Source organism: Haliotis rubra, unplaced genomic scaffold (genome assembly GCF_003918875.1).
Source record: "Haliotis rubra isolate DU_JTF1 unplaced genomic scaffold, ASM391887v1 Scf616, whole genome shotgun sequence".
NCBI classification, from domain to species: Eukaryota; Metazoa; Mollusca; class Gastropoda; order Lepetellida; family Haliotidae; genus Haliotis; species Haliotis rubra.
In genome coordinates, this window is record NW_025767320.1 from 249,465 (window position 1) to 310,412 (window position 60,948).

The 60,948-nt window shown below is 43.0% G+C and overlaps 3 protein-coding genes across 4 annotated transcripts in view; all 3 read left to right on the forward strand.

The window, feature by feature from the left end:
• The window catches only part of LOC124256051 (helicase SRCAP-like), a 2,643-nt gene extending 321 nt beyond the window's left edge, over positions 1 to 2,322 (forward strand). The window contains exon 1 of the mRNA XM_046689977.1: positions 1 to 2,322. This exon is cut by the window's left edge and continues 321 nt beyond it. Coding sequence (XP_046545933.1) covers positions 1 to 2,322 — 2,322 coding nt within the window.
• A 26,029-nt stretch (positions 2,323 to 28,351) lies between these two features.
• On the forward strand, positions 28,352 to 33,015 carry LOC124256057 (profilin-like). Of its 2 annotated transcripts, none has more exons than XM_046689983.1 (2): positions 28,352 to 28,510; positions 32,284 to 33,015. In XM_046689983.1, exon 2 carries the CDS (start codon positions 32,289 to 32,291, stop codon positions 32,700 to 32,702), a length of 414 nt encoding a protein of 137 aa, XP_046545939.1. In that variant the 5' UTR covers positions 28,352 to 28,510; positions 32,284 to 32,288; the 3' UTR covers positions 32,703 to 33,015. The 2 variants fall into 2 exon arrangements, with proteins under 2 accessions (XP_046545939.1, XP_046545940.1); XM_046689984.1 differs by lacking the exon at positions 28,352 to 28,510 and adding an exon at positions 28,815 to 28,965.
• Positions 33,016 to 33,789: 774 nt separating this feature from the next.
• On the forward strand, positions 33,790 to 41,401 carry LOC124256056. Its single transcript, XM_046689982.1, has 2 exons — positions 33,790 to 34,048; positions 40,599 to 41,401. Exons 1-2 carry the CDS (start codon positions 33,890 to 33,892, stop codon positions 41,019 to 41,021), a joined length of 582 nt encoding a protein of 193 aa, XP_046545938.1. The 5' UTR covers positions 33,790 to 33,889; the 3' UTR covers positions 41,022 to 41,401.
• Positions 41,402 to 60,948: the final 19,547 nt, after the last annotated feature.

The window sequence follows — 60,948 nt, forward strand, 5'->3', positions numbered from 1 at the left end:
TGTCCCCCAGCAGCTATCCTTGTTCTCCAGCAGCTATCCTTGTCCCCCAGCACCTATCCTTGTTCTCCAGCAGCTATCCTTGTCCCCCAGCACCTATCCATGTCCCCCAGCACCTATCCTTTTTCTCCAGCAGCTATCCATGTCCCCCAGCACCTATCCTTGTTCCCAGTCAGCTATCCATGTCCCCCAGCAGCTATCCTTGTTCTCCAGCAGCTATCCTTGTTCCCCAGCACCTATCCTTGTTCTCCAGCAGCTATTCATGTCCCCCAGCACCTATCCTTGTTCTCCAGCAGCTATCCATGCCCCCAGCAGCTATCCTTGTTCCCCATCAGCTATCCATGTCCCCCAGCACCTATCCTTGTTCTCCAGAAGCTATCCATGTCCCCCAGCACCTGTCCTTGTTCTCCAGCAGCTATCCATGTCCCCCAGCACCTATCCTTGTTCCCAGTCAGCTATCCATGTCCCCAGCAGCTATCCTTGTTCTCCATCAGCTATCCATGTCCCCCAGCACCTATCCTTGTTCTCCAGAAGCTATCCATGTCCCCCAGCACCTATCCTTGTTCTCCAGCAGCTATCCATGTCCCCCAGCACCTATCCTTGTTCCCAGTCAGCTATCCATGTCCCCAGCAGCTATCCTTGTTCTCCATCAGCTATCCATGTCCCCCAGCACCTATCCTTGTTCTCCAGAAGCTATCCATGTCCCCCAGCACCTATCCTTGTTCTCCAGCAGCTATCCTTGTCCCCAAGCACCTATCCTTGTTCTCCAGCAGCTATCCTTGTCCCCCAGCACCTATCCTTGTTCCCCATCAGCTATCCATGTCCCCAGCACCTATCCTTGTTCTCCAGCTATCCATGTCCCCAGCACCTATCCTTGTTCCCAGTCAGCTATCCATGTCCCCAGCAGCTATCCTTGTTCTCCAGCAGCTATCCTTGTCCCCAGCACCTATCCTTGTTCTCCAGCAGCTATCCTTGTCCCCAGCACCTATCCATGTCCCCAGCACCTATCCTTTTTCTCCAGCAGCTATCCATGTCCCCCAGCACCTATCCTTGTTCCCCATCAGCTATCCATGTCCCCCAGCACCTATCCTTGTTCTCCAGCAGCTATCCATGTCCCCCAGCACCTATCCTTGTTCTCCAGCAGCTATCCATGTCCCCCAGCAGCTATCCTTGTTCTCCAGCAGCTATCCTTGTCCCCCAGCACCTATCCTTGTTCTCCAGCAGCTATCCTTGTCCCCCAGCAGCTATCCATGTTCTCCAGCAGTCATACACGTTCCCCACCAGCTATCGATGTTCTCAGCAGCTATCCATGTCACCAGAAGCTATCCACGTTCACCATCAGCTATCCATGTCCCTCAGCAGCTATCGATGTTCCCCAACAGCTATCCTTGTTCCTCCGCAGCTATCCATGTTCCCTTGCAGCTATATTTCGATGTCTTCACCAGCTATCCATGTCCCCCAGCAGCTATCCTTGTTCCCCATCAGCTATCCATGTCCCCCAGCAGCTATCCTTGTTCTTCATCAGCTATCCATGTCCCCCAGCAGCTATCCTTGTTCCCCATCAGCTATCCATGTCCCCCAGCACCTATCCTTGTTCTCCAGCAGCTATCCATATCCCCCAGCACCTATCCTTGTTCCCCATCAGCTATCCATTTCCCCCAGCACCTATCCTTTTTCTCCAGCAGCTATCCATGTCCCCCAGCACCTATCCTTGTTCCCCATCAGCTATCCATGTCCCCTAGCACCTATCCTTTTTCTCCAGCAGCTATCCATGTCCCCCAGCACCTATCCTTGTTCCCCATCAGCTATCCTTGTCCCCAAGCACCTATCCTTGTTCTCCAGCAGCTATCCATGTCCCCCAGCAGCTATCCTTGTTCCCCATCAGCTATCCATGTCCCTCAGCACCTATCCTCTTTCCCCATCAGCTATCCATGTCCCTCAGCACCTATCCTTGTTCCCCAGAAGCTATCCTTGTTCCCCATCAGCTCTCCATGTCCCCCATCAGCTATCCTTGTTCCCCAGCAGCTATCCTTGTTCCCCATCAGCTATCCTTGTTCCCCATCAGCTATCCTTGTTCCCCAGCAGCTATCCTTGTTCCCCATCAGCTATCCTTGTTCCCCATCAGCTATCCATGTTCCCCAGCAGCTATCCTTGTTCCCCAGCAGCTATCCTTGTTCCCCATCAGCTATCCTTGTTCCCCATCAGCTATCCTTGTTCCCTATCAGCTATCCTTGTTCCCCAGCAGCTATCCTTGTTCCCCAGCAGCTACCCATGTCCCCCAGCAGCTATCCTTGTTCCCCAGCAGCTATCCTTGTTCGCTATTAGCTATCCATGTCCCCATCAGCTATCCTTGTTCCCCATCAACTATCCATGTTCCCAAGCAGCTATCCATGTTCCCCAGCAGCTATCCATGTTCCCCATCAGCTATCCATGTTCCTTAGCAGCTATCCATGTTCCTCAGCAGCTATATATCCATGTTCCTTGCAGCTATCCATACTCTAAAGCAGCTATCCATGTCCCCCAGCAGCTATCCATGTTCCCTTGCAGCTATCAATGTTCACCAGCAGCTATCCATGTTCCAAAGCAGCTATCCATGTTCCCCACCAGCTATCCTTGTTCCTCCGCAGCTATACATGTTCCCTTGCAGCTATCCATGTTCACCAGCAGCTGTCCATGTTCACCATCAGCTATCCATGGTCCCCAGCAGCTATCCATGGTCCTCAGCAGCTATCCTTGCTCCCCATCAGCTATCCATGTTCACCAGCAGCTGTCCATGTTCACCATCAGCTATCCATGGTCCCCAGCACCTATCCATGGTCCTCAGCAGCTATCCTTGTTCCCCATCAGCTACCTATGTTCACCAGCAGCTATCCATGTTCCTCAGCAGCTATCCATGTTCCCCAGCAGCTATCCATGTTCCCCAGCAGCTATCCACGTTCCCCATCAGCTATCCATGTTCCTCAGGAGCTATCCGTGTTTACCCAGCAGCTATCCATGTTCCTCAGCAGCTGTCAGTGTTCCCCATCAGCTATCCGTGTTCCCCAGCAGCTATCCATGTTCACAATCAGCTATCATTGTTCCTCAGCAGCTATCCATGTTCTTCCGCAGCTATATCCATGTTCCCTAGCAGCTATCCATGGTCCCCAGCAACTATCCTTATTCCCCATCAGCTATCCATGTTCACAATCAGCAATCCTTGTTTTCCTCAGCAGCTATCCTTGTTTTCCTCAGCAGCTATCCATGTTCCTCGGCAGCTATCCATGTTCCTCAGCAGCTATCGATGTTCCTCAGCCGCTACCCATGTTCCCAATCACCTATCCTTGTTCTTTGGCAGCTACCCTTGTTCCTCCGCAGCTATACATGTTCCCTTGCAGCTATCCATGTTCCTCCGCAGCTATCCATGTTCCCCAGCAGCTATGCAATTTCCCCAGGAGCTGTTGCCTTGATGTGTTAAACTTGTCCAGGATCAGCTTGACAGAGTAGGCTGGCATACTGAGAGTTTTCCTCAGATGAGTTTATAGGTCTGTAACATTTGCACTTAAATCCACCTCTCCGGGAAACATCTGGGACGTCACTACTCCACATGGACGTGGTCTGTGTACGTGGTCTACACAAGGTCTTCAAAGACACGCAGTTCATCGTCACGCAAACACGACTCTCCAGGCCCATGGTGAAAAGTCCTCAGGAGATCCACACTTCACACCCCCACCCCGATATAACGTGAAAGCGACCGAGTCAACGCGGGCCCAACACACATGAATGCACAGAGTACCGAACGCACCTATATTTAACCAGTCAACACCGGGATTCAATGTTCGCGGCTTAGTCTTATGCATAATGCAGCAAGTCTTAAGGTCAGGCGTTGTCGATTTTAAGTAACATTCCTTCAAGAAGGGCCCAAATGATCTTAGTTCACTCCCTTAACGACTTCAAACGGAGATGGAATATCGTTGTGTACCTGACGTCCATGTTACGAGGACATTGGGAAGGTAATGATGACAAGCACCTGCTGACTTGCTGATGCGTGAAGTGAAATAGGCTTGACGTCGCGTTCCAGACTGTTGCACTTTAGTCGACGTTCATGTTTGTATGTGGTTGCTTGTACTAGTCCAGACAAATGCCAGTTTATTCTGCCAGCATCATGACCCTCCTCAGACACATTTTGCTGAGCCGACAAGACTTTGTCTCATCTCCTAAATGCCGAATTCATGATAGGAGAGCAAAACTTATCATCTGTGAGGTCTTTTGATAGTAAGCGCCCGGGGTTGAACCACCGACCATCCGCTTTCTTTGGGCGCTCTGTCTACTGTACTATGAGACTTGTTGCATGCACGGTTACGCTCCATCAAGAGGTGAATAGAAGTCAGGGAGATGCTAATAGGAACGGGATTGTTTTTTAAAGAGTTGAGTTAGTTGTTGGGGAACGCCAGGTTGTGATTTCGATAGGTCGGAGGTGGGGTTTAGGCTGGGTTAGGGTTGTAAGATGGTGTTTAGGAAGATATGAGGTGAGGTTTGAGGAGACGTGGAGTTTGGGAAGATATGAGATGAGGTTTTGTCTGAAGTAAGATGGAGTTTGGGAGCTGAGATTGAGCTTTAATGTGCAGTTTGGGTGTAGGAAGATGATGACTGGGGAAGATTGGAGTTGGGAAGATGTAAAGTTGCATTTTTGGTAGATGTGAGGTGTTGACTGGGCATTATGTTGCATTAAGATTTTAAGTGTGTCTTGAAAATACGTGAAGTGTGGTTGGAGAAAATGTGAGATTAGGTTTGGAACGATCTGTGGTGACATTTGGAACGTTGCGTCGGGCGATATGGTAAGGTTTGGAAAGATACGATGTGGTTAGGATTAGTCAGATGTTAGATGGAGGTTGGAAAGATATGAGGAGATTTTGGAGAATAGAGGCCATGTGAGGTGACATTTGTTAACATGGGAGACCTGTATTTGAGTGATCTGAGGTGAGGTTTAGGAATACGTGAGGTGGGGGTTAAGGAAGATAAGAGGTGACGTTTAGTTGTTTGAAGTGGGGTTGAGAAAGATGTGGGTTGAGGTTTATTAAGATGTGAGACGTGGATTTGGGTGATCTGAGGTGAGGTGTAGGAATACGTGAGGTGGGGGTTAAGGAAGATGAGAGGTGACGTTTAGGTGTGTGAGGTGGGGTTGAGAAAGATGCGGGTTGAGGTTTATTAAGATGTGAGACGTGGATTTGGGTGATCTGGGGTGAGGTTTAGGAATACGTGAGGTGGGGGTTAAGGAAGATGAGAGGTGACGTTTAGGTGGGGTTGAGAAAGATTTGGGTTGAGATTTTTTAAGATGTGAGACGTGGATTTGGGTGATCTGAGATGAGGTTTAGGAAGTTGTGAGGATTGAGGAATCTGTGAGGTGGGATTGTGGAAGACGGGTGGTGGGATTGTGGAAGTTTGGAGGTGAGATTGAGGAAGATGGGAGGTGGGGTTGTGGAAGATGGGAGGTGGGATTGTGGAAGTTTGGAAGTGGGATTGAGGAAGATGGGAGGTGGGATTGAGGAAGATGGGAGGTGGGATTGTGGAAGTTTGGAGATGGGATTGTGGAAGATGGGAGGTGGGATTGTGGAAGATGGGAGGTGGGATTGAGGAAGATGGGAGGTGGGATTGAGGAAGATGGGAGGTGGGGTTGTGGAAGATGGGAGGTGGGATTGTGGAAGTTTGGAGGTGGGGTTGAGGAAGATGGGAGGTGGGATTGTGGAAGTTGGGAGGTGGGATTGTGGAAGATGGGAGGTGGGATTGAGGAAAATGGGAGGTGGGATTGAGGAAGATGGGAGGTAGGATTGAGGAATGTGGGAGGTGGTATTATGGAAGACGGGAGGTGGGATTGTGGAAGTTTGGAGGTGAGATTGAGGAAGACGGGAGGTGGGATTGAGGAAGATGGGAGGTGGGGTTGTGGAAGATGGGAGGTTTATCTTTCGTAAGATAATGGAGATATTCAATAAGATCTTGACTTAAAATGCTTGATGGCAACCATGAAACGACCTATGTCACTACTGCAGGGACAGATAGCATTCCTTCACTGAACACTCCCTCACTCACCCACTCACCCACCCACCCATCACACACTCACTCACTCACTACTCACTCACTAACCCCCACTCACTCACTCGCTCACTCACCCATCCACACACACTCACTCACTCACTCAGCCGCCTCCAAGGTGTAGTGGTTAGAGCGTCCGCCCGGAGAGCGGAAGGTCGCGGGTTCGATCCCCGACTGCGTCATACCAAAAAGACGTTAAATTATGGTACTTGTTGGTCCCTGCCTGGCGCTCGGCATTAATGGGTACAACAAGGACTGGTCGGCTTAGAGTCAGTATAATGTGTCTGACTGGGGTATTCATGCTTCACTGCGGCATGGTATCTCAGTGGGCTAGCGCTATAAAACCAGCTTAAGTCTGGGCTAGTACAAGCAGCCGCACATACACATACACACGCATGCACGTCGTCATATGAGCGAAATATTCTCAAGCACGACGTAAAACCCAATTTCACCTCACCTCTACTCACTCACTCACTAACCCCCACTCACTCACCCATCCACACATATCCACACTCTCACCCACTCACTCATACACTCACTCACTCACTCACCCATTAAAACTACAATTGATCCGAAGTTCTGCCAGCACGTCTACTGCCCACTAATCCAGGTTCGTGTTGTACTTTGCCCTGGCCATGTCACCTTCTGTTGCATACCTGTGCAGTCTAATTACTGGTCCGTTAGATCACACCAGGTGAGTCATACACCAGTACCGCCTCTATGGTTACAGTCGCTCACATAACTCGTCAAAGGTCAGAGTATGTCGGCTGTCTTTCCTTAACTGACACACACTGAGATAATCGACAGCCCAATAGGTATTTCATTAATGAAATCCATATATCATGTCCGCTTAATGTAGGATTTGCCTTAAACGTTGACAATGCAATGCATGTCATAAATATTTCATAAATTGTTTGATAGATTAGCAGCAATGCATAAGTAGATCGTGAGGAATGAATGTTGATAATATGGTACATTTACACATTACCAGTACCAGTTTTGGAACGTCAACAAATGGGTGTTATATTATACAAAGCGAGAAGAAAAATCAGCGAATGGGTACCCGTTAGGGTAAAAAGGAAACTTCGAGAGTCGGCTAGATAGCTGAGAATGAAATTAATAATGACAGTAATATCAGAAATATCAGCAAGTGAGTGAGTTTAGTTTTACGTCGCACTCAGCAATATTCCAGCTATATGACGGCGGTCTGTAAATAATCGAGTCTGGACCAAGACAATCCAGTGGTCAACAGTATGTGCATCGATCTACCTAATTGGGATACGAGGACATGTGTCAAGCAAGTCAGCGAGCCTGACAACTAGATCCCGTTAATCGCCTCTTGCGGTATCAGCAAGAGGTAGTACAATGTAGTAGTAGTCGTAGTAGTAGTAGTAGTAGTAGTAGTAGTAGTAGTAGTGAGGTAGTGAGTGAGTTTGGTTTTACGTCGCTTTTAGCAATATTCCAGCAATATCACCAGACGGGGGACACCAGAAATGGGGTTCACACATTGTACCCATTCGGCGTGACGAGCCAACGCTTTAACCACTAGACTAACCCACCGCCCCAGTAGTAGTAGTAGTAGTAGTAGTAGTAGTAGTAGTAGTAGTAGTAGTAGTAGTAGTAGTAGTAGTAGTAGTAGTAGTTGTAGCCATGACTGCACACAAAAGTAATATATCTAAGGAAATTAAGTACTCGATTTTTGGGTCCAGATCCTATCGTAACTCTATACAGGATCATTGGCTTACGAATGACGTAGTGCTACGAACGCTTTGCGGATAGCGTCCCTGGATGTTTTGGTTGAGATGGCTTTAATGCCAGAGATGGCTTGTCAGCTGATAGCGACAGCAAATCCGGATTAATACATGTCTCCAACGTTTACCACTTCCGTGAAACAATCGAGCACAAATACGTCTGGTGCTGACAAAAACTGGATAGAGCGGGATTCAAACCCACAGCGTCTTGAGTGTCCGAGGAACGCAACGATTTGCAGCACTTTGGACGAGAGGGTTATCTACGCCCGCCCCCTCTTTCCCCTCTTCTCCCCTCGCCACCCTCTCCGCCACCCTCACACGTTAAGAACGCTCCTCACTAAAGCAAATACACAGACTGCACCACCCTTACTCAGCAGATATGAAGCATGCCCTAGTAGCGGACACGACACATACTCATATCTCACAAATGAGACTACACGCTGAATTACCTTGGTGTACTGGCCCAGATAATGCATAGGGTGAATGGGACGAGCCCATGTAGTATATAAAGTTCATATCTTACACGGGCGGAATGAGGCTGACACCCACGAAGGAATTAGGACCACGCCCTTCCATAATCGTGGGTGTGATAATCTGGAGCACGCTGTACATGTTGCGTTTGAATATACCGTTAGAACAAAACACGACCCACTGACGCAGCACCTTATATAGGTACGCCTGGACATTATAAGGTTCTTTGTGATACAAAATGCTATGTCAAAACTCATACATACTCCGATGTTATGTTAACTACTTCAAGGAACGGTGGGGTAGCCTAGTGGGTAGAGCGTTCGCTCGTCAAGCCCTAATACCAGGTTTCGATTACCCACATGGGTACAATGTATGAAGCCCATATTCCGCCGTGAATATTGCTGGAATATTGCTAAAAGCGACGTAAAACCATAATCACTCACTCACTCACTTCAAAATGACGACTCTCTTCGATAATATAATACATCAAATCTTTTTATGCGATTAAATTCGATTATTGTGGTACCGTTTTGTTAGGAAGTCAAACTAGGGAATTACATCTGAAGTATGTTGATGTTACCCGATAAGTATTGTTCTATTTTGATAAATAACTATTGCGGTATTAACTTCTCTGAGCCGATTGTTGCGGTATTTGTCCAGTGTTGCCGCAACAAAGACAAAGATAATATTTAAGTGTAGTATTCAGAGTTCCCACGTCCCCCGAATCATTTTGCAGTATTACAGCCATCGTAAAATATCATCACATTATCACTATGACGTTACTGCACAGTAATGAAGTAATCATTACAATGAGATGACGTAATGGTACAATCGATGACGTCAACCGTACCGTGCAACAGCATTGTGATTCTGATGCTGTTTGTTTTATCATTTATCATATAAGTGAACACGTCAAGGAAACATGTCTCAAATACTTTCGCCAGATTAATATGATGTGAAGTCTTTAAGGGCCCCGTCCCAGAGAGCTTTCTTAGCTAATTGTAGTAAGTGTTTTCTACGGGACGGGAGTTACGGTCGTAATATCGTTTGTGGTATTAGACCCTGTTCATCAGTCAGATATTTTACACGTAAGCCTCAGGATTTGACCGAGTCCCTAATTCGGACTCATTATGATACGTGGTTTTCAGAATTGTACCAAAGTCTTGAGCCTTCGTCACATCTATTAAGCGTACACCCATTGACATGGCATACATACACACTCACTGTAACCTGAGGCCCGTGAAGATCGGGGTTAGAATTGATCTTCAGTGGCACATGCTTGTCATAAGAAGCGACTAACGGGATCGGGTGGTCAGGCTCGCTGACTTGGTTGGCTCATGTCATCGGTTCCCAATGCTCATGCTGTTCATCACGGAATTGTCTGGTCCAGATTCGAATATTTACAGACCGCCGCCATATAGCTGGGATATTGCTGTGTACGGCGTAAAACGTAACTCACTCACTCACTCTAACCTGAGCCAAGTAAAGTATCATTACTGCACTGATTCAATAACCATGGCGCTCTTCCTCAAATCGATCTTAGCACTACTATATTGTCTCAGGGTCAATATTAAGGTATGACAGCTTCGATCGTCTTAGCACTAAGATCGCTCTGTGTGACCAGGCCCGTGACGTATTTTCACTCCGATTCTCAACCATTCTGATCCTCAAAACATAAGTATACTGGGTCCCGATCCAACAAAGCGTAAGTAGCGTTACGACCTGTCGTAACCCTGTAGTTCATCATAGGCTTACGAATATCATAGCGCTACGAACGCTTTGTGGAATGGGACTCTGAGCCTAGATTTTCGAAACTCTCTTGGAGCTAAGACAGTTTTACGTTAAGGTTAATGTATGGCGTTTACGACTATCTTAGCTCTAAGATAGTCGTAAGTTAATGTTAATGTATGACACTTACGACCATCTTAACACTATAAAAAAATTAAAAATCTAGGTACTGGACTATACATTGCTGCACAACAGAACAGGACAAGTCGAATTCAGATAAAACGTTATCATGTGCAGATCTATTGCCTTTAAACTAACATGTATCGGAACAGATTTACATTCTGATAATGTATGCATACGTGTTCAATATCACTGAGCCTGCATGTTTCGGTTTATATGTTTTCCTTGTAACGTGTTTGAGAACGTCAGTATCATATGACTTATCTGTAGGTCGTATTTATCCGGGTTTACATAAAGCAGTATGGTAGATGTGTATTATGTTTGTCGCTGTGGTCCATATGTTTGAGCAAGTATTGCGAGTAAGATAACGTCAACGGGTTCATGAGATCACGCCGCTCTCAACATTAGTAAACGCGTACAATGAGATAGCGCTTGTTGATATTGAGAGCGCGATAATCCAGAGAGAGGTACAGGTGGGGACATGACAGGGTGGAGAGAGGGGAGAGAGAAGATGTGAGAGCGAGAAGGTTTCAGGGAGGGAGAAAGCTGAAACAGATAATTATTATTAACAGTATTACAGTTAAGATCTGCTTAATGGGGGAGGGAGGCCCGAAGTAATGTAGATCATTACATCGGCATCCTCGATAATCTCCAGGATATACGTTACGATCACTCTCCACTATAGTGTTACATCGTTGGATCAGGTGAACATGACCGTTGTAATTATCAGTCATGTCAACAGGTGTGAATATGGAATTGAAACCGGCGGTGATAAAGAGAAAGAGAGGAAGGTTGAGTGAGTGAGTGAGTTTAGTCTTACGCCGCACTCAGCAATATTCCAGCTATATGGCGGCGTGCTGTAAATAATCGAGTCTGGAACAGACAATCCAGTGATCAACAACATGAGCATCGATCTGCGCAATTGGGAACCGATGACATGTCAGCGAGCCTGACCACCTGGTCCCGATAGTCGCCTCTTACGACAAGCATGGATAACTGAAGATCAATATTCTAACCCGGACCTTCACGGGTAAGAGGAAGGTTGATGGGCGGAGAGGAAGGAAAGAGGAAGTTGCCGGTGGAGCGCTATACGTTGTCACGCTATTCGTTGAGTGGTGTATAGAATACCTGAGGAGTGTGCTTGTTTTTCATACATACTGATAGCATCATATTTCGTGAGAGGAAAAGCAGACATATAATATATATAGGTGTATCCCTAGTTAAATCCATGTGCCACTCATAGCACGGCCATTTACTGAAACAGTGAGTGAGTATGGCTTTAGGCCGCTTTTAGCAATATTCCAGCAATATCACGGCGGGGGACACCAGAAATGGGGTATTGAAATAGGTTCACACTGAAACATATCGCACAGGTAAATCTATGTTGCATTTTTCTCATTTATGTCAAGTTTCAAGTGATTTCATCCATGTTATTTTTAAATTATCAGGGTTATCACATATTTAATTGTATATAGCATTATTTACTTTATATTAATCACGTGATAGTCACGAAGCAAAACGCTGTCCTCCAACTCCTTAATGCGATCACATGGCAGCGTGTATACAACACGTTATACATTAACGCACGTACTGATGACAGATAAATGGACATTACCTATTGCATAACCACTAGACATGGTACGCTTACAAATACGCCCACTCATATGCAAAGATTATTACATGTGTGATATCCACGCACTTGTTGCTCACAGAAGATGAAATAGGCTCTCACATGACGTCGTGTGTTTCATCGTTCCGAATCCGTACACGCTGCAAGACATGGCGGCCGAGGACAAATATTGACACATGATGAACGGCACATGAGCGCTTATATTTTACAGTAGTTTATTTAGAGAGAAAGAGGGGGGGGGGTGTGGGTCGGGGTGGGGAGGGATGGGAACTTGGGGGTGTGGGGTGGGGTGTGTTTTGAAAAGAGTTTAGTTCATGCCGCTTTCAGCAATCTTCCAGCAATTTCACGACCGGAGACACCAGAAATAAGCTTCACACATTGTACCCTTGTGGGGAATCGAACTCGGGTCTTTGGCTTGACGAGCGAACGCTTTAACCTTTAGGCTACCCATGTTCCCATGTGAGGCTCCTAGTAGGCTCCTAGAACACTGTCGGGTGAAATGACGATCATGAAGGTCACCATCTCGAAATGCATGGTATTATAATATAATCCACTGATTAATACCATCCACCCCTCAATAAGAACAGATAACATGGCCTATACAGCTGAACCATATGGGGAATCGAACCTGCTCCTTCAGTAAGACCGTTAGTAGGGTGTGATTTCAAGAGCAATGCGGAGGAGTACAGACAGAGACAGAAACCTGAACGCGCGCACTCATCACTCTCTCTCTCTCTCTCTCTCTCTCTCTCTCTCTCTCTCTCTCTCTCTCTCTCTCTCTCTCTCTCTCTCTCTCTCTCTCTCTCTTTCTGTCTCTCTCTGATTCTCTCTCTCTCTGTGTCTCTCTCTGATTCTCTCTCTCTGTATCTCTCCGTCTCTCTCTGTCTCTCTCTCTCTCTCTCTCTCTCTCTCTCTCTCTATGTGTGTCTCTCTCTGTCTCTCTCTGATTCTCTCTCTCTGTGTGTCTCTCTCTGATTCTCTCTCTCTCTGTGTCTCTCTCTGATTCTCTCTCTCTCTATCTCTCCGTCTCTCTCTGTCTCTCTCTCTCTCTCTCTCTCTCTCTCTCTCTCACACACACACACACACACACACACACACACACACACACACACACACACACACACTGATAGTTTGCTCTGACATCATGTCAAACTATGTGCACTATATCATCCCCGGGAAAACCCCGTCACATGTCTGCCATACTGTGTTACAAATCTCACCTTACTTCACCTGAAACCTGTTTGGAATGTGCACTGGCCAGTTGTGATAATCATGTTCTTAGATATCCATCTCCTGGATGCCGATCCACAAAGCACTCGTAGCGTTACGAGCTATCGTAACTATATAGTTTATTACTGGCTTACTACGCCAGTGCTACGGACGCTTTGTGGATCGCCCCCCTGAGGCTTATTGGATATTGTACGACAAAACCAAACATTTCGTAATTCTTTCTGCGTGTGAAAATAATGAAATTGTCGGCTGAAAAATGTTGGGATTTATTTTTCAAAATAGGCACAAAATAAGTTAATATCCAAAAAGTGATACCACTCAGGTTCTTCAAAACAACGAACCGAAATTAACATTTAAATGGTTACATGATTCAGATATGACCAGAAACAAGTCTCTGTGACGTAATTTTAAACTGAGTGAATGGTATGTAACGCCGCACTTTGGTTTTCCATTCTACATAAATATGACGCGTACAAACCAGTGGTCGAAAGCATGAACAGAAACCAGAGCGGTCGGTTGGATGACACGCAGCCTGTCAATTCACAGAGCCCAGGGGGCGGTGGGGTAGCCTAGTGGTTAAAGCGTTGGCACGTCACGCCACAGACCCGGGTTCAATTCCCCACATGGGTACAATGTGTGGAGCCCATTTCTGGTGTCCCCCGCCGTGATATTGCTGAAATATTGTAAAAGCGGCGTAAAACCTTACTCACTCACATAGCCCAACATTCAGTAATATGTTTCAAGCGCTCATTCCTACCCGGAAAAAATATGGAGGCCGTTGTATTGAAAACCCGTCACAGTAATTACATCCTCACAAATCTTGCTAATCAGTAAAGGGGGAAATAGTCTGTCTTACTGTCCCTGTACTATGGGTTGCTCTTCCGCCCAAACTTACTACAATGCATAAGCCCTGAATGAAGCAAGAGACTTTCCTCATGCTCAGGCTCTGAATGTACCATCTCACTGGAGACCTGTGAAGATTCGGGTTAGAATTGGTCTTCAGCAACCCATGCTTGTCGTATAAGAGACAATTACGGGATCGGGTGGTCAGGCTCGCTGGCTTGGTTGACACACGTCATCGTATCCATATTGCGTAGATTGATGCTCATGCTGTTGATCACTGGATTGTCTGGTCCAGACTCGATTATTTGCAGACCGCCGTCATAAAGCTGGAATATTGCTGAGTGCGATGTAAACGACAACCAACTAACCAACCCATCTCACTGAACTCCATTTCAGTTTAAATAGAGGCATGTGTCTATATCAAAATTACATGTATACATTTAGAGATAGATTACATGAAATATGGACTGTGATGCATGGTGGTTCTTGCTTTTCGTTTTGAGAAATAACTCAAATGATTGCGAAATATATTAAGGTGAAATACACGTGGATTGTCTACACCAAATGTCCGTATCGGAATGCGAAGACGGCATTAAATGTGATCTTGCATCCTTAAACTGTAAGCCTCTATTCCTATACACGAGATCAGCTAACACCTACTGAGCCCATACCTGCCATAGCTGAATGTTTTGACCTGAGACGCGCTTGGGCGCCCAACTGGGCAGGTATTTGTTTTGGTAACACCGGTGTACTCTTTCTAAATTGCTATAAAATGTATCATACAATCTTGAAGAAGTGTAGTAAACACTTTATGACGAACATTTAAAAAATCATTTAAATGTGTTTATATCGTAGAGTGCTCCCCGTGTGAATATTTTACTGCTGAAGATCGGGGTGAAGGCCATTGGGACACAGCCAGGGTTTCTGTAGTGCTCCCTTGTCGCAGGTCACGCATGGTTGCATGAGCTGTAAAGGTCTGGAAAGTTGTTCTAAATTAGCATCAAAACATTTTGTCTGATATAAGGACTGACACAACATCGTGGTGAAAGGATTTTTACAGTTGAACGGATAAGACGATGGACTGATAGCTTTCAGGACCTCCGTCTGACAGACTGACAAACAGACCAACGGACAGACGGATTTTCAGACACTTTACAGTTTACATACACTGTGTACACACTCATGTAATGTACACCATTTTCTTTGCACGATATTCTATACTACCGATCAAAAGTTTAGGCTCACCTGAAGCACTCACTACACACACACACACACACACACACACACACACACACATAAGACAAAAAAGACTGAAGATCCTTGGTACAGATATAATTTCAATTCTAACCGGTTTTACACTGTTTTACACACACACACATACACACGCATACACACACACACACACACACACACACACACATATACACACATTAGTATTTACACACATTAGTGTTTTACAACACATTATAACTTGGTTTTACAATACATTAGTGTTTTACAATACATTAGTGTTTTACAATACATTAGTGTTTTACAATACATTAGTGTTTTACAATACATTAGTGTTTTACAATACATTAGTGTTTTACAATACATTAGTGTTTTACAATACATTAGTGTTTTACAATACATTAGTGTTTTACAATACATTAGTGTTTTACAATACATTAGTGTTTTACAATACATTAGTGTTTTACAATACATTAGTGTTTTACAATATATTAGTGTTTTACAATACATTAGTGTTTTACAATACATTAGTGTTTTACAATACATTAGTGTTTTACAATACATTAGTGTTTTTACAATTTACAATACATTAGTGTTTACAATACATACATTAGTATTAGTGGTTTTAGTGTTTTACAAAGTGTTTTTACAACATTAGTGTTTTACAATACATTAGTGTTTTACAATACATTAGTGTTTTACAATACATTAGTGTTTTACAATACATTAGTGTTTTACAATACATTAGTGTTTTACAATACATTAGTGTTTTACAATACATTAGTGTTTTACAATACATTAGTGTTTTACAATACATTAGTGTTTTACAATACATTAGTGTTTTACAATATATTAGTGTTTTACAATACATTAGTGTTTTATAATACATTAGTGTTTTACAATATATCAGTGTTTTACAATACATTAGTGTTTTACAATACATTAGTGTTTTACAATACATTAGTGTTTTATACATTAGTGTTTTACAATACATTAGTGTTTTTTAGTGTTTTACAATACATTAGTGTTTTACAATACATTAGTGTTTTACAATATAGTAGTGTTTTTACAGTGTTTTACAATACATTAGTGTGTTGTTTTACAATATATCAGTGTTTTACAATACATTAGTGTTTTACAATACAGTAGTGTTTTACACAATACATTAGTGTTTTACAATATATCAGTGTTTTACAATACATTAGTATTTTACAATATATTAGTGTTTTACAATACATTAGTGTTTTACAATATATTAGTGTTTTACAATACATTAGTGTTTTACAATATATCAGTGTTTTACAATACATTAGTATTTTACAATATATTAGTGTTTTACAATACATTAGTGTTTTACAATATATTAGTGTTTTACAATATATTAGTGTTTTACAATACATTAGTGTTTTACAATACATTAGTGTTTTGTGTAAACAGTACCTTTAAACTGAATGGAATATTTTGACAATATCAAGTTTAGAACAGTTGACTGAAGTATGTGGCTACATTTACACTAAAGAGTCTTAACTTTTGATGGGTAGTATATATTTGGGATTACACTTTCTCTGTACAGTATAGTGCATATTCTAGTACGTTTAGGGAATTGTGACCTGTTCGGGATTCGAACGAAATCAGTCCGATTGAAACCCCTATTCACCAACGGTGGATTATTTTGAGTAATAATAAACGAGAGTAAACCTTCACACAAACCCACTCAGTCACCGAGGCTTCCAACAAAAGTACCATCATCTTTACTTTACTGACCAAGTGTAATCATAAATATATCATATTTTGCATTTAACCACTTTTTAAAAGGTGTTACATACACGTTTTGCTGTCTTTATATATTTATATTGTATTTTGCAGCGATAGAGAGCAAGGTATCCTCAAATAATACGATTCTAAAGGCACATACACACCCCATATATAATCGCTGGCCATTTCAACTACTATTGACATGAAATGGTACAATGTTAGAGGCCATGTACATAGTAGCTGGGTTCGAGAATGAGAGACATGCATTTTGTTTGCATATCTTTTCGGTTACAGCTTTGTACGATCTACAAGAAGTAATAGATAGATTGCAATACGAAGTTCTGAAATGCTTAAAACAATAAACAGTAGTAGCAGTAGTAATTTTAGAAGTAGTAGTAGTAGTCGTTGTAGTAGTAGTAGTAGTTGTAGTAGTAGTAGCAGTAGTAGTAGTAGTAGTTGTAGTAGTTGTAGTAGTGGTAGTAGTAGTAATAGTTGTAGTAGTAGTAGTTGTTGTAGTAGTAGTTGTAGTCTTAGTAGAAGTAGTAGTAGTAGTTGTAGTAGAAGTAGTAGTAGTTGTAGTAGTAGTTGTAGTTGTAGTAGGAGTAGTAGTCGTTGTAGTAGTAGTTGTAGTAGTAGTAGCAGTAGTAGTAGTAGTAGTAGCAGTAGTAGTAGTTGTAGTACTTGTAGTAGTAGTAGTAGTAGTAGTAGTAGTTGTAGTAGTAGTAGTAGTTGTTGTAGTAGTAGTTGTAGTAGTAGTAGTAGTTGTTGTAGTAGTAGTAATAGTTGTAGTAGTAGTAGTAGTTGTAGTAGTAGTAGTAGTTGTTGTAGTAGTAGTAGTTGTAGTAGTAGTTGAAGTAGTAGTAGTAGTAGTTGTAGTTGTAGTAGTAGTAGTTGTAGTTGTAGTTGTAGTAGTAGTACTAGTAGTAGTAGTTGTAGTTGTAGTAGTAGTAGTAGTAGTAGTAGTAGTTGTTGTAGTAGTTGTAGTAGTAGTAGTAGTAGTAGTAGTAGTAGTAGTAGTAGTAGTAGTAGTGTGTAGTAGTTGTAGTTGTAGTTGTAGTAGTAGTAGTAGTAGTAGTAGTAGTAGTAGTAGTAGTAGTTGTAGTAGTAGTAGTAGTAGTTGTAGTTGTAGTAGTAGTAGTAGTAGTTGTAGTTGTAGTAGGAGTAGTGGTAGTTGTTGTAGTAGTTGTAGTAGTAGTAGTTGTTGTAGTAGTTGTAGTAGTAGTAGTAGTAGTTGTAGTAGTAGTAGTAGTAGTAGTAGTAGTAGTAGTAGTAGTAGTTGTAGTCTTAGTAGTAGTAGTAGTAGTAGTTGTAGTAGTAGTAGTAGTAGTAGTTGTAGTAGTAGTTGTTGTTGTTGTAGTAGTAGTAGTAGTAGTAGTAGTAGAAGTAGTAGTAGTAGTTGTAGTTTGTAGTAGTAGTAGTAGTAGTAGTAGTAGTAGTAGTTGTAGTAGTAGTAGTAGTAGTAGTAGTAGTAGTTGTAGTAGTAGTAGTTGTAGTCTTAGTAGTAGTAGTAGTAGTAGTAGTAGTAGTAGTAGTAGTTGTAGTAGTAGTTGTTGTAGTAGTAGTAGTAGTAGTAGAAGTTGTAGTAGTAGTTGTAGGTGTAGTAGTAGTAGTTGTTGTAGTAGTAGTAGTTGTGGTAGAAGTAGTTGTTGTTGTAGTGTGGTGGTGGTGGTAGCAGCAGCAGCAGCAGCAGTAGTTGTAGTAATAATTCAGTTTCCAAGGTACTGGATGTACACCTCACAATTGGATAAACAATTACACCCGCAAGACTGTCTATATCTTGATAGAATGTTATACATATGATTGATGAACAACATATGACAAATGTAACTGCACAGATGATTGATAAAATACCGTATAGCCTGCACAGCTGACTGGTTTAAGATCTTAGATGCAGATACGTTTCACAAGTGGGTTTCACAGTGTACAGCCAACACAGGTACACATATTAGCTGCATTGGTGCTGAATACACGGTCATATCTACCAGATACCCATTCACTATACGATTCATAGACACAGCTTCCTTGTTTGATTGCGTGACGTGCCTTATCGTCGATGCAGGTTAATCAGGTGGCGCAGAACACAACCACACGTCAAGAGCATACAAAGCACTGCAGCGATATAGATAAGGCTGTGCATAGCCTTTAAGTCAGAAACAACCCGCTACCAGCAAACCGACCGCTTTACACCGCTTTTAGCTGTAAGCCTATTTAAATGTCATGTCAACTTAATGGGGAAGGAATACCCGGATTCTTATTAGGTTTACCAATTTTGTGATACCAAGGAGTACGGGTTTGGTGGACGCAAATCAAGAATAAAAACATGCTTATGAAACTGAGCTTTGAACTCACCATCACTAGATTCTGCCTCGCCTAAGGGACGCAACTCTGCACATAAGGTTTGATGTCTAAGACGAATGTAGCAGACCCTTGCTAGTATAAGCTCAGTGTGTGTGTTTGTGTCGTAAATATCCAAAGTCATGTGTTTTTGTGCAGTTTTGTATGTTGTCAGTTATGAATTGTTGACGTTGTTGACGTTGTTGACGTTGTTGTTGTTGTTGCTGTTTGGTCCTTGTTGTTAGCATACTTAATTAAAGATACATATAAGGTAACTAGAAAGTAATGTTTTTTTCATATATTCCTAATACATTTATTTCGCTACTAAAACTTTTATTGTACTAAATATTTATTATGCTATAAATTATTGAAGTATATCAAGTTATCAAATGCATTCCAACTGAAAACCACACTAGATGTCCAGAAATGAACAGTTAAATTCGTTACTTACATTTAACCCCTAGCAGACTTCTAACAACGTGGAGGTATCGCGTGAATATAAGTTTATAAAACAGCGTACGGTTCTCATACATTTTCTTGAACTACGAGAAATATTCACTCATCAAAGTAATTAACAGGGATTACCTGTGCAGTCGTATATGCAAGGTGGGTCGGGTCATACCTGTGATTAATTTAGACAGGGGTTACATAAGATGTTGATTACACATCACCTGTATGAAGTCCTGGTGTCAGTACGCGGTCATTGATCACCGACATGTGATTTGCCATTACTTTTCCTCACCCCGACACCAAGATTTTAATGAAATCATGATACTTGTAATTTTAGAGCCCTAGTCCCCAGTCACACTATGAACAAACACATTTCTGTATTTAAACAAGACAAATTAAACATTTGTTGAGGTAAAATCGTCGTATGATGTGATACAGAAGACACAGAATATGCTCCCGAACCTGAAGATATCTAGACTTACATAAGTATTGAGTGACAGAGTTTAGTTTTACTCCGTTGTAAGCAATATTCCAACAATATCACGGCGGGGACACCAGAAATGGTCTTCACACATTGTACCCATGTGAGGAATCGAACCCGGGTGTTCAGCGTGACGAGCGAAAGCTTTAACAACTAGGCTACCCCATCGCGCAAACACTTGCAGACTTGCTCTAGTGTTTCGGACATTAACTGTTCATTGAATGTACGGGAGACTACAAATGTAACACATCAGTCCATCACGTAATCAACTTTTAGCAATATTTCAGCAATATCTAGGTGAAGAACATCAGAAATGAGCTTCACTCATTGTATACAATAGCTACCCAAATTAGCTTTTGTAAGTTTGAACTGAACTTTTTACAATCGTCAAGGACTCATGGACACACTTGAGTTCAAGCAGCCATTTCCCCGTAGTTAAAACCACTACTGCGCTGCGCCGCGCTCAGTCAACGAGAAGTAGCTATTATATTAATACCCTCTGTCAAATCTTTACCCTACAACCCCGTGAAGTCAGTGAATTCTGTAACAACAGTTCTACATTTGGTGACATTCCCCTCCACGCCTCCTGACCGATCCCCGTGACGTCAGTAAAGGAGGTGCAGGTATATGATCTTTATAATGCATGACCTACATTCTATACCGTGAATTCTTTTACAACATAGCTCGCTATACCCAGGGACTACATACAGTCATGTTGCGTCGTTATGTATAAAAGGACATGTCCCTCCTGCCCCCTCCAGCCTATACTGCTACACTGTTGCCACACGTACACAATGATACAGACATACAAACTGGTAGCCTTGCTCCAAGGATATACTGAATGCTGAGCCCATGTATGTATAGTAATTCTATCCCTCCAAGAGGGAAGTCTAGATAAGAGGACAGGACCCTAGTTTGTCGCACAGTCCCTGAACCACATTATTTTCCCCACTGCCTAGCCCTCCCTGCAATGTAGTCTGTCTCACAGTCCCTGAACCACATTATTTTCCCTACTGCCTAGCCCTCCCTGCAATGTAGTCTGTCTCACAGTCCCTGAACCACATTATTTTCCCTACTGCCTAGCCCTCCCTGCAATGTAGTCTGTCTCACAGTCCCTGAACCACATTATTTTCCCTACTGCCTAGCCCTCCCTGCAATGTAGTCTGTCTCACAGTCCCTGAACCACATTATTTTCCCTACTGCCTAGCCCTCCCTGCAATGTAGACTGTCTCACAGTCCCTGAACCACATTATTTTCCCTACTGCCAAGCCCTCCCTGCAACGTTTTAAAAGCCTTAAATAAAGCAAGTCTAGATTTCCTCAGGTTATTCTCTAAGGTCTCCCTTCGGCTCCTCGGCTCCGGTTCCTCTTGTTTGGGGATTTCTGTTTGTTCCTGAATCGGATACACAGGCGGATCCTGGGGTGGGTGGGGTGGGGTGGGGTGGGGTGGGGTGTTATTAAATGACCATTGACACTCTCGTGAAAACGGGTGAATATGAAGTGTGCACCCCACTTTCCCAAGAGTGTGCAGCCCCCAGCTGTATACAGTCAAACACTTTGTGTCGAACTTTGTTAAGTCAACTTACGGTTGTCTTCAATCTTGGCCCATTGTATTTTGTCATTATTCATATATCTTTCGGGTGTGTCGCACCTCAGAAAACTCGAAGTATTTTCGTACATCCTTTCAACTTCGACATGGCGATGTTTGGGTATATTTAAGCGGCATTTTAGAAGCTGATAGTAAGTCCCCATGGTCCCTAGTCTGGTGATCTACCTTCAGTCGTTAGCGATCTACAGCCTGTTTTTGTATTGTGTTGTTATTTATAGTTCCAATATTTTAGATTTGATTGCTGGTTTTAAATGGACCATCACTTTCGCTCCTCTCAGTCGTTTTTGTACGCCAGTCAGTTCTGGAGGTCGGGAGGCTCTCTTCGTATAGTAGCTCCTCGTGATACAATTATACTGTGTACCTGTGCACAAGTTTATTTATCTGATGTTATTCTGGAGGGACATGTCAAAACTCAAGACGAAAGCTGGGAAAGCTATTTTAAGTGCGACAATGATAATCGACAGGATATCAACGTTCAAGTTGATTTTGGTGATGATGATGTACTGTAAAATGGGGGTACATCAAACCAAGTCTGCCCTGAGTCTCTTATTTAAGAAGAAGCTTACAGGGAAACCACTGCACTGTGTATATATGCTGTGTGTGGAATATAGATCCAGCTGACTCCTTTGGCGGGATGAAGACGGCTGCTCCTAAAAGTGAAACAGAGGGCTTTCTTTTTGCGGCCCAGGACCCCGTTCCTCAAAGCGATCGTAGCGCTACGACAGTCGTAAGTCTATGTTAAAGTATGGGAGTTACGACTGTCGTAGCGCTACGATCGCTTTGAGGAACGGGGCCCAGGACCAGTGTCTTCCCACTCGCAGTTGCCGAAGTGTGTTCCTAAAAGACATTGTTAACAGGATGTTGTTAAACTTCTTGGGAATAGACCCATATGCAGCCTTTTTGTTAACGTCAATAAAATTCTTTATGTTTTTTACCTAACTGTCCCTTTTCACGGTATACCCGTGAAGATCCGGGTTAGAATTGGTCTTCAGCAACCCATGCTTGTCGTTAGAGATATCGGGTAACGGGATCGGGTGGTCAGGATCGCTGACTTTGTTGACACACGTCACCGTACCCAAGTTGCGTTGATCGATGCTCATGCTGTTGATCACTGGGTTGTCTGGTCCAGATTCCATTATTTACAAACTGCCGTCACATAGCTGGAATATCGCTGAGTGTGGCATTATACAACAAACAAACAAATAAACCACAGCAATGGCAACATTGAGGAAAATCACGATCTCGGTGGTCTTGGTTTAGTACCTCCTGATCTCTTGGCGCAGATCAGGAGAGTGCCCAGGTCCTCCACCAGGAGCACAGCCCTTCTGACACTCTGGGTAATGCAGAAGGCTGCAGTGTTTGGGAGTCGACATATTCTCCGGAAAGTTCTTGGTGGGTTCGACTAGGCAACGCCTCCTGGGAGAAGTCCCATCCGCTGCATGGGCTGGGCTGCGTGTAGAGGTGCAAGGGCCCTGAGATGATGGTGAACCTAACAGCCTCTCTGCTGCATTTTATATTAATATGTAAAACATGATAATAATCATCATAACGACAACGACGGTGGTACTAGCGTCATAGTTGTATGCTCTTGACATGTCGTTTAAATATAAATAGGGGGCGGTGGGGTAGCCAAGTGATTATGGCGTTTGCTCGTCGCGCCGAAGACCCGGGTTCGATTTCCCACATGGGCACAATGTGTGGAGCCCTTTTCTGGTGTCTCCCCGCCGTGATATTGCTGGAATATTGCTAAAAGCGACGTAAAACCTTAATCACTCACTCACTAACTTCAAAATGACGACTCTCTTAGATAATATACTACATCAAATCTTTTTATGCGATTTAATTCGATTATTGTGGTAGCGTTTTGTTAGGAAGTCAAACTAGGGAATTGCATCTGACGCATGCTGATGTTACCCGATAAGTATTGTTCTAATTTGATAAATAACTATTGCGATATTAACTTCTCTGAGCCGACTGGCACGGTATTTGTCCAGTGTTGCCGCAACAAAGACAAAGATCATATTTAACTGAAGTATTCAGAGTTACCACGTCCCCCGAATCATTTTGCAGAATTACAGCCATCGGAAAATATCATCACATTATCACCATGACGTGACACACTCATTGTCTAAATAGAGGCCATAAATCAGTGCGATACAGAAATATACTACATAAGAACAAATTTGGAACCTCCGCATCTAAATTCGTTTACGTTATATGCTGAATACCCATGAAAGTCCGGGTTAGAATGAACCTTCAGTAACCCACGCTTGTCGTAAGAGGCGACTAACGGGATCGGGTGGTCAGGCTCGCTGACTTGGTTGACGCATGTCATTGGTTCCCAATTGCGCAGATCGATGCTCAGTCTGGATTGTCAGGTACAGACTCGATTATTTACAGACTGCCACCATATAGCTGGATTATTGCCGACTGCGGCGTAAATATACATTCATTCACTTATATGCTGAAGTGCATATAACACGCAGGACCGTATAGAATTATATAGGCAAATCAGTACAATGAATCATTACGGTATTGTGGTCGTCGCTGTAGCTGTAGACAGCTGCTGCGCGGCACAATGCGGCACACATCTTTCAGCCGCGGGTCACGTGCACAACCCAGATGGTTGAACAACGATTCAGCCATACAACTGTACTCTCTGCACCAGCTGATAATGCATGAAATACCTGTACATCATTTGAAATGTGACACGTGAATGTGGTGATGTGTTCAAAAACCTGTGTATAAAACTGGTTTGCTGGTATGGTTCAGCTCACAATGCCATGTAAAATAATTATAAATGGTACGTTTTCTCATATAACTCATAATTTTGTATTTCTGTTCAACGTATTGCAAAATAATTATACTTTTAGCGCCACATGTTCCTACATAATTAGTATTGTAACAGCATTGATGTTTACATGATGAGTTCTGAAACAACGTTCTATCTATTGGGCAATGATTTACTAAATATATTTTATATGTTCTAAAATAAGGATTATGTTCTTTATTTTACGTTTTCTTTGGCACTGGACCCGTGAAGATCCGGGTTAGAATTGATCTGCAGTAACCCATGCTTGTCGTAAGAGGCGACTAACGGGATCGGGTGGTTAGGCTCGCTGACTTGGTTGACACATGTCATCGGTTCCCAACTGCATAAATCGATGCTCATGATGTTGATCACTGGATCCAGACTCGATTATTTACAGACCGCCGCCATAAAGCTGGTATATTGCTGAGTGTGGCGTAAAACTAAACTCATTCACTCACTTCTTAGGCACTGAGAGTTTATGATTCTGTAGTCTTTCTGTTGTACCACATGCGTTCTAAAGTAATTTGTAATATAAACAGTACAGCGTTTTCTCTGGCGACTGTTCTGCTAAACGCTGTGGTCTAAAATAACGATAGATTTCGATTTAATGGCGAGTTCTAAACTTGGGACATCTACAGCAACGATTTCTAAAGAAATTTATAATTTCATAATATTTCTCTTCTACGTGACAAGCCAACGTACCAAACACAGTCCTCCTGCATGTAACAAAATCAACATTTGAATGAATGCAGTCCATGCTGTCATGACCAATGCTAATTTTAGGAAATCTGTTATTCACAACTGAAGTGTGCCAAGTCTCTCCCTAATTATGTTTCCTGGCTTGTCAAATGAGTGAGTGAGTGAGTTTAGTTTTACGCCGCACTCAGCAATATCCCAGCTATATGGTGATGTGTCAAGCCAAGTCAGCGAGCCTGAGCAGCCGATCCCGTTAGTCGCCTCTTACGACAAGCATAGTCGCCTTTAGGGCAAGCACATGGGTTGCTGAAGACCTATTCTACCCCGGATCTTCACAGGTCTCGATGTTTAAGCCCCAGCGTACGAAGCTTATTTGTTGTGTTACCCATGGATACCCATTCTGACAGATTCAAAGCAACAGGTCAAGAGAACATCAAGTAGCATGTTCAGTAAATAAACATACTGTGTTATAAAATCAGAGGGATATAACGAAAATAATACAACTCTATATTTCATTTAAAACCGAACGCGTAGCGTGAGACCCTGCACAGCTGCAGACCCTGAAATACATATATACCCAATACAGCCCATGCAAGTCCAGAATATGTGGCAAGTCTAGATAGCTGTGGAAGTCTGCCTCACTGACCCTGAAACACATATACCCAAATACAGCCCATGCAAGTCCAGAATATGTGGCAAGTCTAGATAGCTGTGGTAGTCTCCCTCACTGACCCTGAAACAAATATACCCAAATACAGCCCATGCAAGTCCAGAATATGTGGCAAGTCTAGATAGCTGTGGAAGTCTCCCTCACTGACCCTCAAACAAATATACCCAAATACAGCCCATGCAAGTCCAGAATATGTGGCAAGTCTAGATAGCTGTGGAAGTCTCCCTCACTGACCCTCAAACAAATATACCCAAATACAGCCCATGCAAGTCCAGAATATGTGGCAAGTCTAGATAGCTGTGGTAGTCTCCCTCACTGACCCTCAAACAAATATACCCAAATACAGCCCATGCAAGTACAGAATATGTGGCAAGTCTAGATAGCTGTGGCAGTCTGCCTCACTGACCCTCAAACAAATATACCCAAATACAGCCCATGCAAGTCCAGAATATGTGGCAAGTCTAGATAGCTGTGGCAGTCTGCCTCACTGACCCTCAAACACATATACCAAATACAGCCCATGCAAGTACAGAATATGTGGCAAGTCTAGATAACTGTGGTAGTCTGCCTCACTGACCCTCAAACAAATATACCCAAATACAGCCCATGCAAGTCCAGAATATGTGGCAAGTCTAGATAGCTGTGGCAGTCTGCCTCACTGACCCTCAAACAAATATACCCAAATACAGCCCATGCAAGTCCAGAATATGTGGCAAGTGCCTAGATAGCTGTGGCAGTCTCCCTCACTGACCCTCAAACAATATATATACAGCCCATGCAATACAGCCCATGCAAGTCCCCAGACCCTCAAAATATGTGGCAAGTCTAGATCCAGAATATGTGGCAAGTCTAGATAGCTATGGTAGTCTGACCCTCAAACACTGACCCTCAAACAAATATACCCAAATATACCCAACAGCCCATGCAAGTCCAGAATATGTGGCAAGTCTAGATAGCTGTAGGCCTCAGTCTGACCCTCACCCAAATGAGCCCATCAGTCCAACAGTCTGCCTCACTGACCCTCAAACAAATATACCCAAATACAGCCCATGCAAGTCCAGAATATGTGGCAAGTCTAGATAGCTGTGGTAGTCTGCCTCACTGACCCTCAAACAAATATACCCAAATACAGCCCATGCAAGTCCAGAATATGTGTCTAGCAGTCTGCCTCACTGACCTCAAACAAATATACCCAAATACAGCCCATGCAAGTCCAGAATATGTGCAAGTCTAGATAGCTGTGGCAGTCCTCACTGACCCTCAAACAAATATACCCAAATACAGCCCATGCAAGTCCAGAATATGTGGCAAGTCTAGATAGCTGTGGTAGTCTGCCTCACTGACCCTCAAACAAATATACCCAAATACAGCCCATGCAAGTCCAGAATATGTGGCAAGTTTAGACAGCTGTGGCAGTCTGCCTCACTGACCCTCAAACAAATATACCCAAATACAGCCCATGCAAGTCCAGAATAAAGTCAGAGATAGCTGTGGCAGTACGCCCTCAAACAAATATACCCAAATACAGGCCATGCAAGTCCAGAATATGTGGCAAGTCTAGATAGCTGTACCCATGTGGAAGTCTGCCTCACTGACGCTGAAACACATATAGCAAATACAGCCCATGCAAGTCCAGAATATGTGGCAAGTTTATACAGCTGTGGCAGTCTGCCTCACTGACCCTCAAACAAATATACCCAAATACAGCCCATGCAAGTCCAGAATATGTGGCAAGTCTAGATAGCTGTGGTAGTCTTCCTCAGATATAAGCCCAATACAGCTCATATTCTCGAATGCAAGTCTAGAAAATGTGGCAGATATAAATAAACAGCTATGGTAGTCTGCCTCACAGACCCTGAAACAAATATACCCAATTTAGCCCATGCAAGTCTAGAATACCGAGTTCTTTACCTGAAAATGAAGAAAGTCCTATTGCTCCTTTTTATCATGTTTTATTACGATAATTTAGACACCGTTTTTTCTGTAAAATATGTAGATGCCTGAGACTTGATGTTAGTCTAAGAGATGCTATGACAAATAACTCAGACTATCCAGCAAGCTTCACACTTGTCATTAGTGCAGGATTATAGTAGTGTCGTAGTTTCGTAGAACAGAGGTGTATTCAACAGTCAGCGTATTTGCAGACATTGATCCGGGAGGTGTGTCCGTGTGTCGCCGCGAATGTCCAGACCCTCGACTGTCAACACACCATCAGTCGTCTGTCCACCCTCCTGATTCCAAGCAAACACCCTCGGGTCGCAAGTGGAGACACGCGATTAATTATCGTTATATCACTAACAAATTACGAAATGGAATTGAGACCCAAACGTAATACATGAGCCATCTTTCACTTTCAGCAGTTTGATTTTCCGCTGGAGGCGGGCACAGTCGACCTATCGCAAGCAGGCGGTGTCGACACGGATCGCAGATAAGACTGGTCCGCGAGGATCTCGCACTGTGAATCTGGGTCACACGAGAGCGTGCGCTGAACAGAGTGGTCAGACCAAATCGGTGGGACGGAAAATATCAGCCACACCACGTATCACCTCTTAGGAAGCAGAAAGCCTTTCTTATACACGTGAGTACTCTTTACAACCCTTAATTAAAGCTGTCTTCCCCTCAGTATCGAACTGCAGGTGTTTGAGGGTGTCTACGATTAGACAAAGTGACAACACAGCACCTGTCCTCAATCAGTCGCCTAACACACCTGTAGCCTCGACAAGTGTCGTTTCAAATAGACAGCAACTTAAAACGTACAGATATCTCATACGAGTGTCAGTAATAAGCATGGTTTCAGTGAATCAGTAATTTTTACTCATTATCGATATGTACACGCGACACCTGCCTACATATCGCGATATACTCCACCATTACGTAGACATCATGGTTGCCGGCCACCACCCCGCAACTGTCACGTGATAACAAGGATGTTAGATTCGATTTGTAATATTCACCAAGCATTCGTGTTCCTGTTTAGTCGAGGTCTTCTGTGTAGTCTGTTTGGTGTCTGACATTAGCGTCGAGAAGTTACATGTGAGTATTCTCGAACATTCTGTCGCCATGTCACTGTGTGGGAGTATCCCAGTCACTTGGTAGCGCGGAGACTATTAAATGCCCGTCTAACCTATTTCACAACTGCGTCTCTTTCATAAGCAACTCTCGTCCATTTTTGTAAGCTGCTTGTCATCAATATATATCCTGGTTTACCATTAGAAGTATTCAAGGCTACCCGTCGCTTGAACTGTTCCAAAACAATTACACGTATACACAACTTGTTTCGAATATCTATCTACATTTGTATGAGATATAATAATTAAACAAGCACGTTGTCATTAAACAATGAAATAGATATGCTTCCGTCCCTCCCGAGACGTTATTAACACCCATGGACACCGATCATACTCAAAAGCTAGTAGTAATATATTTGATGAAATAAGTTCACATTTGCTTCCTGAAGCAGTTATCAATTTCTTCTCTGGACATTCTAGAGAATGTTTGTAAGGATTTAATGATGGTCTGAGGTAGTGGGCATGGCTGATTTGTATATCAAACAAAACTTGACTCAGTTTGTCAGTTTATGACATTTATCTTGATTTTCTGACAACTGTACACAGCCCATTGTGTTATGTATTTCAGACATCAACCTTTGTTATTGAGATAACTGTTGATGTAACCCATATGGAGAAAGTAAATATGGCTATTGCTTTCTACTGCTGTTGTTATTAACCTAAATTAATCGGTAGATATATTTCCTATTTTCATACATAAGTTACGTCATATTCGTATTCAGTATTTGTACATCTAAAGAACACAACCGGACAGGAAAATGTGTGTAATACTTTTAGGGTAGTGAGGGATGTCGTTTTGAAACGACATCCACTTGTTATACCCCATGTATTGAATACGGCAGGCCACGCCCTGTCGTCCGAGGCTGACCACAAATGACCATTAACCATTTCAATTAGATCTTATAACTGAGCTATCCACGCCTATTTAGTATGTGACGAATGTCATTAGAATGGCAGTTGATGAATGATGTCCTTATTATTCGCCCGGGGCCGTGGCTCATTTTCTTCAGTTAGACTCGCCATGAGTATGATGCGCGAGACGAAACCTCTCTCTGCAGTCAGAATGATGTCATGAGCGCTTATTAATCATTTGACCCCTCACACCATGATGTGCTGACTCGCATGCTTACTGAATGTACGCTTATCTCCGCACCGACCTCCAGTACCGGCCTTGCCCCGTCACCTCTACATGTCCTCCTCGCTATACGGACATTACTCACAGTAACGCCTACTTCCTGTCTGTAACGAATGACATCGAAGTTACAGCCTCGAAGCCAATTTGTTAGATTTGCGACAGTTTGATTTTATTTGAATAGAAATGACATTTATACATTTTCAACTGAATAATGAATGGCATGTGTATATTAGATCCCCAATACGTACTAAAAGCAAACGTTTATTTTATATGTATTTCTCCGTTTGAACATAGGCTGGTTCCCGGCTCTCAAAGCGCATCGTCATTATGCGATCAGGCAATATTTCGCGGCAAAAGAGACAGGGCCCAGCGGATTATTATATGGTTTACATGCGTTTTTCGGTAGACATGATATAATACATAGATTGTCTGTATATGTACATTTGGCCCCTCGCTTCTGTTTTCCTTGGCCTTTTATGAGAACGACCGAAATTCATTTACTTTGACTTGTAATGTGCCGTGTTCGAAGATTGTTTTAAATATCTAGTGAAATATGTGGTCACATGGTGATAAGAACAAAATATTTCCTGCTCGTTGAAGTTAACAGCTCCAGTACATTGTGTGTTATTGAACCAATGGCCTTGGAAGTGTTTGGTTTAATCATCAAATGTTATTTATGGTAAAAGGGGCGTGGGGTAGCCAAGTTGGTAAAGTGTCCGCTCGTCATGCTGAAGACCCGGGTTCGATTCCCCACATGCATGGGTACTATGTGTGAAGCCCATTTCTGGTGTCCCCCTCCGTGATATTGCTGGAATATTGCTAAAAGCGGCGTAAAACCTTACTCGCTCACTCGCTCAAAATGGTGAGGTATCCCGGGGCATTAATTTAACGCTTTAGTCGTTTATTAATATTACTTAATTATGTTGTGTCGACTTAGAGCTTTGGAGAAACGAAATGGAAAGACTATATACCCTTCGCCCCTCTTCCACCGTTTATATATATTTTCATATTCATGGAACAAAATACGTCAAGATATTTCTTTTGAGAATATTTAGTATATATCGTTCGTTGAAGAAGTGCATAGTTGGCTCCTTGAGTTATGGTTGAGTGCAGACATTTGAATAAAGTATGCACGAGTCTTAGGAGCTAGTTTCAAACGAAGGGCCGTTTACCACGGTGTTAAGTGAAGGAGCTCAATTTGGTGGACGGGAGAGTAATTAGGGGAACCGGTTTTGTTCTGGCGAAGCTTATTGACTGTGCTTTAAACAAACTATAGCGCGTTCGTGTTGCCTGCACCAGTTGAACTGGGTTCCGTCTTTAGCACGTGTACACATATCCGAGAGAGTATCTAACTCTTTACTGAGGGCAATTTTGACTCAGGAAATATGCGGGCGCACTTAATATAATTTTTTAACGTTAAACAGTTGCGTTTATATTGAAGATCGCAATCGTTCTGATAGTTGATGGGGCGGTGGGGTAGCCTAGTGGTTTAAGCGTTCGCTCGCCACGGCGATTCCCCGGGTTCGATTCCCCACATGGGTACAATGTGTGAAGCCCATTTTTGGTGTCTCCCGCCATGATATTGCTGGAATATTGCTGAAAGCGGCGTAAAACTAAATACACTCACTCACTCCGATAGTAGATTGTGGTGTTGTCACCATTGGTTACCTAGCCCTCAAAAGCACATAAACACCTTTGTGATTTTGATAGTTCAGTTATACTGTAGATAATATTCACGAATACTGGATATAATCTCTGTGTGTGTCTGTGTGTGTGTGTGTGTGTGTGTGTGTGTGTGTGTGTGTGTGGCATCTGCCCATGACTTATTTCTCTGGACATCATATTAACAAATTTTCACGTTATGTATTTCAACATTACCCATAGAGTTTCTTACGAGAGCCATCAGGATTTGCAGATATGTACACCACAATTCAAACTGTTATACTTGCTAGCGAATCAGTTTTGTCTTTTTTTTGTATTGGTAGCATAAGCTTAAACGTGTTTAAGATTATTTAGTCTTATTATTGTTTGGTATTATTATTTTTGTTTGGTATTATTATTTTCTTGTTTGGTATTATTGTTGTTGTTTGGTATTATTGTTGTTGTTTGTATTCTTGTTGTCTACCTGTTTTCTTTTTCTTTGTACAGTCAAGATGTCGTGGGATGAACAAGTTAAGACAATGGGTTCCTACACGGGTGACAAGATGTTTTATGGTGCTATCAACGGCCTAGACGGCAACAAATGGGCCAGCAAGGGGGCCATGGAAGTTTCACAGGAAGAAGTACTTTTCGCGATCAAGGTCTGCTCCCATAATGGCAGTGAACTTGGCAAAGCGCAAGGTTCAGGAATCTACCTGGCTGGTAAAAAGTTTAAGTTCTTGAGGTCAGATAGTGAGGAAAAGAGCGTTACATTCACCCGCAGTGAGAATGAAAAGCTCCATAACGGATTTGCCATTCTGACCAAACAGACAATTCTAATCTGTGTATGTGAAGAAGAAGGAAAGGGAAGTGCTGCGTCGACAGGAGCGTGCAAGATGGCGGATTACTTACAATCTGTAGACTATTGATGTGTTATGTTGGAATGTTAAGAAGAACAACACTGTTTGGAAACAAACTGGTGATAGTCTACCACATTCCGTTATGGATAAACGTGAATGCTATGAACGTCATTGAACATTTTCTACGTGTTTCTCTGTATTTCAATTTGCACGTCTGTGTATAATGTGTAATCTTTATAAGCCGTATCCGAAAGAAAATGTGCTCTAATTAAAGAATAAGTATATAATACTTTTGCTAAACCTCATATTTTCATCAATTTGAAATATTTTGAATATGTAAAGTCTCTGATGTGATTATATTAATAAACCCTTCCATCCACTATATCTCGAGGTATTTTCCGAAAACAATTTATTAGTTTAAACCTGCGTTGGGGTAGCCGAATGGTTTCAGCGGTCGTTTGTCATGCGGAATTCCCGGGTTCAATTCCCTACAGCCCATTTCTGGTGTCCCTTGTCGTAATATAGCAGGAATATTGTTAAAAGCGGCGTAAAACCACACTCACTCGATTGAACCTACACTCCAGTGCATTAAAGTGCATTAATCCGCATCAGACATGTTTGCAAGGCGTCTGATATTTCAAAACCCCAGCACCTGCAACTGCAAAGGTTTCTATTAAACACAACATTGGATTCCCATTAAACACAAACATACCAGTTTCTACAAAGTCCAGTTACCGGTACACTAGCTCTGTTCGTTTGAGATTTGTATACAACAGTGTTTTTGTAATATCTGCATGGTTTCTGTAGGATTTCCCTATTAAGATATAAAAAAAACACCATATTGTCTTTCAACAGGAGACGAGTTCTGTGGATATTCACTGTGCGTCTCTAAAACACTTGGGGCGGTGGGGTAGCCTAGTGGTTAAAGCGTTCGCACGTCACGTCGAAGGCCCGGGGTCGATTCCCCACATGGGTACAATTTATGAAGCCCATTTCTGGTGTCCCCTGCAGTGATATTGCTACAATATTGTTAAAAACGGCGTAAAACCATAGTCAGTCAGTCAGTCTAAAACACTTGTGTTGAATCCCGGTGTCTGAAAACACGGAGGCCAGTGTTAAGTACAGCGAAGTTTGCGTTTGCAACTCCCGTCTGATATCTAAATGCAACCCGGATTTCTATCATGACAAGTCGCAAAGAAGAATTGCACCTCCTTCATGTTTACTCATAGCAGTGTTGTGAGTCAGTGTAAGTGTACATGTGGAGTGAGTTGTCTCTATCGATCAAGCTGAATCAGAGCCTGAGCACGAGATGTACAACCCTACACCGTACAATGTCGTTATCGATTGGTGACCGACCGGTGCACGCATTCCCGCTCACATCGCTTCCTTTTTACCCAGCCGGCAGAACGCCCGAAGTGAGTACGCTTGTCTGTGAATCTATGTGTAGATTTTAAACGTATTGTTGTCGTATTTGGACACTATATGGTGATGGGAATGTTGTTTGCAGCGTGTTTGTTGAACGAGAAGTCGTGAAAGAGCGTTTTGAGGACTTGCCGGGTTCGGCGTGGAGTTATCACATTATCGGGCGTTGGCCGCCATGGCGACTGTTCGCTAACTCGTGTCTCAAAATGGAAAGTCGGGGGATCAAACTCTGTTACAAAACGATATGCTTCTTATTGCGTCGAGAATTTTCGGGATTTCAGCAATACCCAGGGAGTAGTTAGTTATTAGACATTGGAATCAACATGGCGGTCGGTGTCATTGTGAAAATGCCGGCAAAGTGGTCGGGTTCGGACACTTGGATTGGTCACATGGTTTTATTAATGGCTACCGTTGATTCAGCATTTTTTTAAACATGGCTGTGGACTAATACTTATAGGAAAAGAGACGATAAAACAACATGTAGTTTGACGAAAACCTACAAAAAAACCCACTGAACACTGGACTATTTAGGTGAAGGCAGACACCGCGCAGTTCGGGTCAAAGGTCAACATGACCCGGGATTGCTCTCAATGCATTGGCCCTGTTATTTCAGGCGTATATAACAGGGACTCGGATGGGAAGGGCCGTGTGTGTTCTCTATGTGGAATGATGAAGGGCGTAGCTGCCATATAGGCAAAAAGGCAATTGCCTACACATAATTTTGTAAAAAAAAAATTAAATAAAGTAAATGTTAAATTTGAAAGAAAAATGTTACAGGTGAATGTATTTCAACATGCTGAAAGCATGGATATGTACGTATAATTGCACTCTAAACGTTTTGCCTACACATAATAACTGGCTCAGATACGCCCCTGATGATTGAAGTGAGTGAGAGGTTGGGTTGAGATGTGAGAAGGAGCTTGTCATGAAGGGATGTTGCTGAGGTGTGAGGACAATAGTGCTGGTATTGGCATACAACATGCAATACGATACATCAGGATGCTAAAATATTAGTCACAACGATATATTGCCTAAATTATTGTGCACTGAAACTGCGATACAATATGAATCCTGATATAAGGGTGACGATACAATAGGTATCACGATACTAAAATCTTTAATGCTAACATCAACTATGAAATCCCTTAAGATCAAAACAAAACCATTTTAAAGTATTTTGTCAAATTCGGCCAGCGTTGTTCAATGTTCATTAGGAAAAGAGATAATTATGTTTATACACAGACTTTGTGAATGTTAACAACATGGGAGCGCTATGTCTGACACAGTTCTTGACGCAAGAATTTCCGAGAAAACGTTAACTTATGAAGGGAATATAAGTAAGCAAATGTTTTAATCATCCAACAAAAGTGAGTCTTTTTTCTTGACAATTTGGCAATATTCAAAGTTAAACATTGATATATTGTGTCCCCTTTAAAGTATCGTATCAGGATATACGACAATGTAAAACTTTGTATCGATTCACTGTATCGGTGGCCCATGGATCGATGCGTATCGATGAATTGTCACACCACTAGAGGACAAGCATGTCTTAAATGGGTATGGTTGAGGTGTGAGAGCATGTCATAAAGTGTTGGGACTGTGGTACATATGTCTTGAAGGGGTGGGTTTGGTACACGTATTTCATGTGGGGGCCTTCATGGGGGGTGAGATCAAGGGTTTCATGAAGATGGGATGGGGGGTGACATCAAGCGTTTCATGAAGATGGGGGTTGGCTGTGAACAAGCGTTTCATGAAGATGGGGGTTGGCTGTGAACAAGCGTTTCATGAAGATGGGGGTTGGCTGTGAACAAGGGTTTCATGAAGATGGGGGTTGGCTGTGAACAAGCGTTTCATGAAGATGGGGGTTGGCTGTGAACAAGCGTTTCATGAAGATGGGGGTTGGCTGTGAACAAGGGTTTCATGAAGATGGGGGTTGGCTGTGAACAAGCGTTTCATGAAGATGGGGGTTGGCTGTGAACAAGGGTTTCATGAAGATGGGGGTTGGGTGTGAACAAGCGTTTCATGAAGATGGGGGTTGGGTGTGAACAAGCGTTTCATGAAGATGGGGGTTGGGTGTGAACAAGCGTTTCATGAAGATGGGGGATGACATCAAGCAGTTCATGAAGGTGTGGGTCTGAGATTTGACAACAAGCCAGTCGTGATGGATTGGAGGAGAGAGCATGTAATGAATGGTTGGGGTTGAAGGGTGAGAACAAACATTTCATGAAGGGGTGGGCTTTAAAAGTGTTTGAACATGTCATGAAAGGTTTAGGTTGAAATTTGAGAACAGCAATGTGAGATAAAGTGGAAGAGGGTGAAAGGAAGTGATTTGTACGGTTTATTTCAAATATGGTGAGTTTTTTTTGTTTTTTTAATTTTTAAAAGAAAATATTAAAAGTAGCAAGTGATTTTGATACTTTGTGTTCTACTTGAGTGTGTTGAGACGAGAGCAATCATATATTGCCTCTCGTTTCATATTTTCTAAAAATGATAGTAGTCAGAGAGAACATTTCATATTCACCAGGTGTAGTATCTGGTTGGTGTAGTACTGATAATATTGTTTTAAAAAGTGGGCCCACTCATGTAAGGTGACCAAAACATGTAGGTCCACATTTCTACACTGCCAAGCCTTATTATACTGGCTGGTGATGATGAACAATTTCTGAACTTCGACAGAAAAACTAGAGAAACCACATTGATAAATTGCGAAGATTCATTTGGTTGGCTTGCTGATTAACATTTTTAAAAACATAGGCCCAGCTCTTCAGTCATATCACATGCAAGCCATAATATGATCGAAACTGGCAGGTCCCCATTTGAAAATGACAAGTCTTTATTGGGTAGATACTGTATTGGTGATATTGTGGGCCCTGTTGTAAATAATTTGTGTAGATGTATGCAAACAGGTATTATGTCTTGATAATTGTTTAGAGTCACATTACCCCCATGTTGGGCACACAAAGTCTATGAAGTTTGAAAACCATGACAGCTGCTCTCTCCATGTCCCAATTGTGTAGATCGATGCTCATGCTGTTGATCACTGGATTGTCTGGTCCAGGCATGATTATTTACAGACCGCCGCCATGTAGCTGGAATATCACTCTCTTTCAATAATATAACTTTTGCATATTTATTAAAACAAGAAAGTTATTCAGATTAAATATTGAAAAGCCTCATCACTCTTCTTGTACCAATACAACATATCAATCTAATTGTAAATGTCCAAGGAAGGGTAAGAAATTCTGATACATGCATGTAGGGAGGGTCAAGACCATGTAACGTCCCCAAAAGTATGGCAGGTATTATGTAAGGGTCAATAAGTGTATCACTGCACCTAGTAAAACCTCAAGTTCCTTTCTGTAATACATGAACGGTCCCATATTTCATAAAGAAACCAAACTGTTTCAGATATATGAAAATCAGCTTTTTATTTATTTAAAAGGTTAAATAAATTTGTTAAAAAAATTAGTAGAACTTTATGTTGGGTCTATTGTATTTCTGTCAAGTAAAACAATTACACCTTGTTAGTGTATGACACATATTTTGCCCAGAATTCTCCATTTTGTAAATTGTCCAATTATGATGTAATAGCCATGCAGATGTGTAAAATAACTGCCGATCTTGAGTATCCGTCTTTTCTGAACCCCTGGTGCTCAATCAGGAATTGCAAAGCATGGATGTGGTGTGTTGGATAAGTGAGTTTCAGATGGTGATAAGGAAAGAGCACCTGAGATTGGGTGGTGACAGAGAAACAGCATCTGAGATTGGGTGGTGACAGAGAAACAGCATCTGAGGGATGGTGACAGAGAAACAGCATCTGAGATGGGATGGTGACAGAGAAACAGCATCTGAGATTGGATGGTGACAGAGAAACAGCATCTGAGATGGGATGGTGACAGAGAAACAGCATCTGAGATTGGATGGTGACAGAGAAACAGCATCTGAGATGGGATGGTGACAGAGAAACAGCATCTGAGATTGGATGGTGACAGAGAAACAGCATCTGAGATGGGATGGTGACAGAGAAACAGCATCTGAGATTGGATGGTGACAGAGAAACAGCATCTGAGATGGGATGGTGACAGAGAAACAGCATCTGAGAGATGGTAACAGAGGATGGTGGATGGTGACAGAGAAATGGCATCTGGCATCTGAGATGGGATGGTGACAGAGAAACAGCATCTGAGATGGGATGGTGACAGAGAAACAGCATCTGAGATGGGATGGTGACAGAGAAACAGCATCTGAGATGGGATGGTGACAGAGAAACAGCATCTGAGATGGGATGGTGACAGAGAAGCAGCATCTGAGTGAGGGTGGTGACAGAGAAACAGCATCTGAGAGAGTGTGGTGACAGAGGCATCTGGGATGGTGACAGAGAAACAACATCTGAGATTGAATGATGACAGAGAAACAACATCTGAGATGGGATGGTGACAGAGAAGCAGCATCTGAGTGAGGGTGGTGACAGAAAAAGTATCATTGTTAGGGATGGTTACAGAGAAAGCATTATAGTTAGGGATGGTGACAGAGAAAGAGTGTCGGAGATAGGGTGGTGACAGAAACAGCATGTGAGATGGGTGACAGAGAAAGAGCATTATAGTTAGGGGTAGTGACAGAGAAAGAGCATTATAGTTAGGGATGGTGACAGAGAAAGAGCATTATAGTTAGGAGCGGTGACAGAAACGGCATGTGAGATGGGTGACAGAAACAGCATGTGAGATGGGTGACGGAGAAAGAGCATTATAGTTAGGGATGGTGACAGAAAGAGCATTATAGTTAGGAGCGGTGACAGAGAAACGGCATGTGAGATGGGTGACAGAGAAACAGCATGTGAGATGGGTGACAGAGAAAGAGCATTATAGTTATGGGTGGTGACAGAGAAACAGCATGTGAGATGGGTGACAGAGAAAGAGCATTATTATAGTTACGGGTGGTGACAGAGAAAGCATTATAGTTAGGGGTGGTGACAGAGAAACAGCATGTGAGATGGTGACAGAGAAAGAGCATTATAGTTAGGGGTGGTGACAGAGAAAGAGCATTATAGTTAGGGGTGGTGACAGAGAAACAGCATGTGAGTCACGAATGGGGGAGAGCATCTGCAGAGGGTTTTGGACCTGAGAGAGATGATGTCCAGTAAGGTGGGAACTGTTAGATGGAGCAGAGCGAATCTGATCTCAGGGTGGCGACTAAGAGAGAGTATCTCAGTTGGGGTGGGAACTGAAAAAGAGACTGGACCTACTTTTTCATAGGCTAGATTGTTTTTGTTTTATAAAATATATAGATTCCATAGTAATGGTGCAGGACACAGCAGGTGAGTATAACTTGTCTTTTCAAAAGACAGACTCTAAAAATAGGATATTGTTACACTATCAGAGGAGTTTGCGGATTACATTTGCTCTTAACTAAGCACATTCTTAATACTGGTTCTAAAATCAATATTTAGCAGCTATGTCCTGTTGTCGGATGTTTGACCTACATTGCTGCCATTTCAGTTTGAGAAGGAAGGGAGGTAATTCACAAGTTGCCTCCCTTGAACCAAATAGTTATGGAAATTATAAGTTTCATATGATGGGAAAAAAACATTGTTTCATAACTTCTTTGTACAGACACCATCATTCTCAATGTCACATTTTTTACTGTTATGAGTGGATAGACACCCACTGCAACTATTTAAAAATATGTTATCGACTCCTATTTAAGTCAGAGGGACAAGAGACATATTTCAACACTTAATATAGTCAAACATTGTTTTGTCAAATTTTGGTGTGTTGATATCAATTATAGCAACACGAGTTGATAAAGTGACTAATGTCCGAGGCTTGCCAAGGATATTAACTTTTATCAACGGGTGATAATAGAATTGATATCAGTAGACAAGATGGTGAGATTCTATTTATCATCAAAAATCACTCATCGTTAGTTTTCAGTGAAAAATGTACATCTCTGAACATGGTACTACCATTAGACTTAAAGTGCAGGGATGGAATAGCATTGTGATGTCACCAAGTTTATGACATCATAGCATTGTGAGTCATGTCATGGGCATTGTACAAAATCTACTGTCATAACGATATCTCCTAGGAGATTTAGTTTTATCCCACACAAGCAATATCTTCAGTGGAACACAGTTTGGATGATAAAGTGAGATGCTTCAACATGGCTCCAGATAATTTTTCAACATCAAGAGTATGTACTCCTTATTTTTTCAATGCAGGAGTACTGGAAAAACATAAGAGTACATTCAGAGTAATGAATGGAATTTAATGGCGTATCAGTAATCTTGTGTTCCGTTTCATATATGCACCACAACATTGCTAGCCTTGTGTAAACAGGTCAATAAACAATAAAACAGTACTTTTTCAGATAAGTACGCCAGTAAATGATTCTAAGACCGTACACCATTGCAGTGGTGCGTATCAGCTACGTTTTCTAAATTATTTCCTACCGTATCGTGTATATATTTTACCTGTACATACGCCGATACGGCCCTTATCTGGAGCCCTGCTTCAAAGGTGATTTAGTTTGGTAATTCTGTTTCAGACCAGCAGGATGTCGTGGGACAGCTACATGGATACCCTGGCAGGATACACCGATCACAAAATGATATTCGGTGGCATCTATGGATTCGACGGTACAAGGTGGACAGACAAGGGGGACTTTGCCCCCAACATAAAAGAGGTGACAACCATGGTGAATGCCTGCAATAACAACTGTACAGACTTATCAAATGCATACACTAATGGGGTGTATCTTAAGGAAAAGAAGTTCAGGTTCTTGCGATCTGACCCTGAAGAGAAGTTGATCATATTTACCCGCAGTGAGGGGGAACAGCTTCAAAATGGCTGTGCAGTGTTGACAAATCAAACCATTCTCATTTGTGTATGTCAAGAGGCATCTAAAGGATCTGCTGCCGTCGACAGTGCAACTAAGCTCGCCAAGTACTTGAAGGAGAATGCATATTAACCAAGCTCTCTGACCAGTTCTTGATAGGCAGAGTATCGTCGTACCAAGACAACATTCCGCAGCCTGAACCAATGCTATGCTACTATGACAATGAACTCATCTATAATTTGTGTAATGGCGGTGATCAAACAAGCTGTAGTCAGTATTAACAGACCTTACTGAACTCATTTCTCTGTGCATGACTTGGAACCTGTTGCTTGTAATCTGTTTGACTAGATGCTCACATTTACCAACTGTTTTTTGTTGAATATGTTTAAAAGATCAACAAAGTGAGTGGATTAATAAAAAACTTCACCTGTTAAGCGTTAGATTCTGTTGCGATTCTGTAACCCCAACACATGGCCTTATTAGGAATAACTGTAATAAACTAGCTGTTGTCACATTGTCTTTTCATTGTGTCCATTTGAAGGATCCGTTACCTTGGTTTCCATTGGGTGGCAGCAGTATTTGGCCCATTGGGGTTACTGAAACCCATATATACTACTCAAATATAGTCAAGGAACCACTGGTGTTATTGAGTGAGTGAGTTTAGTTTTAAGCAGCATTCAGCAATATTCCAGGTATATGGCGGTCTGGTGTTATTGAAACCCATATATACTACTCAAATATAGTCAAGGAACCACTGGTGTTATAGAAACCCATATATACTACTCAAATATAGTCAAGGAACCACTGGTGTTATAGAAACCCATATATACTACTCAAATATAGTCAAGGAACCACTGGTGTTATAGAAACCCATATATACTACTCAAATATAGTCAAGGAACCACTGGTGTTATATCAAGGAACCACTGAGTGTTGTAGAAACCCATATATACTACTCAAATATAATCAAGGAACCACTGGTGTTATAGAAACCCATATATACTACTCAAATATAGTCAAGGAACCACTGGTGTTATAGAAACCCATATATACTACTCAAATATAGTCAAGGAACCACTGGTGTTATAGAAACCCATATATACTACTCAAATATAGTCAAGGAACCACTGGTGTTATACCCATATATACTACTCAAATAAGTCAGGCCTGGTGTTATTGAAACCCATATATACTACTCAAATATAGTCAAGGAACCACTGGTGTTATAGAAACCCATATATACTACTCAAATATAGTCAAGGAACCACTGGTGTTATAGAAACCCATATATACTACTCAAATATAGTCAAGGAACCACTGGTGTTATAGAAACCCATATATACTACTCAAATATAGTCAAGGAACCGCTGGTGTTATAGAAACCCATATATACTACTCAAATATAGTCAAGGAACCACTGGTGTTAAAACCCATATATATACTCAAATATAGTCAAGGAACCACTGGTGTTATAGAAACCCATATATACTACTCTAATATAGTCAAGGAACCACTGGTGTTATTGAAACCCATATATACTACTCAAATATAGTCAAGGAACCACTGGTGTTATTGAGTGAGTGAGTTTAGTTTTAAGCAGCATTCAGCAATATTCCAGATATATGGCGGTCTGGTGTTATTGAAACGCATATATACTACTCTAATATAGTCAAGGAACCACTGGTGTCACTGAAACCCAAATATACTACTCAAAGATAGTTAAGGAACAACTGATTCTTTTATTTGAGTTCATCTATCCTCATGGCAGATGAACTAGGTAATTTGAAAGAATCAGGTTCTTTCAGTTCTTTTATTTTCTGAGCGAGTGAGGGGAAATCTTAGACATTTATCATATGCTGAAAGTTTTACGCTGCACTCAGCAATATTCCCGCAATATGGCAGCGGTCTGTAAATAATCGAGTCTGGACCAGACAATCCAGTGATCAACAGCATATAGCTATAACCTTGCTGAGTGGGACGTTACACCAACCAAACCGAATCACCCCCTGGAACCACTGTCCTGCAGAGGTGCAGTGATAGGGTGACTGTCCGCCTGCGTTTGCAGTGATCGCGTGCTTGTTTTGGCGGTGAATGTAAGTTCGGTGTTGAAAATCTAGTCACCATTTGTGAAAGACGAACAATATCATTTATATTTTAACATTTCACGAATGCAAAGTTTCTGGTGGTCATTATAATTTTATAGAAAGTTATAACTTGCTAGGTTAAACATGAAGAAAGCAATCAGCGATTATCGGCAGAACATACCTTTTCATGTAGACAAATACTAAGTTTAATACCAAATGGTTTGATTTTACAGTATTTCTATGTGCAGACATTGTTAATGATACACGTTTCCACATACATGTGAAGTCTTTGCTCAGTTGAATGCATAGTATTCATATAATCTGTCTATATGTAACCATGAAGTGACCGAGGTCCAGTGACTGTACACCCACCGTGAATGCTTGCAGTGATAGTATTTTGTTCATGCAGTGATCGCTATAGTACAGTCGTTTCAAACATGAGCATGGACCTGTAGAAGTGAAGATGACTGAAATAGACCTAAGGTTTGGATCTAAGCTCTATTAGCATAGGATCAGAAATTGAAGTCCCAGCTATAGCTCCGTTAAAGCACTTCAAGCGCAACTTACCCGTGAAGATACGGGTTAGAATTGATCTTCAGTAACACATGCTTATCGTAAGAGGCGACTAACGGGATCGGGTGGTCAGGCTCGCTGACTTGGTTGACACATGTCATCGAATCCCAATTGTGTAGATCGATGCTCATGCTGTTGATCACTGGATTGTCTGGTCCAGACTCGATTATTTACAGACTGCCGCCATATAGCTGGAAAACTGCTGAGTGCGGCGTTAAACAACAACCAACCAATGAAGCACAACTTTTGATTCGGCTTCTCGGCCTTCATCAAGCACAACTCCTTATTGCAGTTGATTCGTATCTCGGCATACAGTACCAAACGTTCTTATCCATGCAAGACCGCCAACTTTTGATTCGGCTTCTCGGCCTTCATCAAGCACAACTCCTTATTGCAGTATTCGTACATACAGTACCAAACGTTCTTCATCCATGCAACGACATGTCAGGTGTCACCAAACATCATCTAAATGTGATTTATGTGACAGGGCGTACATCGACAAAGATAAACTAAAACCACACAAGCAAAAGCATGAACGGAAAACTTGACTTTCCGAAGTGTGCGAAAGTGTACTTGTCGCGCGATTCCCTACGAGCCCATTTGAAAAAAAATCATACCAATTCTTCCACATATACATGTACAATTTGCACAGCAGGATTCATTTCACCCCTAAACATGGCGAGGATACATAAGAGTCATAGCGGCTTTCCGCATTAGAAGATTTTGTCATCATTTACCTCCGAGTGATGTTTTATGTGAGTACATGTAATACACTTGTTCATCGTGCCACTGTACGTGTCACTGAAGTCATATTCACCTCGAATTAAATTGAAAAGGTTAATGTTCTGAATGAACCACTGTATGAACAATAGAGCAAAAGAAAGTGTACACCCATGTTTGCTGTCCAAAATGAAACAAACAAAATTTTATTCACTACTGGTGCATTGGATGTGCGTATCATTTTCTTCTTGTAGACAGTGAGTTTGCAGTGTTTCGGCGAATGTTTTCTGTCAAATAACGTGTCGATAATGTTTGTAATTTCTTGTAAGATTATATTTTCAAGTGTTTACTTTCTCTTTCCCGGTAATGTATAAAGCTCATTATGGTACATGGATGTACACGCTTAACTCTGAACGTAAACCAGAGCTAGTCAGTTCGCATGTGTGTATACTTAGGGGGGTGTTTAGCCTTCCTTCAACACCGGCACTGGGGCGGTAGGGTAGCCTGGCGGTTACAGCTGTTCGCTCATCACGCCGAGGACAAGGGTTCGATTCCCAACATGGGTACAGTGTGTGGAGCCCATTTCTGGTGAGTAGAGTCGGGGGTTACAGACCAATCCGATTAGTTAGTCAGTCGGAGAAAGTGTAACCGAAACGGGGTGTCAGACCAATCCGAATATTTGGTATGCTTGACTAAATTCAGTCACAACACTGAACACGTTTGACAAAGGAAATGTGAAAAAGTAACCCGAAACTATATCTGTTTTCATTTTGCCGCAGTTTCCGTTTTTACGGCGGCAAGTCTTTTTCAAATTTCTTTATTCATATCTAGGGAGAATAAAATCACAAGTTCTTCATACAAAATGCTAAAATAGATGTACAAGTATCTGGCTTACTCCATGAAACGCAAAAATATTACATAAAATAAGGACAATCCAATTTGCCGATAACGTTTTCGATTTATATTTTTCTTAAACTTTAAGTCGAAGAACATCCTGGAAGAAAATAATTATCAGTCTCGGACATAAGATGTATTTACAAGAAGATGATCGTAACAAAGACCTCGACTACGCCCTTACTGGATGATGAATATGTTAGACCACGTCCTCATTAGAGACACATGTCATCAACCATGCTCTCACTGCTTCTGTGATGACCCATAAGGCACACCCCACATCATGACCCATGCTATAGACCACGCCCCTAAAGCATGACACGAACGGTAGACCATGCTCCCACAGCATGACCCATAAGGCAGACCCCACAGCATGACCCATGCTATAGACCACGTACCTAAAGCATGACACACAAGATAGACCATGCTCCCACACCATGACCCATAAGGCAGACCTCGCAGCATGACCCATGATATAGACCACGCCCCTAAAGCAGGACACACAAGATAGACCATGCTCCCACACCATGACCCATAAGGCAGACCCCACAGCATGACCCATGCTATAGACCACGCCCCTAAAGCAGGACACACAAGATAGACCATGCTCCCATAGCATGACACTTAAGGCTGACCCCACAGCATGACCCATGCTATAGACCACGCCCCTAAAGCAGGACACATACGACAGACCATGCTCCCATAGCATGACACTTAAGGCTGACCCCACAGCATGACCCATGCTATAGACCACGCCCCTAAAGCAGGACACATACGACAGACCATGCTCCCATAGCATGACACTTAAGGCAGACCCAACAGCATGACCCCTGCTATAGACAACGCCCCTAAAGCATGACACATACGACAGACTATGCTCCCACAGCATGACACATAAGGCTGACCTCACAGCATGACCCATGCTATAGACCACGCCCCTAAAGCATGACATACACGATAGACTTGCAATACTCCGAGTATACTCGGATTTTTGCGGTTATCAAGAATATAGCTTTCCAATTCTAAGGTCTGGGTGGAATTTCGATGCCTTTTCGTTGTTCAGACCTATGCATTAAACGAAGACAGATCGGGGTACTTTTGGGGCACGTTTCTGCTGAAGACGAACTGTTTGGAGCGTCTGTAAAAGGCTCAATACTGCCCCCGCACATCAAGTTGACTTGCTTGAGGGGTAACACAGCCTAGACAAAGGGATAGTTGAGATGTGCCAGAGCTGATGTCTGTCGCTTTGAGACAAGGATACTGATACCAATTTGGACTATCCTTGTAATGTGATGGTTTTGAACAATTTGAAATATTGATGGTTGTCACCAGCACTATGCATAACTGACGATGAATTGCGATTGTCTGCAACAATTTAAAATATCAATTGTTGTCATGGACTCATGCCAAAGTACCGGAAGTTCCGATGGATCCAAACAAATCCGTACAGTGACCACTGCAAATGTTCACATTTCGTTAATTAGTAATACAGGCCACCCTACAGTACATCAGGGTAATACAGACCACCCTACAGTACATCAGGGTAATACAGACCACCCTACAGTACATCAGGGTAATACAGACCTCCCTACAGTACATCAGGGTAATACAGACCACCCTACAGTACATCAGGGTAATACAGACCACCCTACAGTACATCAGGGTAATACAGGACCACCCTACAGTACATCAGGGTAATACAGACCACCCTACAGTACATCAGGGTAATACAGGCCACCCTATCAGTACAGAACCCTACAGTACATCAGGGTAATACAGACCACCCTACAGTACATCAGGGTAATACAGACCACCCTACAGTACATCAGGGTAATACAGACCACCCTACAGTACATCAGGGTAATACAGACCACCCTACAGTACATCAGGGTAATACAGGACACCCTACAGTACATCAGGGTAATACAGACCACCCTACAGTACATCAGGGTAATACAGACCACCCTACAGTACATCAGGGTAATACAGACCACCCTACAGTACATCAGGGTAATACAGACCACCCTACAGTACATCATCAGGTAATACAGACCACCCTACAGTACATCAGGGTAATACAGACCACCACCCTACAGTACATCAGGGTAATACAGACCACCCTACAGTACATCAGGGTAATACAGACCACCCTACAGTACATCAGGGTAATACAGACCACCCTACAGTACATCAGGGTAATACAGACCACCCTACAGTACATCAGGGTAATACAGACCACCCTACAGTACATCAGGGTAATACAGGACACCCTACAGTACATCAGGGTAATACAGACCACCCTACAGTACATCAGGGTAATACAGACCACCCTACAGTACACAGTACATCAGGGTAATACAGGACACCCTACAGTACATCAGGTAATACAGACCACCCTACAGTACATCAGGTAATACCACCCTACAGTACATCAGGGTAATACAGACCACCCTACAGTACATCAGGGTAATACAGACCACCCTACAGTACATCAGGGTAATACAGACCACCCTACAGTACATCAGGGTAATACAGACCACCCTACAGTACATCAGGGTAATACAGACCTCCCTACAGTACATCAGGGTAATACAGACCACCCTACAGTACATCAGGGTAATACAGACCTCCCTACAGTACATCAGGGTAATACAGGACACCCTACAGTACATCAGGGTAATACAGACCACCCTACAGTACATCAGGGTAATACAGACCACCCTACAGTACATCAGGGTAATACAGGACACCCTACAGTACATCAGGGTAATACAGGACACCCTACAGTACATCAGGGTAATACAGACCACCCTACAGTACATCAGGGTAATACAGACCACCCTACAGTACATCAGGGTAATACAGACCACCCTACAGTACATCAGGGTAATACAGGACACCCTACAGTACATCAGGGTAATACAGACCACCCTACAGTACATCAGGGTAATACAGACCACCCTACAGTACATCCTACAGTAATACAGGATACACCCTACAGTACATCAGGGTAATACAGGACACCCTACAGTACATCAGGGTAATACAGACCACCCTACAGTACATCAGGGTAATACAGGACCACCCTACAGTACATCAGGGTAATACAGGACACCCTACAGTACATCAGGGTAATACAGACCACCCTACAGTACATCAGGGTAATACAGACGACACCCTACAGTACATCAGGTAATACAGGACACCCTACAGTACATCAGGGTAATACAGACCACCCTACAGTACATCAGTGTAATACAGGACACCCTACAGTACATCAGGGTAATACAGACCACCCTACAGTACATCAGGGTAATACAGACAGGACACCCTACAGTACATCAGGGTAATACAGGACACCCTACAGTACATCAGGGTAATACAGACCACCCTACAGTACATCAGGGTAATACAGACCACCCTACAGTACATCAGGGTAATACAGGACACCCTACAGTACATCAGGGTAATACAGACCACCCTACAGTACATCAGGGTAATACAGACCACCCTACAGTACATCAGGGTAATACAGACCACCCTACAGTACATCAGGGTAATACAGGACACCCTACAGTACATCAGGGTAATACAGACCACCCTACAGTACATCAGGGTAATACAGACCACCCTACAGTACATCAGGGTAATACAGACCTACAGTACCTACCCTACAGTACATCAGGGTAATACAGGACCACCCTACAGTACATCAGGTGTAATACAGACCACCCTACAGTACATCAGGGTAATACAGGACACCAGGGTAATACAGGACACCCTACAGTACATCAGGGTAATACAGGACACCCTACAGTACATCAGGGTAATACAGGACACCCTACAGTACATCAGGGTAATACAGGACACCCTACAGTACATCAGGGTAATACAGACCACCCTACAGTACATCAGGGTAATACAGACCACCCTACAGTACATCAGACCACCCTACAGTACAATACAGACCACCCTACAGTACATCAGGGTAATACAGGACACCCTACAGTACATCAGTGTAATACAGACCACCCTACAGTACATCAGTGTAATACAGACCACCCTACAGTACATCAGGGTAATACAGACCACCCTACATCAGTGTAATACATCAGGGTAATACAGACCACCCTACAGTACATCAGGGTAATACAGGACACCCTACAGTACATCAGGGTAATACAGGACACCCTACAGTACATCAGGGTAATACAGACCACCCTACAGTACATCAGGGTAATACAGACCACCCTACAGTACATCAGTGTAATACAGGACACCCTACAGTACATCAGTACATCAGGGTAATACAGGACCACCCTACAGTACATCAGGGTAATACAGACCACCCTACAGTACATCAGGGTAATACAGGACACCCTACAGTACATCAGGGTAATACAGACCACCCTACAGTACATCAGGGTAATACAGACCACCCTACAGTACATCAGGGTAATACAGACCACCCTACAGTACATCAGGGTAATACAGACCACCCTACAGTACATCAGGGTAATACAGACCACCCTACAGTACATCAGGGTAATACAGGACACCCTACAGTACATCAGGGTAATACAGACCACCCTACAGTACATCAGGGTAATACAGGACACCCTACAGTACATCAGGGTAATACAGGACACCCTACAGTACATCAGGACACCCTACAGTACATCAGGTAATACACCCTACAGTACATCAGGGTAATACAGACCACCCTACAGTACATCAGGGTAATACAGGACACCCTACAGTACATCACATACATCAGACCACCCTACAGTACATCAGGGTAATACAGGACACCCTACAGTACATCAGGGTAATACAGACCACCCTACAGTACATCAGGGTAATACAGGACACCCTACAGTACATCAGGGTAATACAGACCACCCTACAGTACATCAGGGTAATACAGGACACCCTACAGTACATCAGGGTAATACAGACCACCCTACAGTACATCAGGGTAATACAGACCACCCTACAGTACATCAGGGTAATACAGACCACCCTACAGTACATCAGGGTAATACAGACCACCCTACAGTACATCAGGGTAATACAGGACACCCTACAGTACATCAGGGTAATACACAGACCTCCCACCCTACAGTACATCAGGGTAATACAGGACACCCTACAGTACATCAGGGTAATACAGACCACCCTACAGTACATCAGGGTAATACAGACCACCCTACAGTACATCAGGGTAATACAGACCACCCTACAGTACATCAGGGTAATACAGGACACCCTACAGTACATCAGGGTAATACAGACCACCCTACAGTACATCAGTGTAATACAGACCACCCTACAGTACATCAGGGTAATACAGACCACCCTACAGTACATCAGGGTAATACAGACCACCCTACAGTACATCAGGGTAATACAGACCACCCTACAGTACATCAGGGTAATACAGGACACCCTACAGTACATCAGGGTAATACAGGACACCCTACAGTACATCAGGGTAATACAGACCACCCTACAGTACATCAGTGTAATACAGAGTCAGGTAATACAGACCACTCCTACAGTACATCACCCTACTACAGTACATCAGGGTAATACAGACCACCCTACAGTACATCAGGGTAATACAGACCACCCTACAGTACATCAGGGTAATACAGGACACCCTACAGTACATCAGGGTAATACAGGACACCCTACAGTACATCAGTGTAATACAGGACCACCCTACAGTACATCAGGGTAATACAGGACACCCTACAGTACATACATCAGGGTAATACAGACCACCCTACAGTACATCAGGGTAATACAGACCACCCTACAGTACATCAGTGTAATACAGGACACCCTACAGTACATCAGGGTAATACAGACCACCCTACAGTACATCAGGGTAATACAGACCACCCTACAGTACATCAGGGTAATACAGACCACCCTACAGTACATCAGGGTAATACAGACACCCTACAGTACATCAGGGTAATACAGGACACCCTACAGTACATCAGGGTAATACAGGACACCCTACAGTACATCAGGGTAATACAGGACACCCTACAGTACATCAGGGTAATACAGACGGACACTCTACAGTACATCAGGGTAATACAGACCACCCTACAGTACATCAGGGTAATACAGGACCACCCTACAGTACATCAGGGTAATACAGGACACCCTACAGTACATCAGGGTGGCCACCCTACAGTACATCAGGGTAATACAGGACACCCTACAGTACATCAGAGTAATACAGGACACCCTACAGTACATCAGAGTAATACAGGACACCCTACAGTACATCAGGGTAATGCATACCACTCTGCAGTACATCAAAGTAATACAGGCCACCATAGAGTATTTTATGATATTTTCTCTTCATCCTACTGAAAGTACTAGAATCTGAACTTAACGGAGAAAGTGTAATCCCAAATATAACATGTGTTACATCCTACTGTATAAACTCTCTTTTTAGTCAAGGACAAACAGGGTCATTGTCGGAATGTGTGCGAATGTGTTTTTGCGAGATCATTGTCGTTTCATGTGTTGGCGGACTGATTGCGAGGCACTTTGGCTTGTAACGCTACTCTCGGAACATTCCGATCAGATTTTTTCGGGTGCGTGCGCATTCAGTTAGAGACAGCCACGTGGTATTAATAATACACGTATTGGACGTCTTATCCAAGCAGTTAGTCACAGCCGCGATTTCACCGTCTCAGATTAAAAACAGCGCTTGCCTGTCATGATGAGTTTGTACTAGACACTTTGAGATTAGGGGGTGTCTAGGGGTATGGGGAGATTGACAGATAGACGATGAAGACGCTAGCAAATATGATAAACATGTACACTGGGATGGGGTTGCGGGGTGGGAGGGGATGTTATGACACTGACGCCTGTTGTGACGACAGGGACGGGAGGACGGCAGCGGTGCGACGTTACCCAGACATGAGATGGCATTGTGACGGTTACTGTGATACAATCTTGGGTTGACAGGATCGTCATTGTATTGACCATGTCCTTGACTTGACGTAGATCGATGCTCCTGCTGTTGATCACTGGATTGTCTGGTCCAGACTCGAATATTTATCGACCGCCACCATATAGCTGGAATTTTGCTGAGTGCGGCGTAAAACTAAACTCACTCACTCCTTTCAATAAGACATGGTTCCTAGGGACAGTATTCATATAGGAATGCATCACTGGGGCCTTACATGTTTATATGATAGCCGAGACACGAGGCCAAACAAGGTAAAAATGCCATTAACCCAAGCAAGGGAGGGCGTTGAACCGCCAACTGACGTTAAGGGTCAAGGTCATCCAAACGAAACTCCCATTCGTCTTTAATTGACTGTTTACATTTGGCGTTACCTGAGTATAATATTTCCTGTATAATGTTATCGTCAGCGGGAGAAGACCCTTCAACGTTGCCAGCATCAACAGGCGTATCGGAGCACGACATTTCAACCTCTTCACTGGAACATTCTGAAGGCATTCTTCAGGACTGCTTTCGTAAAATAAATCGACGACATATATCATATTTGGGATTACACTTTCTTAGTAAAGTACAGATTCTTGTACTATTGTTGGGTTAAGTCCTATTCGGGATTCGAACCCACACCCTCAGAGTCAGGCACCAGATCGACTACACACAAAGTCAGCAGCCTAACCCGCTCAGCCACCGAGACTCCACTGGCATACTAAATGGTATTTGTCCTTCCAGTATGGGGGCGGTGGGTTAGCCTAGTGGTTAAAGCGTTCGCTCGTCACGCAGAAGACCCAGGTTCGATTCCCCACATGGGTACAATGTGTGAGGCCCATTTCTGGTGTCCCTGTCGTGATTTTGCTGGAATATTGCTGAAAGCGGGGTAAAACTGAACTCACTCACTCGTCACACTGAAGACAGGGGTTCGATTCCCCACATGGCTACAATGTGTGAAGCCCATTTCTGGTGTGCCCTGCCGTGATGTTGCTGGAATATTGCTAAAAGCGTCGTAAATCCATACTCACTCCCACCAGTATGATGTCCCGTGTGCGAAAAACGCATAATGTCGGAAAGCGCACTTTCAATCTCCAAATCATCATCATCATCATCATCATCATCATCATCATCATCATCATCATCATCATCATAATCATCATCAGTATATCATCATCATGTGGTCTTAACTGTGCGGGATCGGTGGGGTAGCTTAGTGGTTAAAGCGTCCGCTCGTCACGCAGAAGACCCGGGTTCGATTCCCCTCATGGGTACAATGTGTGAGGCCCATTTCTGATGTCCCCTGCCGTGATATTGCTGAAATATTGCTAAAAGCGGGGTAAAACTGAACTCACTCACTCATCACGCTGAAGACAGGGGTTCGATTCCCCACATGGCTACAACGTGTGAAGCCCATTTCTGGTGTGCCCTGCCTAAACTCACTCTTAACTGTGCGAGGTCACAAGTCAGCAGTCTTTAGTCGGTGATGCTAACCGAAATCATAAATACTAAAGCATCTCTTTGCGACTGCAGTCTCTTCTCGAAGAATAATAAAGAAAACAAATGATGCTAAGTAAAACACACGAAAACGATCGGTTCCTCTCATCGTTGTTTAGATTTAGGAGACCTCATGTATTGCATCAGAAAACTTCCAACGTAGCTGGAAGGGAATAAATATATTCGGTCACGGCATCAATGGAACTCGCTGTGCTAATGGTATACGTTAGCGCTGGCACGTGGAGCTGTCTACTCTTCCAGCTGGGTAGGGAATTCGGTCAGCTCGCAGGTGCCCTCTACTCTCCACCTTTCCCAACTCCATAGTTTCACCTGTCAGGTATTTTTTCATTGATGAGGGAGAGGAAGTAGTGGTTTCACAACGTTGTGTGAGCTGGCACGTCAAGAGAGTAGGGTTTCTACCGTAGAGGCTGTACGTACAGCTTAACACATGTGAACGTCCTTCCTCTCCTGTTGATTAGAAGACAAAATAACGGTTTATGTATTTGTAGTAGTTGAACAAAATTTGCATTTGGTTTCTATATACTTTCCTTTCGTTACCCATTATTCATTCATTCATTCATTCATTCATTCATTCATTCATTCATTCATTCATTCATTCATTCATTCATTCATTCATTCATTCATTCATTCATTTATTTATTTACACACACATAGCTTTCACTGCTGTGGTTCCCTTTATACCAAATTACCTTCAGTAACCCATGCTTGTCGTAAGAGGCGACTAACGGGATCGGGTGGACAGGCCCGCTGGCTTGGTTGACACATATCATCGGTTCCCAATTGCGCAGATCGATGCTCATGTTGTTGATCACTGGATTGTTTGGTGCAGACTCGATTATTTACAGACCGCCGCCATATAGCTGGAATATTGCTGAGTGCGGCGTAAAACTAATTCACTCACTCACTTTACACCAAATGAAATCTCTTTCCTTGGATAACAGAAACTGGTTATTATCTGGCTTGGAACGTTTCATGTTTACAAACCATGTTCAGATACTAATTTTCTTTCGTTTCAAGAGGCTGTAATTGAAACAGATCGACAATGTATCTTTGTGCCTGCCAACAATTACTATATTTTCTGTGATCGAAAATGTTGTTGATCATTTTTAATTGGTTTGCCTCATTCGTGAAAATTGTATAATAGCGTTAAAATCATCAACATATTGGTCATGTGAATTTGCCGAAAAAAACGTTGTTCAGGTGTTAAGGATTTTTAGATCAGATACCAGCGGAGTATCAATCGTAATTTTGATGTTGAGAGGCATACAACCAATGTTTACACGAACTGGTTCATGTCAGGCCTTGCGCTGCATCCCGTTTACAAATGTTAGTGACTCTTTTCGAGATCTATTGTAAAGTAACGCCTTATCTCCACTGGATTTGGATTTCATATTTGTTAAATATTTAGCTACCATACCTTTGTTTCACGACCAGGGTATACTTGTACATGTAGGGTAGCTCCCTGAAACCTAGGACCGCCTCCGTGGTGTAGTGGTTAGAGCGTACGCCCGGGTTCGATCCCCGACCGCGTCGTACCAAAAGACGTTAAAATATGGTACTTGTTGGTCTCTGCCTGGCGCTCGGCATTAATGGGTACAACAAGGACTGGTCGGCTCGGAGTCAGTATAATGTGTCTGAGTAGGGTATTCATGCTTAACTGCGGCATGGTATCTCAGTGAGATAGCACTATAAAACCAGCTTAAGTCTGGGCTAGTACAAGCAGCCACACATACACACGCATGCACGTCGTCATATGATCGAAATATTCTTAAGTACGACGTTGACCCCATTTCACCTCACTTCACCTGAAACCTATCTGACGATCATATGGCACATATTTCTTTTAGGTTTTGAGACAAGAGTTTGTTTATTGATGACAACTTCTTTATTGTGAAGGTCCCTTGTTTGTTTATTGATGACAACTTGTTTATTGTGAAGGTCCCTTGTTTGTTTATTGATGACAACTTCTTTATTGTGAAGGGTCCTTCACAATAAACAAGTTGTCATCAATAAACAAACTCTTGTCTTTATGTGTATCACTTCTAAATGCCCTTCAAAGACTTTAAGGTTTTGGTTTGAAAAACAGTGAAGATCCAGGTTTTAATCTCCAGCAACCCATGGTTGGTGAAAAGTAACGTTCCGTATTTTTATGACCACGACGGTAACGTGTCCAACTGCGTCCTCACCGACATCAACGACCTTGAAGCATCACCAACATACCCTGGATTCCGTATCCCCATAAACAAGCCTGGAATGGCCGTATCGCCTCACTGTCTACATGGTCAGATCTCTGCGGCTGAGTGTTAACAAAGGTATACGATGGAGATCTGGCATTTCCTACGTGTTGATCAATTTCCTCTATACCTGTGGAACGCAGCACGGTGAAGGTCACGTGCATTATCTGGCCCGCATGTGGCGCATTTCCTGTGTGATCACTCCAAGATAGTATTGTGAGGTCCGCTTGCCGTCCTCGAGGTAATGGCGCCCAGCCACAGTGTGTGCCAACATCTAAACTGTTTGTGTGTTTGGATCTGTATAAACAACACTGTTCTCTTTTTGCCTTTAGCCAATGAAATTCTATACTATTGTTTTGGATGAAAGATCTGTGAATAACGATCCTACAGAAAACCTCGCTGAAACGTGCATAAGAAACAGACTTTTCCATTTATTGTATCCTGTACAATGTATAGAGGGTGAGCGTGAACGCAGTATCCCTTGTTTGTCTTCCCATGGGATCTCAGGCAGACTGTATCTCTAGCGCAACTTGTTTGTCTTAAGCTTCCCGTGGGATTCCAGTCCAAAATATTACCCCAGCTTCACTTCGTTGTCTTCCCGTGGGATTCCAGTCCAAAATATTACCCCAGCTTCACTTCTTTGTCTTCCCGTGAGATTCCAGTCCAAAATATTACCCCAGCTTCACTTCTTTGTCTTCCCGAGGGATTCCAGTCCAAAATATTACCCCAGCTTCACTTCGTTGTCTTCCCGAGGGTCTTCCCATGAGATTCCAGTCCAAAAATATTACCCCCAGCTTCACTTCGTTGTCTTCCCATGAGATTCCAGTCCAAAATATTACCCCAGCTTCACTTCTTTGTCTTCCCGTGAGATTCCAGTCCAAAATATTACCCCAGCTTCACTTCTTTGTCTTCCCGTGAGATTCCAGTCCAAAATATTACCCCAGCTTCACTTCTTTGTCTTCCCGTGAGATTCCAGTCCAAAATATTACCCCAGCTTCACTTCGTTGGATTCCCCTGTGATTCCAGTTTAGGGTATTGCTCCGGATTCATTTGGTTGTCTTTCCGTGGGATTCCAGATCAGTTCACTTCTTTGTCTTTCCCAGGGTTCCAGATCAGTCCATTGCCCCGGTTTCACTTGTCTCCCCTTGGAATATTAGATCAAAGTATTACCCAAGTTTTACTTGCTTGTCTTCACGTGGGATTCCATGGCAGACTATTGCCCCAGTCTCGCTCAAAATTTGACCATCGGCGACCAAAATGATGTCCCCATAAGGTTCAGACACCCATCTCACTGGGGCTCTTTTTCGATTTAAAAATTGATTCTTTTTTCTATCAACATTTTATGTGTTCAAAGACTAATCGTTAGTCGAACGGTAATGTAACATGGGGAATATTAATCCAGTGATTGACGTCATCAACGTATTGAGCCTAACCACCCGATCTCTTTAGTCGCCTCCTTGAGGTGAATGGGTTCGAACCCGGATTTGTCAGAGAATCAATAAGATTTTCGAAATGGTCCAGTCTGCTCATACCATCAACTGACTGACTGACTGAGTTTGGTTTAACGCCGCTTTTAGCAATATTCCAGCAATATCACGGCGGGGGACACCAGAAATGGGCTTCACACATTGTACCCATGTGGGGATTCGAACCCGGGTCTTCGGCGTGACGAGCCAACGCTTTAACCACTAGACTACCCCACCGCCCCCCATACCATCAACAATCGTATGCCTGACAACTAACTACTCCTTCATTTTCAGACGTTCGTGATGTAAACTGAAAACTAGGTTTCTGTGAGTTAGTGAGTGAGTTGGGTTATCGCCTCTGTACAATAATTTCAGTTATGTCACACGTTTCATGGAAGAATATAATAGTCAGATGTGATGCAGATCCAAGATGTTTACACTCTGGGTTAGGGTTAGTAAAGTAAACACCGCGAGCTTGGGTATGGTGGTATGGTGCTGGCAAACCAATAACATAATCAGGACGAACTGGGATTCGAACCACTGGTTTCTGAGGCAAGTAACCTGTCAACGAATTGCGGTGCCTTAGATGTCATGGTCAGCCCATGTCCCCGAAATACATAAACTCACTCACGCATACACATACATACACTCAATCACCAATACACCCACCCATCGACCCAACCACACTCTCACTTACATACACCAGCCACATTATGGCGGTGGGGTAGCCTAGTGGTTAAAGTGTCCGCTCGTCACGCTGAAGACCTGGGTTCGATTCCCCACATGGGTACATTGTGTGAAGCCCTTTTCTGGTGTCCCCCGCCGTGATATTGCTTGAACATTGCTAAAATCGGCGTAAAACTAAACTCACTCACACACCAGAGCACACACACACACACACATGTACACTCTCTCGCTCACACACAGACAGATCACGCACACGCATACCGTATTTCCTCTAATAAGCGCCCCCGACGCTTATTTTTTCAACGGACCTCCAGACCCGGCGCTTATCAAAATACCCTGTATTTTTAAAAGCAGGGATGAGTACAAAGCCTTCATTCTGTCCATCTGTCCTTCGGTCCCAAGTTATGATTTAAGGGACCATTCCTTAATATATTTATTTTTAGACCAAGGGAGAATACATTTGCGAAAAAATGCAAAGGTCTAAACCCGGCGCTTATTAGAGGCCCGACGCTTATTTCTTAAAGCACTGCTTTATCCCCGGCGGTTATTAGAGGCCCGGCGCTTAATAGAGACCCGGCGCTTAATAGAGGAAATACGGTACTTTGAGTATCATGGTAATGCAGATAATGCCATTCTACTGCATGCTGATAATCAAGTAATATTCAGTCAACCATATGCAATACTGCCAGCTCGACTGCTGATATTCCATTCCGTATGTTTATTGTCATTTCAATGAGGCATTGAGGTGGCACGACTGCCACACTGTAACCTTGAATAACACACACTCAATAACAACACCCCTGTGTTTGTTTACCCGTGTTTGTTTACCCGCACCAACAAGGTAAACACCATTCACGTTGTCATTGATTGTTCAGTTTATTAAAATACAACCAGTGAACAGACACAACAGGTAAACATAAACACAGACAGATATATCTGATAAGATATACTCCATTACGCAACAAAGTCGAATAAATAAGGTTTGACCCTGACCTTCATTATGACGTTGTAGGTGGCAGCACCTGTTGTACTCATGCCCGCTGTGTCAACACGTGATGTTGTTATGTAGAGATGGTGACGTAATGTCAGCTGTGGGCTCGATGTCCAATATCGACATTTGTAGGCCTCTCTCACGACGGCGGGACTCGTTTATTTCGACGGCGAGGTGTAATTATAGTTGTGTTATCAAGATTGAGATACCTGCTTCGTCAGAGGCGGATCCAGTCTGAAAAAGTGGGAGCGCCCATACCTTGCCACCCCCATCGACCTCCATTCACCCAACCCTCACCATTACCAACCTCCTCTGGATTCGAAAGTGTTATACTTAATGACTTATTTGATGCATGTCGTCCTATCCCGAGGCTTCTCACATTCACTGGATTGTCATATATTTCCATCCCTCTCCACTCCACTCCACTCCAGTCCACTCCACTCCACTCCTCCTCCGCTCCACTCCCGCTCCACTCCAAGTCCACTCCTCTCCACTCCGCTCCACTCCGCTCCGCTCCACTCCACTCACCTACGCTCCACTACACTCAAGTCCACTCCACTCCGCTCCGCTCCACTCCACTCCTAAACATCCTGTTTCAGTTATTCACGTTGACCTCCGAGTAATCCTTCATCTGTGTCCGCTTCTGAGTTCATCTGATGTAACACACTATTTGTATTGTGCAACCACACTTCACGTGCCATGTGATTACAACAACCAACAGGTGTTGTACACAGATGCTTGAAATTTCAGGTCAGTCAGTATGAGTATTTTCCAAATTTTTAGTATAACCCAGACAATCCCAAAATATAAATTCAGCTTTGTTGTAGCGAGTGAGTGAGTTTAGTTTTTCGCCGCTTTTAGCAATATTCCAGCAATATCACGGCCGGGGACACCATAAATGGGCATCACACATTGTACCCATGTGGGGAATCGAACCCAGATCCTCGGCGTGACGAGCGAACGCTTTAACCACTAAGCTACCCATTGCCCCAGAAATGGGCTTCACACCATGTGGAGTTGAATATCTGATGACTCTTTTACGTCGGAGTTAATGGGCGTATTCAAGGTTTCTAATTGTTGCAAACAAAAATGTGATTCAGGGTGTAATTTAACTTTGTTTATAAATACGGTTGGTCTTCTTTGGTTGTCAAGGTTACGATAAATGTCACAAAGATGAAAGGCTGTTTCTAATTTAGTTTAACTTTGTCATAGGAGGCGCTATACAGAAGTCTACTACGGTTACAAGGTCACATGACACACTTCCAATGACGCACGTCACGTGATGGCTACACACACGGTATTGGAGGCGGTATCTGACAGAAAGTTGTGCGAGACGACTGTAGTGAAGTGAATGATCGCATGCTGCGTCAGAACAAGGTCGTAGGTGACAGGATGACCATGTATAATTCATGAAACAATTTCACCCAACAAGACAGCCCCTCCGTCATCCGGGGACACCCACGTATGTCAGCCGCACTATGATAGGCTAGTACAGTGCAACCAGAAATTATTGAGAATTTAAAGACTGTAATTTTTAAAAAAAGTTTTCACTCATTACTCACGTATTAAATGTGAATATTAGCAGAACATAACTCCAGATACAAAGACAGGTGAGCAGTTAGTATTTTGTCAAGTCACCATGGGCAGCAATGCAGGCTTCAATGCGGCGGGGCATACTACTGATCAAAGAAGTTAGAAAGTCGTGGTCCATGCTGTCCCAATATCGGACCACCTCTTCTTTCATTTCAGCAATATTTGTCAGATTTTTCTTATTGACACTTTCCTTGATAAGTCCCCAAACATTTTCTATTAGATTTAGGTCAGGGCTATAGCTTGGCCAATCTAATAATGGCATATTTGGGGTCCGAAACCAGGCCTGTGAATGCTTTGAACGATGTTTTGGGTCGTTGTCC

Excerpts from the sequence above, each read along its gene's own strand:
- LOC124256057 (XM_046689983.1), top strand. The coding sequence starts at position 32,289 with ATGTCGTGGGATGAACAAGTTAAGACAATGGGTTCCTACACGGGTGAC.
- LOC124256056 (XM_046689982.1), top strand. The coding sequence starts at position 33,890 with ATGTGGAGTGAGTTGTCTCTATCGATCAAGCTGAATCAGAGCCTGAGC. Across the intron at positions 34,049-40,598 it reads CAGCCGGCAGAACGCCCGAA|ACCAGCAGGATGTCGTGGGA; the intron begins GTGAGTACGCTT and ends ATTCTGTTTCAG.